Source organism: Thalia democratica, chromosome 2 (assembly GCF_965202585.1).
Source record: "Thalia democratica chromosome 2, ktThaDemo2.hap1.1, whole genome shotgun sequence".
NCBI lineage: Eukaryota > Metazoa > Chordata > Thaliacea > Salpida > Salpidae > Thalia > Thalia democratica.
The window spans coordinates 46,987,291-47,059,379 of NC_139166.1; the positions used below are offsets into that span (position 1 = coordinate 46,987,291).

Consider the following 72,089-nt stretch of genomic DNA (forward strand, 5'->3'; position numbering starts at 1 on the left):
CTTAGTTAAATATTTATTTATCTTTTTACAAAATATCAAACGATGGTTTAAAAATCTTAAAGTTCATTGCATACTTTAGTTCAAATCGATTTCGTACAACAGTCCTTCTTCAGTTAACTTTAAACTAACTTAGTTTAAAAAGTAAGGCCCATAACTGTTTCCCAAAAGTATTAAAGTTATCAAAGACATTTTTTATGTTACATATTTATACTGACAAAAAAATAAACAACTGTTTTTGAATTTGCAAACAAATGTTTCGGTGCAACTTGCATCAGTTATCAAAGCAAAATAAACGTAGTTTATTGAGTTAAATCTTACTTTTTTCTTAAATAACTGTTCAAAATATAGGTTTAATCGTTTGCTAACAATAGATCCTAGTAAAGTAACTTCACTGGAATATAAATAAAATAAAATATAAAATTTTAACTTTTTCTTAAATATGTACACAGATTTCGACGTATCAGACAAGTTGATTTAATATACAGATATTTAAGAATTTCTAATGTTTTGTATTTTTGTTTTGTTTGCTATTACTTAAGGTGTTTTTTTTACTTTTTTGAATAATATTTTGTTTATAAAGACAAATTGTTGTTTTTATTTTCATTTGTTTAGCAAAACTTCGTTTTATTTTTTTTAAACAAAATAAAATATTATTTTGTTATTTTTTTTATTTTTTTAGTACATATTGCTAGTAGAGTATTACTCTGTCGGTCTTTTAAGACACATACAAAATTAAAATACTTTGCTATGTGTTTTTTTTGGTAGCTGTCGAATTTTCACGAGAATACAAAGTTGAGCGAGGGGACAAAATTGCACGAAGGGTAACTTTTACGCGAGGCACTTTTGCACGGAGACACTTTTGCACCGGTTAAATTTTTATATATTGTGTTTTTAATTTAATTTATTTTTTTTTTTTTACTATCACTGTTACCTATAACCCTTTACCTCGGTCGGTAAGTTAATTATTGTTTTTTAGTTTATTTTTAATTAAAAAAAAAAATTATTTTACTATCACTGTTATCCCTAACCCTTACCCTCGGTCAGTAGCTTTTGTTTTTAATTTTTTTAATTTTTACTTTTTTTTTTTATTGTTATCACTGTTACCCCTAACCCTTACCCTTGGTCGGTAACTTTTTTTTTATAATATTCTTTATTAATTGTTTTTTTATTTTTATTTTCACTATCTCTATTTTTATTTTTCTGTTTTTTCTATACATTTTTTAATCTCGTGCAAAAATGTAACTTGTGCAAATTTGGCTTCGTGTAATTTTGTGCACTCGTGCAATTTTGTTCCCGTGCAATTTAGTACCCTGGCGCAGTTTAGTAACCTTGTGAAATTTTGTCTTCGTACAATTTAGACCCGTTCCCGTTTTTCGTCTGTTGTTGAAGCTTGTTCTATAATTCTGGTATCTACTTTTTAATGTTGTGCTAGTAGAAGCTACGTAAACTTTTGTTGTGTTGTCTTTTTAACTAGGACTTACTAAAAGAGGATGCTTGCTAAGCAGTTGTTACCTAGTGGACATTGTTCACTTCTGTAGTTGCAGGTTTTTTCTTCTTTTTTCATGTTTAAATTGCTTGATACTTTGCTGTTGTGAGTTAGAACTTTTGTTTTTAATTTTTACATGTAAATAATTTTTTGTTGTACTTATGCTAAAGAAATTATGAAATTTGTGGGTTGTGTCGAAGTATTGGTTGACTAGTTTATAGAATTACATATCCTTTTTGTAGCCACTGTTAAGGAAACGGCGGATTTAATTTGTTGCTTGATTTTAGATATACTAGTTTAAGTTTGTGGTTGGCAGACTTAAGAACTGTTTGGTAATCTTGTTTTATCGAGTCAAAATATCTTTCGTTTCTAGATAACCTGTTTAGTATTTCATGAATTGTTAAACATAATTGTTTTAATAGTTGTCGCGAGTTGTGGTTTGATGAGTTGCTTAGATAAAGTAATGTTTAATATTATTTGTCTAAATTATATATCTTTTGTTAATGAGGTTCAACTCTATGTAAATAAAATCAGCTTTGCTCCTGCTGTAATTTTTAAACCTAGTTTATTAAAGGTTTTCCTTGGTGCTTTTGGTCTGATTTCCGCGCTTCTTGGTGAGCTATTTTTTCAATCGCTGTAATTACCAAATTCCCCGTTTTAAAACAGTTTTGATGTTTTAATTTAAAGTAGCAGAAAGAGTCTTACCATGTCACATACTTCTACTCCGTTGTAATACATTATACTAACGTTGAGTAGTTCTGTGGCATTGGTTTTAGTTTTTTTTCTTCTTATAAAAGGTTTTCAATTTGTATGAGTAAAAATTTAAGTTTTGATGGTAATCACTAGTCGGTGTTTGTTATTCTTGAACCTTCATTTCGTTAATTTAAGTGTTTTTTGTGAAGCTTGGGTAAAAACAAGTGATGTCGAAATTTTTAAACTTAATTTTGTAGTTCAGGATAGTTTATTGAACTAGCTTATAACGTCGTCTTATTTTCCATTGATTTAGTTTTATGCGTATTATATTTCTTTTATTTATTGTGTCTAGTTTAACTTAAGTAAAATTGTTGAAATGGGATTTGATATTCCTTATTATGCGCTCTTTCTTATGGGAATTTCGCATTTTAATTTTTTCTCTCCGAAAACTCGCTAAGGAAAGGCGCCCGATTTTGAAGCATAATAGTTATTAGCTAAATTGAAGTTTTATGATAAAGTTAACTGAAAACAATATTAAAACAACTGAGAATACTTTTTTTTATTTTTTTTTCAAGGGGAAACTGCGCCAATTCCCACGCGCGTCGACCTTGACTAGGTGACGTAGTGGTCTTGATGACGTCAACTAAAAAGTTGAAATATTTAAACGTTGTAAGATCGAAACCTTTTAAAAACATAATACGAAAAACTTACTTATAGATTTTATAATAAATGAATAAATGTATTTGGATACGGTTAGAAATTTTCAACTTAAAATTGAGTTTTCTGAAGTACAACACTTAAAAAGCTTTAGTTTTGGCTAATTTAAGTATAATTCTAAACAGTTTAGACAAACATATTTAGTAAAATTAAGTAAAACATAACGTCGAATGAAAATTTACATAAGGAATTACTAATACAAAGTGCTAGGTCTTCACTGTTTTATTATTTTACCTGGTTTCGGTTGGATAAATCAATATTTTCAAACAAAAATGAAATAATAGATATCAGCTATATAGCTGTCAATTAGTACTTTAAATCAAGTGTAGTGTACGATATTTTAGTTGTCAATACAAGTAAACTTATATTTAAAGAACAAAACTCCATAAACAAACTTAAATAAAAAAGTTTATTATTTTTACTACTTTACAAATTTTTTATGGTTATCACTTTACAAACAAAAAGTTTTATACCTGTTTTTCTCTCTTTGTCAATAAACTTAATAAAACAAAAAAAAAACAAAAAAATGTTTTGTTTTATTAAATTTATTTACAAAGTGAGTAAAACAGGTATGACAACCTATGTTTGTAAATATATAAACATAAAACATTTATAATAAAAGCAATAAAACTTTATATCTAACTTTATGTATATTGGCTTCTTCATTGTGTAGCTCTCTGTGAATTTAATTGTTACATTCTTGATAAAAAAGTATACATATGTATATATATTTATATATATATATATAAAACAAGGTTATTATTCAAACTTGAACACCTTCTACTGAGCCCACTGGTAGATCGATTTTTGTACTGAATTTTTGTAATGCACAATATTACGTCATACTGTTTTTTTTTTTTTTGTATAACTTTTGCATCTATGTTTAGTACAGTGCTTTTTATTATAAATCAAACTGGCTGATGATTAAGGCGTCTAGTCTTATGAAACATATGTACCAGTATTTTTTTTTAATCACAATTTTCAAGAAGTTATGTATGTATATACATATATTATATACATATATTATATATATATTATATATATATATATATACTTTTTTATCGAGAATGTAACAATTAACTTTACAGAGACCTACACAATGAAGAAGCTAATATACATAAAGTTAAAAATAAAGTTTTACTGATTTTATTGTTGTTTTCGTGTTGTGTTAATACATACGAATATAAATATGTACTTATTTATATATTAAACAACAGTAAAAACAAAACTTTTTCAAATCAGCTAAATTCTAGATTTTATTGCCGTTGCTTCAGTATTTCTTTAAGCAACACCAGACCACATGCTTTTCTATACTAACTATACACAAATAAAACACAAAATTGAAGTTTATTTACTTTACTTTAAAATTTGTTTTAATCTAGTTAGGTGAGATTTGTCACCTTTGGATGACAAAACAGTGTATAACCTCACGAAAGACAAATTGAGGAAATTGATCATACCAAACAACTAGTAATAGTTTACTTAAACTTCTAAACTTTTTGTAAAATAATATATTTTAGTTATTACTAACATAATAACTACAAGTTACACATTTTTGATTAAGATTCAAATTAAGTTATCTGTTTTGAAGAACTAGATTTTTAGTAAATACATTAGCCTTCTTTGTTGACTTTAATGAAATTATTTAGTATAAAGTTAAATTAATAAGAAAACTAACTTTATAACTTGTTCTAGTATTTGATTAACGTTTGTTTTGCAACTAATAATTTTTTGAAACATAAAAACCTTAAAAAAAAACTTTTTTATATACGACTTTACTTATACTCTGTTTTGCGCTTGTTTAATAGATTAATTATTAGCCTAATTTGTACTAGCATATATACTATTTTTGCAGAAGTTTACGTTGTTTCATTTATATAATTTTTATATTCAGAATCTAGCAATGAAAGTTTAGTTCATAATGCTTTCAATATAAGTTTTACGTTTCAGTTTTTTAAAGCTATTTAACGTTAAGTAATCAAAGTTTTATCTTTCCGATGTATAAACTATTTTTGCTAGTATGTATATATATTTCTAATTTTATTTTAAAAACAAACTAAATACTTTTACTAACATTAAAATGAATACTTTAACACTACAATATATCATTTAAATTGTTTTAGCTACAAAAAGTTTGTATCTAGCAATTAATTTAGTTAGTTGAAGTTAGATGTAGCTATATTAGTATTTAAAAAAATGGATAGAATGCAAAAAGATCATGCCTCTGTTCAAAATGGAAACGAGCAAAGAAAACTAAAAGGCGGAAATAATAGTTTTAAATCAAACAGTAACAAACATTTTTACGACTTTGAAGTTATTTTAAAAGAATTAGGTTGCTTAGGAAAATATCAACAGTTTCTGTTTCTAGTTGTTTTTTGGATTTCAATACCATCAGGTTATTTTTGAAAGCTTAAAATAATAAAAAAAAAATAAAACTTTTTGCAAATCAGCTAAATTTTAGGTTTTATTGCCGTTGCTCCAGTATTTCTTCAAGCAACACCAGACCACAGGTTTTTTTATACTAAATATACACAACATATTTAGTTACTTTAGTTTTGAAATTTGTTTTAATCAAATAGGTGTGATTTGTCACCTTTGGACGACAGAACAGTGTATAATCTCACGGAAGATAAATTGAGGAAGTTGTGTTTACCTCTAAACTCATTAACTAGTGTTAGTTTAGTTTCTTAAGAAATTTAATAAAGTTGTATTTTAAGTTCTGTTCATAAATGTTTGTAGTATTATTTTTGGCTAATTAGACTAAAATTACTCTTAAAGATAAAACTTACTAATATATAAAAAAAGCTTTAAGAAAAAAAGTAAAATCGTATTGAAATATTATTAGAAAGTATGCTAAATTTTTAAACAATCTTTTTTAAATAAAAGACTTTCATTACTTTATATTGTATGTATGTACTAGTAAATGGTCTGCCTGATATATTAAATTTGATAAAACTGCAACATTTTTTCTCTAACTTACATAGTAAAACATAAGTTACTGTTTGTGGAAGAATATAATACATTCAATTGGTAATGTCTCGTTGTTTTAAGTTTGTATAATTGTTTGTGTTTACTATAAAATAGTCTCAATTTACAAAGAAAAGAGCTTTTTTTAAAAATTTACTTGTTAGTTTTTTATTAGCAGTCAATAAAGTATAAACAACTCTAAAAAGTCTATATAAATTATTTATCAAGTATATCTGTCTACGTATTACAAATGTGTTAAATTCAAGTGTTCAACCGTTTTTTCTACTTAAATAACGAAACAAAACAAGATTTTTAAACTAAATTAACAAAAAAAGTTACATAAACTTAATTTATTAAAACTAACGAAGTTTATCTTTTTTAATTTAATAACACAGTTCGAGGTGATTTTATAAACATAAAGTACTTTTAGAAATAAAATATTTGTATAAAAGTTTTGTATGATTCAAATAACGTTATAAGTATAAGCCCAATCATAAAAAACAGTCAATATACAGAATGTAAAAAACGCCTGTTTTTGTACGCAAATACTTTGCTGACTTACGACGCTTGCTGTCGATGAAAAATGAGCAGAGCCAAATTTTCAAAAGTTTGCTTTTACTCCGTACAGCTGTTCATATTTAATGAGCAGCGAAATGTCGTCAGTCAACAAAGTAGTTTCAATACAAAAACAGTTGTTTTGGTTTTCTAATTGACTCTGCTTCTTAAGATCTCTAGAATTAAACACCCTGTTACGTTATACCTTGTTTAAAAATCATATTTTAACTAACTTATTTAAAGAAGAGCAGTTTTTTTTTTTAATGATTCAATCTCAATTTCTAGAATTATGACAAATGTAGTCGATACAACTACAGTTTATCATCTTGTGACTCAACACTTAGTTGCACTCAACCATCAAATGTTTCTATTCCGTGTGATCAGGGGATGTGGTTTGATACGTCTGTATACCAAAGCACTGTTGTTACTGACGTTAGTTTATAAAGGTTGTATGATGTAGTTAAGTAAGTTTTAACGTTTTTTATAATTTAAAACCTGATTGTGTTGAAATATTATCAATTTTTTCTTAATATCAAGAATTAGATAAATAAAATATAAAAGTAAGTTTAAATTTAGATGGTTGCTAATTATAATTACTTTTTTGATAAATTTTGATTTAACTTAACAACTACTAAAAAAATATGTTTAGTCGTACACAATTTAGTTATCAAATTAAAACTATAAATTAAAGAACTAGCAAAAATAACTAGTATATATGAGTATGGAGTATTGGTGAGAAAACAAAATACTTTAACTTAGACTTTTTTTAAGGTTTTTACAAATTTATAACAAAATTTCAGATAAAATTACCATATAATATATTTATTTATTAGTATTTATATATTCTATTTGTTTAATGTTTTTTAACGTATGTATAAACAGATGAAAAAATATATATCTTCTACAGTTTGAACTTGTATGCAGTCGAACAACTATATCCTCACTTTTAACTTCGTCGTTTTTCCTTGGAAAACTAATTGGTTCACTTTTTGGAGGAAATCTCATCGACAGGTTTTAGAATATAAAAAATATTATAATAAGTTTTATAAATTTTACACAACATCCAAAACAACATTAGCATTGTTTAATATACATGTATCTACATATAAGAACACTACCTTATGCAACTAAAACTCACTGTATTATAATTAACTGTATTATATTATTAAGATAAATATTGATGACTGAAAATTAAAACTAAAAATTTACAATACTAGTTTAGCTTAAGTCAATAATTATAAAAAACTTATAAATGAATAAAAAATTTTAGAATAACTATTAGTCTAGATTTTATTTCAACTTAGTGTAAAAATAAATACTTAAGTTTTTTTGATGTTTACAAAAGCCTACCTTAAAAATAAACTTGAGTCATTTACTTAAAAATTTAGTATTAATTACAACAACTTCATATGATACAACATAGAATGCAACTTTTTCTGGTCTTAAGTTTAATTCTGGCGAAAGGATGAGCGTTAGGAGTTGGCTTCGTCGGTAGAGGAGTATTTTCACTCCGCCAAACAGCCACCGCCTGCCTTAGGCTGATGAGCCCTCAGTCAATAAGGTCTTGTTTCACCACAGTTTACTTTCTTAGTAATTACTTTAAGAATAGTTGTGATGGCAAAAACTAATCTGAAAATGAGCCATCTGACAAACAAAAACGTAAAAGAGAGGTTCTATTAAACTGGGAAGTTGGAAGTTCTGTTCTATAACTTCTGATATTTACACTACAAGCACTAGTGACGCAAGAAAAAATGTTGTCTAAAACACAAACTTCTACGTCTTAAAGTTAATAATGCAGCTTTTAAGAAAACAAATCTTTCTGGAAAAGGCTCAATAACAGTAATCGTTAACCTTTTTTTATGTGAACATGTTTAGGACTTCCTGTCAAAAATACACTGTTGAAATCTTAGGTAATGGGATCTGATGGTAATGAACGTAATACCATTGTTGTTCTACACACTAAGAAATGAACAACAACTCTCGCTAGCGTATATACAAATGCACTATATTTTGGGTAGCTGTCAAATTTGCACAAGCGTTCAAAATTGCACGAGAAAACAAAATTGCACGAGGGCACAAAATTGCACGAAGATACTTTTTCCCGAAGACACTTTTGTACGAGCGGACAAAATTGCACAAAGACACTTTAGCACGAGCAGACAATTTTGCACGGAGATATTTTTGCACGGGTTGAATTGTTTATTTTTCTCGTTTTTATTATTTTAATTTTTTTTTAAATAATTAATTATTTTTTTTTACTTTACTATCACTGTTACCCCTAACCCTTACGCTCGGTCAGTAGTTTTTTTTTCTTTTTAATTTACTTATTTTTATTTATTCATTTTTCTTGTTGTTTTTAGTAATAATTTTTATTAGTTATTTTTTAATTTTTTTTTGCTATCACTGTTATCCCTAACCCTTACTCTCGGTCAGCAACTTTTTTTTTGTTATTTTATTAATTTATCTTTTAGTTGTTTTTTCTGTTTTATTTATTTTTTTTATTTTTTTTTACTCTCGTTCAAAAATTACCCTCCGTGCAAAGTTTTAACTCGTACAAAATTGTCTTCGTGCAATTTTTTCCCCTCGTGAAATTTCGTTTTCGTGCAATTTCGACCCGTTCCCCTATATTTTGGCAAGCAAGTAAACTATAGTTTTTATGGTAAATTAATTCTTATAGTGAAAAATTTCCAAAACAACTTTTTTTATTCAGGGGATTTGAATACAAAGATCGAATCTGATCCTGATTCAAATGCTCCCTGTTTGGGACGTTTTGTTTTAGAAAAAACTAATTAAAATGGTCAATGCCTTTTAATTTTTTGCCTTCAGCATATTATCTGTAAGTTTTGAATATATTTTTAAAACCAAACTGTAGGAAAAAGGAGACGTCTCCGTTTTCAAAACTAGCACCAGCTAGACTTTTTTCTAGTACAAACGTCATTAAAACAGTACAAACGTCATTTGAATAATATTCTTTTAATTAGGTCTTATAACAGTACAGATTGTAACAACGATAACTTGTTGATCAGCTGTAAAATGTAAGGTGCATACTTAAAAACATTCGAGGACAAAAAGAAATTGACTTGAAAAATGCGATAAGATACTGTAGCAATGCATGATAAGGAAATTAAAGATTTATTAAGAAATTCTAAGCTCTGATGCAATATGTCGCATCTGCATGAATCTGAATATCTGAATCACTGGAATCTTTTTAAAAGGAAAATTAAAACAGAAGAAGTATTTATTTCATATTGCAACCGATATTCTCATTGTCTGTTTTACCTTTGATAAAATACTTACGCCAAGGAATACCAGAGTTTTTACATTTCAAAATCTTTTTTTTTGGCTTGGTGTCATTTTCGCACGAAAGGACACTTTTGCACTACGACACTTTTTAATGGCGTCACTTTTGTTTTTGTCATATTTTTTGCACTGCGTCACTTTGCACGTATTTACCCTAATCATTAACCTAACAACAAGTCTAAGTTTGAAATTATCCTGACATTAATCCAGACCTTAAACCTAGCCCTAACCCTGACTAAAACCCTAAATCTATTCCTAGCTAAACTATGACCCTGACCAAGTGCAAAATTGACGCTAGTGCAGAAGTGATGCCATGCAAAAATAAATTTTTGTGCAAAAATGAATCCTTGTGCAAAATCGACGCCGTAAAAAAGTGAATTCTCGTGCAAAAAATACACTCATGCAAAAGTGACGCTTATGCAAAAGTGACCCGTTCCCCGTTTTTATGGTTAAAATTTGGGTTTAGAAACATAATCATGCTGACGAAAATATATTTAGCAGCAGTTGCAGACCTTGCTTCACCCAACTTTTGATGTTATACAAAAATTAAACAGTGTGCAAATTTATTTTTAGGTTATACATTAGTTATATACTTTTTTCAGTATATAGCCTGTTTTATTTAACTTAGTATATAAACTTTTTTGACTATTATCAAGAACTGTTTTTAAAGTTTTAAGAGATTGAAATTTAAATATTGAAAAACAAAACCATCTTCACTGTAGCTTACTAAAATAAAGGTTCGGAAGAAGCCCAATTATGCTTGCTACTCAGATTGCTTTAATTGGAATATGTATTGGGACTTCCTACTCACCTAACGTGGTTATTTATGCTATATTGCGACTTGTTACTGCTATTTTTCAGACTACAGGATACATCGCAGGATTTGTTTTTGGTATGTCTTTTAAAGTAACTATGTAAACAAATTTATATTACACTATTACTATGTTCTAAGAAATATAAATAAAGTTTTCCTAAGTATATGTTTTCTTCACTGTTTTTACTATCCCTTGATATTTATTAGTTACGTATATTTTTTATTTTTTTTCAACTTATTATAATAAATGATTTACTTTTTATATTTTTAAAGTTAAAATATTTAAATATATAATCTAAATATACTTTTTAACAATGCATACATACAATTACTAACACAATTACTCTTTTATAAAAATAAAAAAATAACTTCATATTAAGTATAAATTCTTTATAAGATTAAGTTACTTTTAAGCCCTAATGAGTACAATTTACATGTTCTTACTATAATTTTACAGATTCTAAATACTTTATACATAAAAATTACTAGTTTTTTTCAGCTAATTTTTAAGCTAGAAAACTAATAAGATAAGCTAATATTTGCAGGTTTAAATAAACTTTAAAGAATTAGATATTTTAAGTTTTTTGCAATAAAAAATACCTTGATTTCCTTAAAATAATTTTAAACTTAAAAAATGTTCTTATTTTGGTTACAACACAAACTTTTCGTTGATATAATTAAATAAAGTAAAGTTAATGTATTTAAAAAACTAGTAGATTAATAATACCAGCTAAGAATAATTTAATTTCAAGAATAAAACAAATATTTTAATAAAAAGTAGCTTGAAACAACATTTATTGAGTGCTTCATTTTTTAGTAAGATAAAATCCATCAAACTAACATTTAAACAGAGGTTTCTAAGCTAAAAACAAATTAAAGTTTTTTTAGATCATAAAGCTAATGTTTTTAAAAACAGTTTTCAAAAACAGAATAATTGTTACAAAATCCAAATTAAGAACTTTTTACATAAACAAAAAACAGATTTTTTTGTACTTTTTTCTAATCATTAAAAAATAATTAAACAAATTTCGCAAGTTTTTCGGTTATTAAAATTTTTTAGTGCTACTTTAGGACAGTGCTTCTGAAATGGGGTTCCGCGACGCCTATCAGGGGTTCCGCGAAGCCTTTCGAAATTTAAAAAAGAAATTTGAAAGAAAAAAAAGCATAAATCAAAAAACTTCAAAAAAAATGGAACACATAAAATGGAAAACATATATACTAATTTTTTTTTATTTATTTTTCGTTAGGCATCTTACCCGTTAAAACATTAATCTGTGAATTCGATTAGGTTCATGTTCATTCCGTTATTGTTTGTAGCTCTCATTTTGTTTTTATTATGCAAAGAAAGATTTTTATGACGTTGCGATTAATCATGTTTGTTTTCGTTTATTTATTATAGAATCATAAAATACCTATTGCCTCTGGCGCATTTTGAGTTTGACTCGACTTAATACTATTACAATTGGTATGATTTCTAACAATGGTATAGTTTTGCTAAAAAAAATAGTTTTTCACTGAAATTCTTTTGTTTTTTGCAGGAAAAATTATATTAAATATTTTATGTAAAATTAAATTAGGGGTTCCGCGGAAAAGTTGAACTTTGGAAAAGGGTTCCGCCAATAGAAAAAGGTTCAGAAGCACTGCTTTAGGACATCTTGTTTAAATTATACGTACTAAAAATAAAATCTATTCACTAAAAATACTTATTTTGAACTATTTTCATTTAGTTATGGAAATAGCTGGTGAAAAATGGAGGTCTACCTTGGGTTTAATTTTTAACATGGGCTTTGTAGTTGGATATTTATGTCTAAGTGGATTTGCATACAAATGGAGAAATTGGAAGTATTTGCAGTTTGCTTTTTCTTTTGTTCCACTTCCATTTCTACTGTTTTGTTTTTTTCTTTCTGAGTCTCCAAGGTAAGTCAACAAGTCTAACAAAATTAACAAAGTTAAGAGCATATTTTATCAAAGTATATAAAACTACTGTCTAAAAATATTATCTGTTAGGTCATAAAGAATTTAAAGGACTATAAATAAAGTATTTAAATTCTAAAGCAAAATATATAAAATCATAAATACTGTAGAAAAAAAAACACAACTTAACTTAACTAAAAAAGTATAAAAATTTATACTTATTAGCAAAAGTAAGAACACAAAAGCTATCAAAGTCTGTAAAAAAATGGCTTTAAAAAACGGAATAGAACTTTCAAATTCTGTATTTGAAAGAGCTGCAAAAAATGGAAAAATATTAAACGTATGCAATTATAACAATAGTATCAAACAAAATATGCTTAAAACAGTCAAGAAGTTACAAATAACTTTATTAATTGGCTTTTACAGTTTCTGACTATTTACTATTTAGTTGCCAACGGATATCTATTCTGATATCCGATATGAACTTTGATTTTTCAGCAAAGTCGTTTTAAATTAAGATCAATGAATCTAGTTACTCTAAAATTTATATTTTTAAACTAAATTGTGAAGATTAAACTCTTGACAGTTTAAGTATAAGAAACCAAAACATTTAAAATAACTTGAAAAAAATGTAGTTGATTATGACGACTGTGATTTGTTAAATAGTCAAAATTATAACGTTTTAAAGAAAAGAATACTACATAAAAATAGTTCACTTTTAATCACTTAAAAACTAAAAGTATTGCACGTCACATAAAATATATTAACTTAACTGAAAAGAATTAAACTAGTTATTTACTTGTTTAAAATCAATAACTTAAGATTTTAGGCTTTTAAGTAATCTAGAAAATCATTTTTTAAACTGTTAGGTAAATTATATTTTAAAATTATAACCATTAATAAAACTCTACGAACGACCAAAATTTTGTTACATTATTACGAAAATATTATTTAATCACTTATAAAAAAAAACGCTTTAAGAAAAAATCTGATGGAACGATAAAGAATTATTCTCAGTATGAATTATTTAAAAGACCAAAAATGAGGATAATAACAATAAGTTTGATGTGCATCTGGTTTGTAGTAACTTTGGTTTATTATGGACTTTCACTGAATGTTGGAGCTCTTGCAGGTGTAGTTTTGAAGTAATTAAACTTAGCTTTAAAAAAAATGACTGAAAGCTTATCAAAGTGTTTTCCAGGCTGTGTTTTTTTTACTATAGTTTGAAATATTGTTTTATTAACTTTTAAATTTTTCATTAAACTATTTTAATAATTTAATGTTAGATTTATAATATATTCTCTGTAGTCAAAGTTAAATAGTCTTAAAAGCTTTTTAAAGCATAGATAAATAAAAAAAATTATCTGATAATTTAAAACCAAAAGCTAATTGATTTCAATACTAAGTTTAATTATTACACATAAAATGGAATACTTATTGTATTGGTATTAATACAATTGATCTAACAAGTATTTAACTTTGTATTAAATTTATTTTTCATCCGTGTTTTTTTCTTCTACGGGGTACATATTTCAAAATATAATATTTTTACAAAACTTTTTAAAATATAAGCTATTTAAAAAGTTTTGCCTTACTTATCTCATTTTTAAATTGTATTTAGTATATTATGTAAATAAGTGTAACTTGTAATTAATCATATCGATTTAGTTCAATTCGAGGTAAAAACCTAACAAAAAATTATTCATATATGATGCAGTCAAAAATCCAATAACTTAAATTACTTTCGATATAAAAAACTAGCAATAGATATAAAAATATTAAATTAATTATCCCTTATATATTAAATTTGTAAGGCTTTTTTACTCTAATAAAACTTAACTATAACTTTAATTAATTAAAAAAATACAGAAACTTTTTAGTTTTGTACACATTCCATTTAATAAGGTTTTTTTATTATTTAGATATTCAAAACTGTCATCCTTGAGCAAGTATCATTATTCTATATCGCATAATATGTTTTTATTTTTGATTTTTTTTTATTTTGATATACAACTAAAATGTTTTTTTTTTTTTTTTTTTAGGATCAACATATCTAAATAATACAATTGGAGGAGTACTAGAAATTGTAACTTATATTGTTCTACTTTTAACTAGTGACAAAAGTAAGTAGAAAAAAATCTCTTGGACTTAGCTTGCTCGTTGGTGGAATTGCCTGCTTGGTTTCAACAGTTTTCAATAATTTTGCTGATAGCTACCAAAGTACTTTATTATATCTTAATTTTTAAACGATAGCTTATATAATGCATCAGCTAAAACTTATAAAAATAAGGTTTAATTTAAACTTTAAGTTTAAAGTTAAATACTATAAAACTATATATATATATATATAAACAGATGAACACTTATTTAAGTACGCAAGTACTTTATTGAATTTTGGAGATTCACTGCTTATAAATTAAGCACAACTCTACGGAATTAAAATTTCAAATGTTTTGGCTATAATAAACTTTGAGCTGTGAAACGCCGAAAGTTTTATAGTATGCGGAAAAAATATTATTATTTGAGCTTTGCTAAAATTATGAAATATCATAAACTACTTTAAAGTTTCAAAAACTAAACAGTATCTAAAAGCAATAGTTTTCATCGGTTAGTAGAAAGAGTAAAATAAAATAGTTCCTTATTTGATGACATACTTTATTTTTAGGTTTCACAGCCATTTCAACAGCTTTCGCACTACTAGGAAAAATGTCAATATCTGCTTCTTTTGCAATAGTTTACAATTACAGCGCAGAAATTTACCCAACTTGTGTAAGGTTCTTTAATTTGTGTTTTATCTATTTAAAATAAATCTATACGTTTTGGTATTTCTATTATCGTTTTTTTTTTTTACAAAAAAACTGTTTCATTACTAATAATTTTTTTGGAATTAAATACTAACTAGGAGCACGGGTATGGGTGTAGTATCAATGGCTTCATGGGTCGGAGGTATCATTACCCATTCACGTTACAACTTCAATACAGCATTCCCTGGCTCACTAGCGTTTGTTTTGAAAACAATAATTATTCTGAAATAAAAATAATGCTGTAATACTTTTTCAATGACTACATTTTATGTCCTTAAAATTATAAATTAAATCAACTTAACTAAAGTTGATTTTAGAAAAACGTTGTATTTGATAAATACAGCCTTTTAAATTAAATTTTGATAAAAATTCAGGTCACATTCGGTACTTTTTCGATTGTAGCCGGCTTTTTTGCATTTTTTCTACCAGAAACAAGAGGTAAAAAATTTCCTACTACTCTTGATGAAGCAGAAAAATTTTATAACGGAGAAAAATTGTAAGTTCTTTTTTCTATAAATAACTATGTTTCAAAAAATTTTCTAGTAATTTATATTTAAAAAAAGTCCAGACCAGAACATTATTTGATATTTTTTATTAGATTAGCCTAAAGTTGTTTGTAATCTTTTGATAAAGTAAAAAAAGTTACTTTAAATTACTTAAAATAAGCAATTGAGAGTTTAAATGTGAGTTAGATTTTTATTTACTGTTATACTTTAGACTTAACTACTTTTAAATTTTAGCACTGTAATATTTGAAGACAAGGAATCTGCATGTTTAACAGATAATACGGTAAATCAATTGTGAGCTTTTAAATTAACAGTGACTAACAAAATGATTCAAAGAACAAGAAAATAGAACACAAAGTGCTTTCAACATAAAAACAAAGTTAATACGTCGTAAATTTATAGTTTTACTAGCTTTAAACTTGTTAAAAAATCATTTTAATAGATAATGATTTTGTTCTGTATCAAAGTGTTTCAATAATTTTAGACTCGTTTGAATTACTAAAAAAAATGATTAAAAAACTATCTAGAAAGATTATCTATCTAGATTCTATCATATTCTAGAAAACGGTAATATTTTGTTAAGTACTTGTTTAAAACTATTAGATAGTTTATTAAATGATATGAATGGATAAAAGTTTTTTTTTATATTATCAAAAACTTTCTTATAAAGTAAGGCCTTAAAGACATGCTGTTTAGAATTTGATTCTAGATTTATTTCTATATTTTTGTTTTACTTTTAATTTTTTAGTTACAAAAAATATATAAGTATACATAATAAAGTAATAAAACACAACGTTTTATAAATACAATTGTTTCACTATTCTGTTAAACAGAATAGATCCTCAGTTTGTCTGTTGTGATAATATTTTAAAACATAAGTCAAAGTGTGCATGTACAAATGAAAATAGTTTATCGATTTTTGTTCAATTTACGCTAAACAATATGCAGTTTAAAAGTTTCATTTTCAGTTTCAAAAGTTATAAACTAGAACTTTTATAAAGTTAACAAAACTTTGCTATAATTTATAGCGTCAATTTAATAAAAACATATAAAAACTGAAAAAAAAATAACTTTAAGATTTGAAATATACCTGATAAGTTTTATAATTAAGTGTGTTATAGGTTAACTTGTTTTTTTTAAATTAAATTTCTCTTAACTAAACTTTTTTTTAATATTTAATATGAGACTGTTGCACATCAAAAAAGTGTTATAAAAATTAAAACTAAAGCTACTATGAATTAGTAGGTAAAACTAACAGTAACTATCATTTTAAATATCTTATGAATATTTGTTTAATATTTAAATAAACTCAAAGTTTCTTCTTCATATGGATTTTGCTCGGAGATCAAAAAAGTTATTTAATAATTATAATTTGTTAAAAACGCGTTAGAAATAATGGTATTGTAATAACTAAAATAGAACCGTAATAAGTGCAAATTTAAAATAGATTAAAAAATTTTAGAGAAAAAAACGATTTAAAAAAAAGCTATTAACACTTATATTTCCGCTATTTTTTAAAAGTTTTACTTTAAAATTTTGTGGGAGCCGCCCATTTCCAACCTGCGATCAAATCCCACCCGATCAAACCTCACCCGGTCAAATCGGAAAACCGCTTACCGACCAAGAGTAAGGGTTAGGAGTAACAATGATAGTAAAATATAAATAAATATTAAATAAAATAAAACAAGAATATTAAAATATAAAGGAATAAATAAAGAAAAAATGAGTGGGAATTGTGCACGAATGGGGTTTGATCGGGTAGGAAAAGATCGCGGGTGGGAATTGTCAGTATACCAAGTTTTATACCTTGTTTTCTAAGTTTTGTTTAACTTGCTTAGCACAAATCGGTGTTTCTAGCTAAACTTTTTTATTTTAGCAGCTTTTAAGTTTTTTTATAGTAAAAAGAAACCAATCTCATATTCAATCCTTTGCAACAATAAACATGTACAATTTTACCTGGTATTTAACTCTTAATTTACAAAAAAAAACTTAACTTATCTCTTTAAACCCTTTGATTGTACATCATGTTGAGAAGTTTTACAAAATTAAAATTTTTAACGTTAAAATTACAAAGTGTGGAAAATTCCTGAAACTAAAAAACTTAGTATTAAAATAGATATTGAGCAAAACTTTGCTCTGTAGTAATTTCTTCCAACAGGAACTGATTACTCCGAAAAAGCTTGTTTTTGACTTAACATTCAGAAACAAAAACATTTGAAGAAAAAAAAAACAGAAATGAAAAATACACAAGAAGTAATCAAATGATACAAAAGTCTGGAAAAGCATAAAAACAAACTTATCAAATTTAATATAGAAGACTTATCTGTCAATAAGAGAAAACCTACTAAGAAATGTAATAAATTTTGCAAACAAAACTACAGAAGTAAAAACACAAGACAAAAATAAATAATTTTAACGAATCAAAATCGGTACTATTAAACAAAGAAAACGTATGGATTGAAAGAAAAAATAACAAAGACAAAAACCAACATTTTTTTTCCAAATGGGTAGAAAACATGGTGCAGAAATCTACGAACTAATAGGGTTATACATTCCACAGAAATAAAAAAAAATCTTCTAAATTTAAAATTAGGACTATACAGAGACGATTGACTCACAGCTATAAAAAACAAATTTAAAAATGTAGAAGTATAAAAAAGATAAAGAAATGCATAAACTTGCTAAAAGATAGCATAAATTTCTTCTTATTCAATACTTATGTTACAAAGTAATGATCAATTTAAAAAAATAAAAAATAATAATGTGTTATTAAGTAAAGTTATCAAACTTGTTTCTGAAATTAAACACAAAACCGTTGTAGAAGTTTTTGTCTTGCAGACAACCAATGTAAAAAAGTGAACTAACATATTTAAAGTGAAAAAAATGTAACGAAAACTAAACATTATTTGAAGTTTTTCTAAACTGTTTGTGTAAAAATAAATAAATCTAAGAAAAGATTAAAATTGTCTTTTATGTGTATAAAATGGACATCAAATTTTGAAGGCTTAAATGTTAGGACTATATTATTGAATTAAACTTAAGCTAAATTTTATTTATCAACAACCTAGATTATAAAAAATATAAAATAATATTTTAATTACTTATATTTAACTTATAATTCATATTGTATTCTTTTAACAACCCAATTTGCGTATAATTTAAACTGAAAAAAAATGCTTATTGTTTCTTTATATCTCTAAATTTTCACGTCCATAAGTTATTTTTTTTTACCTATAACAAACAAGTCCAAAGTAATTTTTAACTCCCGTTAAATTTAAGTTCGTAAAATCATCTGCTGTTTTTTATCTTTATAATATTTTTATGATGCGAAGCTCTTTCTGTCATTTTAAGCAAACACTTTTTTACTCCAAACTTTTTATAAGGTTTATCAAAAAGGAAAATGATAGAAACACTTTAATGTTGTATTAATTGTTCTTTACTGTTTCTTAATTTATTTCTTTTTTTAGAATTTGTTGTGATTCTGACGAAATTTTTTTAGCTTTAAAGCAGAGTTAATAACATTTTGCTATTGTTTTCAAGAAATAATTGGTGTTAATATATAGACAAATTTTTTTTTTTTACAAAACTTACTTTATTTTATTAAGTTAGATTTAAAGTAAAAAAATAATTTTAATTTTGAATAAAAACATGATTATATACATGATTAAAAACAACAACATAAAGAAATACAGTTCAATGTTTATGACATAACGATTGTTTAATTCGAGCAAAAGAGTAAAAACAATATGGTTGCACGACTTTACAAATTCTGACAATTATAATTCTAATATTTTATAGTTTTTATCTCATTTAATAAACAAAAAAAGATATTTTTTTTACTTTGAAATTAAATAATTAGATCTACATGAACTATTATTATTTATTTTTTTAAATAATGGTTAAATTAAATTTTAAAACTAAGACAACTAGAATTAGTACTATGGCAATTTTTATTAATTATAATTTTCTTCTTTTAATAAGTATTTTTTTCAATATTTTGTTTTATCATAATGTTACTTATAAGACTACATGAGCATTTTTGAAGTTGTTTTTTTTAGATGCTGCCATTATTTTTTTTAAGAATTTAAATTGTCATGTAAACAAAAAACATTAGGGTTTTATTTCCCAAATCAAATAATATCAAAATGCGTCATCGCTTTCAAGCACTGTCATAGGTGGTCATAACATTGCATCCTACAGACAAAGAGAATTTTACACCATTTCGGTTCATACAAAACTGTATTCTGCGAAGTTGAGTATTAAATACTGGACTGAGAGACTATGGACAATAGACTGACACTAACATGAAACATTTAACCTTTAAGAAGTTTTTTATAGTTTTAAAACATAAGTAATACCTTTATTGTTTCCTTTTTACAACTATTAAGTTAAATTAATTTTCGAAATTTTCTAAACAACAATCAGGTTACTGCATTAAGGTTATGAGAACAGGTAGAATGCATTAAAACTTTGTTTTTAATTATTTTTCATAAGTTAAATAAAATACTAATATCCTAACCAAAAACGAGAAATGTAACAAAGTGTACCATTTTATCTAATGTGGAAATGATTGCAATAAAAATTAATTTTATTTTTGAAAGCATCTTTTGAAGTTTTTGTAATTAACTTATTGTAAAAACGAAATATTTCGTTTCTTAAAAACGGGTAAAATGTTCTGGGATCTAAATGAACAGACATTAACATATTGAAGGCGCTAATAATACGATTAAGTTCCAAACAGACAAGCTTTAAAAAAAAATTCAGTTAGTTTAAGTTATGTGTTTTGCTAAATAATGTTCAATTAATTTTGGGAACAATCTACTGACACTTAACATATTTTTTGTCTGAATTTTTATCTTAGTTTTTATTACAAGTTGAACAAAGTATTATATTAAGCTAGATAACAACAAATGAGCGTTCAGAGTCTATGCTTGAGCTGAAGCACTAGGGCCAAGTCCAAAAATGAAAACAACAAAATATTTTCAAAAACATCTAACACTAACTAATATTATCATTACTACCACTCAATATGCTGTCACATGTAAACCAAAAATATATATTTTGTAAGCAAGTTTACTTTTAGCCAACGTATAAAATAACTTTTTACTTAAACTGTAAAAAAAAAACTCTTACAACATATCATCATTCAAGTATTCATTCTTAAACATTATGAATTGTAAGAAATAGTTAATTTTAAGAGAAATTTATTTAGTATGGTATTGAAAGAGATATTTCGATATATTTAAAGAGAATATTGATATTTCGATGATCAATTGAAAAAAAATACATCAGCTTTAATATTTAGTGGTTATTGTTTGTTACAGAAACGATAACAAAAGTATGTCAATAATTAAGTAACTAGTTTAAAGTTACTAATAAAAATCTAATTTTTAAATTCGTTTTTGCATAAGTAAACTATTTAAATAATTAACAGTTAACAGTTTCATATTAATTTGTATATATATTCACAAAAAGTTTTTTAAAAACAAAACTTTAAACATAATCTTTGAATTATATTACCAGAATATTTAAGCAAATAAAGAACAAAAAAATTAAGAACAAAATAACATAACAGTACAGTGGTTAATTTTTAATGTAGAAATTTTTATACTTTTATAAAAAACAATAAATAAAGAGTTATTAATATAATATAATCTATGAAATATTTTGTTTTATATGCACGGTTGCCACAGATCAAGCTGAGAAAAATTTCCTGACTTTTCCTGACATTTTACAAAAAATTTCGTGACTTTTCTAATCAAACTCTTAATTTAAACTTATTCTAAAATACATAATGTAACGCTTGAAAAAATATAAAGCTTTCAATATAATTTTAATACAGGTTAAAACAACAGTTTTTTTTTTTGCTTAATTCAATCATCAAACTTCAACTACGTCACTTGAACCATCTGTTTATGATTGATGTATTTGCAATAAAGAGCTCTATCAGCAAAACACTGGTATTATTACCTTATAAACACAGCTTGTCTGAAAAAAAACAGTTTTTTTTAACATAAAATGTATCTAAATAAACAAAACGACATATAAGGAGCTTTTACAATTAAGAATAAAGAACTTAATTAAAGACTGTTTTTTTATCTACTAAAACTTATATTCTCCGTTTCTTTATTAGCACTTTAACCTCTTCATCTAATGAAGATATGGTTTCCTTCATCTGGTCTGCATCCCGCTTCATTTTCTTGGCAGTTGAAACCATTTGCCTCATTTTATTAAAATCGTTCTCATCTGCTGCCCCTACACTTGTCGAAGAGAATCTTTTATCTAAATCAAGCTACAATTTTTGGGCTTCATTTCTTTTCTTTTGGTACTCATTTATTTTTACCTCCTATTTTGCTGCCTCAATTATTTACTTAAACGAAAAACACTTTGATTCTAAAATTATGCTAGATAAACTGTTGTGTATATACCACAGTTTCACTAAGGAAGTGTCCTTGCTATAGATCATCAATACTAAAAAGCTTACAAAAACTGCTTTTTCAAGTAGGGTAGTTCTTCAATATGTTAGCAGAAAAATTTAGCAGTTTTATAAAGGATTTTTTATTAATTTATACCGATGAAGGCATTGAAAATTAAATAACTTTGTAAATTTCTAGGAAAATTTTTAATTTTAGTCTGACTTTAAGGGATTTTTAATCAATTTGTTACCATTTGAAGGCTATTGAAAATAAGGAATTTTGTAAATTTAAACTGACAAAATCTGACTTTTTTTAAATTTCATCAAAATTCCTGACTTTTCCTGATTTTTTTTCAAAAACCCCCATTTTTTCCTGACTTTTGTCTTTTTTTTTTAGTTTTTCCTGACTTTTCCTGACTTTGTGGCAACCCTGCATATGCTAACTTAGTTTTCTTTAAAAATAACAGATTATAAAATAGAACTGATTTTCAAACATAAAAAAACGTTTTATATTAAAATGTTAGTGTCGGTTCTAAAAAGCTATTAAATTAGTTTAAAAATAAATATTAGCAATATATTGTAAAGGTTAAAAATAAAGATACAACAATGATAAAAATATACTTCCTATAATATTAAAAGAAGAAAATGTACTTTTGATAAATTTATATAAATAGAGAAATCAAAAACAACTATAAACTTATGTTTTTAAATTTTTAATGATAATAGCTGATCTTTAATTGACACAATTTTAAATAATTTTGTGATAAAAATGTTTATATGCTAGTGTTTTTTAATAATGGCGCAAACTAAAAGGTAAAAATGACTATTTGCTTTCAATAAACTTCTTCCCATTAAGTTTTACATAGGTTTAAAATTGATTAGTAATGTATAAGAACCATGAGTTCCGAGCTAATTTTTATCACAAACTTCGAAATTCAACCCGTTCTCGCTCAGGCGCTCAATCAGCTTGGTGTTGTAAAAAGCCGACGCCGTAGTGAAGACTCCCCCGTTGCCAGGCATCAGCTCCCTGTCGTCAAGCAGCGTCAGCGCGCACTGCACCATGATCGCCGGCGTTGCCACGTAACCCGGTTCCGCGCCGCTTACCTTGACCACCAGCTGGCGATCGTGAGGCTGATCGCGAGACTGGGGTGTGGCGGAGTAGCCCTTGCAGAAGAGGACGGTCTCGAATGAAGTCTGGTCCATCTGCTGCTGGCTCGGACCCTCGTGGCTGATCATTCCTCTTGAGAAAAATCCCGGGTAGTTGAGAAGGAGCGAGCGACCCCAACCGCGACCAGCGAGGAAGGTGAACATGAAACCGAAAAACCTGTGTAATTTACGGAAAAACTGAAATAACTAATCAGCAAAATGAATTAAAAGTTCTACAAATTGCTTTCAGGTAAGGTGAGGTTTCAAAGGTTATTATGTAAACAACTTTTTTAAGCAACCAATTTATTGTGAGTAAATGGTAAAAAGCTTTGCAAGTTTCAGTTTAAAACAAGGCAAATCCTTAAGACAATATTATATTTTCTATCTGATCAACGTTAAGTTAGAAACAATATTAAACATAAAACAAGAACTACACTAATAATGTTTTACATTTAACTTAGTTTAGTGAAAAGCGTTAGCTTTTTATATAATTAAATCCTAGTTCAAGTTTCAAACTAGTAAATAAAAATTTGCTTACATTTTTAACCTCTTTACATAAAATTATATATATTAATTGATATACTCTAAATTACTCACCCGCTCATCAAAACGCCCCACAGGCCACTGATCAGGAAGTACATGGAAAACTGGATCGGGTTGATGCCTGCCTTCTCCGACATGAAACGCTGACTCCTTCTCACCACCGAGGCGTCGGAGCCGGGGAAAGGAGCGGCGTACTTTTGCAGCTCCTCCCTGAAGTGCATCGCCGACCTGGGCTTCAGCTTCCTTCCCACGTACTCGATCGGCTGGTGGTTGAACTTCCTTCGGAGCTTGCGCAAATTTTTCACGTCAGCCAAACCGTAGACGGCACTTTCATACGTGGCGAAATGGACTTTTGTTCCCAAAGGACCGGTTTTGACGCTGAAGTAAGCTTCAACGGACGCTAAGATGGCGTCGCTCATCTGTGAGCGAGCGAACTCAACGCCGAGATCAGTTGGAACCGAATCGAAGCCGCACGCTCCAACGATGTAAATCCCCTTCTCAGTAGCCTGATCGTTGTATTTGTACACCATCTGTTGAAAAAAATGTTTTGAAAATAAATGTAGAGAGTAAAACTGTCAAACTGTTGTTTTATCAACAATCGTACGAGCAAGTGTTGTAAAAAAAATAAAACAAAATGTATTAAGAAGTTCAGAATAAAAAAAATTTAACACACTTAATTGAAAGAATCAACAAAAAATATCGGCGAAAGTCTGCAGACAGAAGTCCGGACTTTCGTTTGCCGTGAGACAAGCTCAAATTTAACAAAATGGTTGATCATGCCAATTCGATCACCAGACCACAAGTCTTGGTAGACGAATAAGGACGAAACCGGTCTCAGTCTACCGAGACTTGTGGTCTGATGATCGAATTGGCATGATCAACCCTTTTACTTAATTGAAAGGCGTGATTTGTTAAGCTAAGTTTAAGTTAACCTGAATCGAAAAATAGTGAGATCTAATTAAATGAAGCTAGATGTGATATTGAAACTCAAATTTGGCTACTAAAGGCTGTCTTGACTTAGATTTCATTACCTATTTTACTAATAACGAATTAATGGATTCTTAAACATTTATAGTTTTTAAATTATTTAAGTTATTTTTTATTTATACCTTTTTTAAATAATATATTCAAAAATACTTATTTGTATTCAAAAATCAATAGACTTTTTAAATTGAAAGATTCATTTAAAAGCTTAAACGTTATTACTTTTTATTCTCAAATAATAAATTATCAGAAAGTATTTAGTTCAAAGCATAACTGTCCCTTCAGTTACAAGTTTTGACTACTATAAAAAAGTACAACTTTGAAGCTGTGTATACGAAACATAGTTTTTAAAAGAGTGTACATTGTCTTCATAATACTTTCAATTTTCAACATGAAATCACAACGTAAATATCAAGATTATATTTACACATATGTAGCACATCTAATTGTGCTCTCATTATCTATTTAAAAACTTTTTAATAATCATTGCTAAATTAAGTTTGATTCTGCATATAAATTAAGTAAAAACTTAAAAGGACATAAAACTTACACGATGTAACTATAATACTAATATACTATAGTTCAAGTTCTGTAACAGTATGTCTGGATAATTTTTCTGAATTTAAAAGTTTTTTTTTAATATTTTAATAGCCAAGTATTTTATAAAAATATACAGTTTGTGTAACCTTATCTTTTTATCATTACTATTTATTTGTTATTCTCTAAATAAAATACTTCAAATGTTGGCATATTTTGTTTGTATAAATTTATCCTTTAAAAAACTTAAATCTTTTCATCAAAATAATTTAGCATTTTATAAAAGAACCTAATCATTTTAAGCCTTAAGAACTTATGTTTTTCAAATTAAGAATCCCTCAACGAAACCGTTCCTACCAATGGTAATCTCTGGCAATTAAAAAGTTTTTTTTATCATATCACAGGAATTATCCCTTGAAATATAGATTAAAAACAACACTTATAAAAATACTTTACTAATTATATTTTTTTTCACATAATTAAAACTAAACCTCTTCGAGAAACTGAGGTTCGCCGCTGACGTCAACGTGCGAGCACCCATGTTCCACGCATGACCTCACAACAGCCTCGCCGTAGTGGCGGTACGGACCCACGCAGTTCATCACCACTTCGCACGATGAACACATCTCCTTCAGACTGCTGGCGTCCGACACGTCCGTTATTATGACGTCGCAATCGAGCTTGCACTCCGAAATCACCTTAAAAAATTGAGTGTGAAATTTAGTGTAATGTCAGAATTATATTCTTATACACACTATAGAATGAAGCAGCTATGGAAAAACAAATTAATTAATATAATCATAAACTTAACTATATTTAGCAGTAGGATAAAAAAGAAATACTAATGCATACTAAGTATTTTTTTAATTCCCAAAATCAAACACTTATACAACTATTAAAAACTAAAACAACATAAAAATTTAAATAAATTAAAACTACTTTCAAAATTAACTATCTAAATATTTGAAAAATTCATGATTTCTCTCTTTAATAAAAAAATACAAATTTGAAAAATTATATTACTTTATTAATTAAATATATTTAAAATATTTGAAGTAACAGACTTTGTTCAACTTCGATTCATTTCTACCGGCAATAGCCCATTTTAAATTTCTATTTTTTGCAACGCAAACTCTTTGAATTTCAATTGCAACTCTCTTACCAGTGAAACCAGTTGCCCCGAATACAACAACACTGTACTTTCTATTACTTGTCATTACGACTTTATATTATATCGTATTATAAGCTGAAAAGTCTTTTTAGTCTAACGTTTATTTTAACAAACAATAAAATCATGCTTTATAATAATGTCAAAATAATTAACTATTATTTAAACTACATACAAAAAATTTGTATTTTTAAAATTGTAGAAACCCTAGACAATTTTGAAAAAAAATAGTATGACAACTATTAAATAAAAAATTCTATGCTTGTAAAAAGAACTTCTAATTATCACTGATAACGACAAATGTAAAGCCACCTAATAGTTAATTTTTGTTATTTGTTTTATATGAGCGAATTAAAAGCAATCTTTAGCAAACAAATATAGCTCAAGTTAATTATTGTTTAATCAAAATTTTAACCATTATAGATATACAAAAATGTCTATTTATTAAAATCAAAGAAGTTATTAAACAATTTGTTTGTGTTCAAAGGTCGAAAAAATTCAAAAAAGAAAGACTTTAGAAAAAAATTGTTCAAAAGTAGTGTTTTCAAACAGGCTTCTAAATTTTGAAGTCTTCACCAGAGCTACTGAACTTAGCTTCTTTTTCATATATTTCTTGAATTATCTTATAGGCTGCAAGATCGTAGTAAGGTATATCTGTCACTGGATCTCGGTATCTAATTGAAATATTATTTTTTAATATTTAAAAAAATTACTGCTATCTTACGTAGATAATTGTAAATAAATATAGTCAAGCAGCTTTTAGTTCAATAAAATAATATGCATATTTTTTCAAAGATAAAAACAAGTCTATCAATATATTTTAAAAACAAACTTTTAATGTTTTTTATCAATTTTTTTAATTCTAAAAACAAGAGACAACTAAAGAAATAAAAAGCGTTTTAAGTAAATAGTTAAAAAAAAGTCTTATTGCGCGACAAAATTGTGAATTGATATATTTTCAATTAAAAAATAATTACAATAGTAACTTACAAAATAAAGTGTTAATTTTTATAGAAAAAAAAAGTACAAAATTCTTTGTTATATAAAAAAGTAACAAAAACTTTGCTATTTGACTCATACTTGAAATTTCATTTGAAAGTTAAAAACAGTATTTCTAACTCCCTTTTTATTTCAAACAAAACCTCAGAATTCAAGATAATATTTGTATTTGCAGAAGTGTTAAGCTTATTCTAAAATATACTTACTGTAAAAACTGAAAGTTTATTGTGTTTTTGCTTTTTAATACTTCATTACCCTTTAAGAAATAATTACCTAAAAGTAGGTCTATTTGTATTAAAACTTTTATTTCTATTCATAATGCATTTTTACTATAAAATATTTTTTTAAATAGTTGTTTTATAAATTAGAGTTATAAAATCGAGCAAAACTAGTCATATTTACCTAACATGAACGATTGTTGAAATTTATGCATGGAAGAACAAGCACTTAATTAAAGTAAATGAATTTTACGGTTGCACTTAAGTTACTTCAAATTAGTAATTACATTACGTTTAGTTTAAGACCTTTAGTTTTTTAGGCTATCTTAATTATAAAATTTTCATTTTATGCAATATATATTTTACATGTGTCAGTAAAATTAAAAACATTATTTACATCTCATAAGCTCAGTTAAAACTAATGATTTTTAAATTACTAAAAATAAAATAAAATGTTTTGACATGAACTAAAACAGTAATAAAACTTTTTTTTCTTAAAAGCTTTGTGTAGGAGCGTGAAATAATTTAGATAGAAAAATATACATATTTAATAAATTATTTTTGAAATATAATTTTTGCAGTTAAATATTGAATTTAGACAAATTTATAATATTATAACTTGTAAATTTTATAGGTTTTTAGTAACTGAAAAAGTATACAATACCTTACTTAATATATTTTAACGAACAATAATATTTAGCAAAACAAACTGGTTTTTGACTATCTTTTAATTATGTTTTCACGATTAAAACACTTCAATGAACTTTTAATAACCAACAAATATGTTATATTTTCAATCGATTGAACTATTGCTGTTCAACAAAAATATTCAACTATTGAATTTTAATTGTAATGTTTCGTGCCTTTAAAGAAAAAAAAAAAAAGATTTTAAAATTAATAAATTTAAAGGTTAAATAAAGTTTTTTAACTGTCAAATCTGGCGAACTAATTTTGCAACTTATTTTGTAAAAAGTTTAGTTTTAAACAGACAAGGTTCTTTCTTAAATTGTATAAAAATGGTTACAGTTTTTCTCTAATTTTTTATACGACTAAAAATTTAAAAGGACTTCAAACCTAATAAACGACAAGCCTTAGAGATGAAAAATTTATCTTGTTGGCAAGGATTTTTTCAGCTAGCTAAGCCTAAAACTTTTTTAATAATTTAATACTATAAGTGTTATTTCTTTACAAATAAAACACTTACCGAGCGCGTTTTCCAGTAACAGGGCAAATTTGTTTGGGCTTTGCTTTAGGAGGAGACTGTTTGCAAAGAGAGTAATATTTATCAAAACATTCATCTTTACTGAAGATCAAAAATCCAACTCCTTCTCTTGTGTCCTCACTATCTGCGTCATCTTTCGTTCTAAAAAAGTTTTTAAATTATTGTTAAGAAATAAATATTTTTTTAAATTACAGAAGAAAAAAGTTAAAAAAATAACAAAACTTAATTCACAGGCATGTCATAGAACTTATCAAAATATTTTATCGATGCTCTTTGAAAAAAAACATATAAATTAAGGTTATTACTACTTATCGCAAAATACAAGCAAAGTAACTATAAAAAAACGATTCAATCTGAATTTTTAGATCAAACAAAACTTCCGCATATCATTTAAATCTTAGGTTCATATTTAGTTATGTTTCATAAAAAAATTACTTGGTGCATAAAGTAAAAGTTCTGCAACACCGAAAAAAATACTAATTAAAACGTTTCAGTAGTTCATCAAAGTTATAATATTATTACAAACAGTAATTTTTAACTTAACAAGTAATTTAAAACAAGCAAACTTGTCGTTTTCTTCTTTCTTTTCTTTATCACCCATGGTAGTGTCGAGGTACATGATAGTTCCACCAGACTTGTCCATTTGAGCTCGCTTGGTTCCCCGGATGTTCTTCTTGCGCGTTTCTTCCAACTCCAAGTACTTCTCTGTTTTAAATAAAATCCAAACAACGATTATTTAATAACTTTTAGAAAAATGGATGCAACACAGCAACTAAAAATGTTTTATAGGCAGTAAAAAGTTCATCAAAAGTATATTTACAATACAAGTACAGTAGTCTGCTGCAAAGCTATGCATGTTGAACCCAGGTCAAAAATACGTAGTTACAGTTAGCTTTAAATGTTGGCTTTTTAATAATGTTTAATAGGCTTAATTTTCATGTGATGTATGAACAAATATAGTTGAAAATTATTAAAATTAATGGTTTCACAAACATCTAGATTTTTTTACTAACTAGTAATAATAAAGTATATTTGAATGTATAGATATTACAAACTTTGTTCTACTTTGCTAATAAAATATAGATCACCATATATTAAGTTTACAACAAAACAACATATTATTAATTTGTAAAAAATATTTATAAAAAGAAGTGATCAAAAAAAAAATCTAATACTGACAATAAGTATATAATAACACAGAAATTCAAGTTTGAAAATTTCCCCAGTTGACATAAAATTAATACTAATATGTACTAAAACAAAAACAAATAAAAAACACAGATAGTCCTCCTACCATCGTTTTTACGATTTACAGCTCACTTTAAATACCTTGATGCCTTTTTATAAGTCATATACTTATTCCTATTCACTATAAAAAAGAACCATCTAACTGTTAGACATGTTTTAATCAAAAAGAAAAACTATTGAAAACTGTGCTCAGTATTTTTTTTCTATTATCAAATATAAAGAAGATACATCTTCTAATTTAAAAACTTTTAAAGAATGCTATCACAAAATATATACTGTTTATGTTTATAAGTAGACAACTTTTTATACATCAAAACATTACTAAGTAACTCAAAAAAGATGCTATCTAGTAGCATCTAAAATTAAAAGTTAAACACAAAATATTTTTTGAATACATACGATGTTATAAGGCGTTCGCATGGCACGCTGGTGTAACTATTTGGTATACTATCAAAATCCACCTGGGTTTAAAATCCACCCGTTTTTTTTTCATATTTTCTTTACTTCTTAATTTTTTATTTCAATTTTTTTATTATCTATTTTTCACTGTCACTGTTACCCCTAACCCTTACCCTCGATCGGTAAGCGGATATCGAATTTGACTGGGTAGATTTTGAACGCGGGTGGATTTTGAACGTGTCCCAACTATTTATATCAAAACAAGTAAAACAATAAACACTTTAATATTAAATTGTATTTATTGATTTCGTAAAAATGAAAATAGCAAACAATATGATACTAAAATGCACTAAATAGTTTTTTTTTAATCATATTTTTAAGTTTCTGAATAAATAAAAAGCTTATCAACAACTGGTTCAAAAATCTAAAACTATAATAATATTTACAAGTTTTGGTAATGCAAGTATTTTTTATTTTAAATAGCTTTTCAAATTTTTGTAAATTTATAATTGAAGTTAAGTGGACCAATAGTACAAAAAAAAGGACTTTTAACAATATGTTGAAAACATATAGTTATTTAATAAAATGTGTAAATTAACTAACCTAATGACTTGACATTTTTCTTTTCTGTTTTTTCAGCCTCTGCAAGCAATTCTTCTTGGGTCATCCTTCGAACCTAATAACACAATGACAATGAAAACTAAATATCTACTTATTTAACTTATTTTTAGTAAATAGTAACTAAAACCTCTTTTAAATTTTGCTATTCTAATATATCTAAGTATAAAATAATTATTACTCCTGAAATAAATGGGATTCTTTTAGTAATTAGTTGTTAAAATTAAAAAAAATAAATCTAACGTTCAACTAAATATTAGAACTGCTTTGTCAAATTTTTGTTCTAATTTTTTCAATCTTTACCATTTCATTTATTTTTATTACTAATTTTAAAAAAAGTGCATTTTTTGTTATAGTAGTCGTACTAAACTTTACTGAATGTAGTTTGATTTCACTTGTAATATATAAGTTAATAAGGAACATTTTTCCCAAGTATGACTGAAAATAAATTTTTTCAATCAAAAAGTGAATAAATTACCTAGCATAACTTAAGTTTAACTATAAGTAATTTTTTTATATAATAACGTGTTTACCCCTGTTTGAACTTTTTTAGGCTGCTTACTACGATTTTTTTCTACTTCTTCCCTTGCTTTCTGTTTCATCTCAAACAAAAGTGAGTTTGTTGCTGTTGCGGTTCGGCTAGACTTCCTTGCTATTAATCACAAATGTATAAAATCATAGCATAATCAAACTAGTTTTTTTTATATTTAAAATAGATTTATTAGGTTTTATAATTTCAAAATTTCTAGACATCAAAATACTATAAAGAAACTTGATAGCTTAAATTAGTTGTTTTTAATATATAGGTTTTTAATTTACAGCCTATTTAGAAAACTGTTTTAAAATATAATGTATAAGAACTCTTAATGTAATAAAACATTGCTGTTTTGTTATTAAACTAAGTACACATAAAAATTTAAAACACATTAATTTTAAAAATGAGTACAGTCATATCTCGCGAATCTACGCATATTGTGTCCACGGCAAAAGTGCGCAACTAAACCAAGAACGTAACCAAACGAGAGGTAGCAAATATACCTACTATATCAACTGTCTTTTTACAGTGCATTTGATTAAATACAGTCTAGGGAAATTGCTATCTTTGTATTTTTGAGAATTATAGAATGCGTAACTAAACGAGTGCGTAGATTCGCAAGAGGTGACTGTACTTGTATTTAAATTGCTTTTGATTTATTTTAAAAATATACACTATTATAAATAAAATTGCATATATACTGAAATTTTAAATCAAGTCTTTAGAAATACCTCTATTTCCAAAACTTGTTGAAATCAAATAAAAATAAAGATAAAAAATTTACGAAAATAGACATGAATGTAATATTTTTTTGAATTGAAAAAATTAGCTTTATAATTAAAAAAAACATCTTACGTTGAATGTCATCATTGACCACTGCTTCAGACTTCTTTTTCTTTTCTTGCTTTTCCTTTGAAGAACTACCATCAACTTTATTTTTGGTGTCAACTTTTTTTCTTTTAGCTGTCGGTTCCTTGTACGCATTTCTGGTCAACTTTCTTTTCTGCCTCTTGCCAGTTTCTTCTTCGCTTTCCGGACCGTCCTCCTCTTCCGGGTCATCGAAGTCCGAATCAACTTCATCGTTTGAATCTTCCCCAGCAGATTTGAAATCGTTATCTTCTTCTTCCTAGTTTGTTTCATAAAGTCACAGGTTTTTGTAAAATTGACATTATGTAATGTTTGATTAAGTCTTTCATGGAGATTTTTTGTAAATAAAAAAAATATAGATGTGTTTTTCTAAATTACAAGTAATAATAACAATTATAAACTTTCGTTTTTTCATTTTAAAACATTAATTACTGAAATTAATATAAGAAAATTTGTTTGAAAATACTGAGTTTTGTAAAAAAAAATAAAACATTACAGATTTATAAAAGTTTATAAACTACTTTTTTGTGGAGCTAAGTTAATTTCAGTTTTAATCACTGTAAACAAATCTTTATTTGAAAAGAGAAAAAAAACATATTTAACTATAAAATTTACTTTTCATGACTTTTAAATATAAGATGTGTTGTAGAAATTTTTAGTTTAAATTTACTTTTAAATAAATTTAGAAACATTTACAAACGTAATTTCATGGACAATCAGTAAAAAGTCAAAAAATAGTTTATAAAAACCTCTTCAAAACCACCATAAGTTGTTTTATAAAACTCATCATCTTCATCGTCAAGTACTTTTGCCAGTCTATTACCAGCAGTGCTTCTGCGCTCTCTATTTGCTGCCATATTACTAAAAAGGTTTGATCTAGTGTGTTACAATTGAAGAAAATAAAACAACCATGAAATTGAAATAAATATGATTCTAGCATATTTTTAAAATTTTAAACAACTTTGTTAAACTCAAGTAAATATTTTTTATCAAAAGAGATTTAACTGATTTAAAAAAAATTCAGTGTAGATTTTGTAAATAAAATACTAAGTATTTTTACAAACTTTTATAAAACAAACTTAATAGCTTAAAAATGTCTAAATATTTAAGTTTTAAATAAAAGTTTAATATTATATAAAAGTGCTTTATTTTGTTACTATTAGTGCAATAAAATAACTTAAATTTTCAAAAATAATTTTGAAAGTTATGTATAAACAAAATAAAATTTGATATTTTTAGACATGTTTAAAAAAAAATTAAAAAAGTTTGAATACTTCCTGCAAAATAAACTAACAAAAAAATACTTTAAACTTTTTTATATATTGTCTAATAATTTTTGGACAATAATATTTTTTCAACTTATTATAATTTTGACTAATGGTAGCTTTGAGCATCTAACTATATTTAAATATGAGATTTTTATAACATTATCTTTTTTTTTTACGAAAAGCAAAACTTAAATAACCAAACATAACTATACAAAATATAAAAAACTACTGATTGGTACACATTAAAAAAACTTAAGCATAAGCTTTAGGTGATATCTTTAAAAAGTGTCTTAGCTTTAAATACTAACTATTATTAGAAAAAAAAAATTAAGAAAAACTGCATTAAAATCAACAAAAATGTTATTTACTAATCTAATTTTAGGTTTTTTTAAGTTTTAATTATATTTTAAAGCTTTTTTTTCTTACTTAAAGTTTTAATGAGTTTTTTAGAACATTAATACTTTTTACTTGGGGAAGCCAATTATTCCTAAAAAATTTCTACTGTTATTAGTATTGGTGAATTTTTGTTTTTCACCATTTAAATTGAAACTAAGATTTTGAGGAAACAATAAGTTGTTTCCAATTACTGCAGTTTTTTGTTTGTTTTGCTGAAAATATGTAGAATTTGAAGATGATGAAGTTTTGTCTGTTTTTCATTTCAAGTCTAGAAAATGTCTGCTGTTTGGCTGTGGAAACTGATTAGATACATCATATTGTGAACTAGTTGACATAAAATTATAAGCTTCATTTGTACGCAGAGAAGCTTCTACTCCATTTGTTGTACAACTTTTAGGAAAGCTTTTATTGGTAGATTTATTTTCTACAACAATAAAACCTTGGTTATTAACATAGTGAAAACCATTATCATTGTATGGTGTTTCGTAGTTTATTTTATCATTATTTTTCCTGTTGTAAACACTATTCATACAACTTTTATCTGATCCTTCTTCATCAAAACTAACATTATGATCTATGCCAGTTATGTTCACATCAGGATTTAAGTTTAGATCTAAATCTAATTCTTTAGAAAATTTTTCATTACTTTTAAGTGTGTCAGATAATTTAGAACACCTACTGTCAATAAGCTTATTATTATGATTTTTCTGGGTATTTATTTCATTCATTTTAGTTTCTAATAAAACAATTCTTTCTGCTAGTTTTTCAATATAATCTTGTACAGTTGTATCTACTTTCTTATTTGAAGAAGTTTCTAATTTGTCTAAACATTTTTCTTTGTTCTTAAATTTGTTAAACATATTTCTATTTTCTAATATTTCATCAGAACTCCAAGATATTTTATTTTTTATCCTAAACAGTTTATATATATTTTCTACAATAAGAAAGCTGGTATCTAGCTTTGAAGAGAAGTTTTCAATTTCAACCTTATCTGGATAAGGAAAATCAAGAAAATATGTCCAAAGCTTTTCTATAATTTTTGGACTGTTTACAATTACTGGCATCTTCAACAAACTTTTGTTTTTAATCCATTGATCAAAACTTCTAGCAGAATTAACTACATTATATTTTTTAGCAAGAATCGCATTTAAAACAATACTTTCACTTGATTCAATTACATTTTTGTGACTTAAAACATTAGTAGTATAGCACAATTTTGACTCTTGATTTTTAGCACTTGAAGAGACTAGATTTTTATTCTTTGGCAGCTTTTGGTTTTTATCTTTTTTATGGAGGGTTTTTGCTGCTGACATGTCATTTTTATTTTTTAAAACGTTTTGCACAGCAGTGCTAGAAGAAAAATCAACTAAATCTTTTTCAAAAGCAAACTTATTACCTACAAAAAAGTTTTTTAAGTCAACACCATTTTTTTCAACATTTACTAGGTTAAGAGCTTTATAGTTTATTCTTGCATTACTACCAAGCTCAATTGAAATTTTCTGGGAACTATTATCATATTCTTTTGTACAATTTACAATTTTTACTCTTTTAGTAAAGCTATTGTCTAATGTTGAGGCATCTTTCTTTCTTTTAGCCATAAAACTTAAAATTTGTTTTGCTTTAACTATATTAATACCTAAGATACAGTTTTTAAAAGTTTTTAAATACTTTTTCTTGATACAAAATATTTAAAGATATTAAAAGAACATTAAACAAGATTTGATAAAATGAAAACTGCCCATAACATAGTTAATAATTATAATTTCATGAATTTTAATTTTCAATAATCTATATTTCTTATATTGTAATGTCTAAAAATTCTGATCTTATTGTCATACAAATTCACAAGCACTTATTTTTTACAAGAAAAAAAGTTATTCTTTTTTTATCAAAAAAAAAAAGAAAATGTTAGGAACAATATGCACAGTACTTGCTTTATTCAACTGCTGTACAATACTTTTCTGTGTTGAACAATTAAAACAGATCCGAGGAACTATAAAAACATAGTACTAAGAAAAAAAAAGATAAACATGTGTATTGAATAAATATTAGTTTTAATTCAAAAAAATAATAATAACTAAAATTAATTAAAATATATATTAGTCATTCACAGTTTAAAATGGAGTATATATAATAAAATATTAAGATTTAATTATTAAAATAAACCAAAAATAAACAATAAATCTAAATAAACAAGAGTTGTTTTTCTAATACAACTTAAAATAACTTCTTATAATGATCAATGCCACCCAATTTAGGAATAGTATAAGACAGTTTTAATAAAAAAATTAATTTAATTAAATAAGCTAATAGAATTTTGGTTTTTTAAAAAACAATTAAATAGTTTCGAGTATATAACGATTTTACAATTAATTTGAATTTAAAATGATGAGACAACTAAGTGTATTAATTTAAACCTACATTAAATACAAAAATACAAAGATAGGTAAAAAATACAAAGATATTATTAGAAAAAACTGTCAATTAAATAAAGCAAGTACTGTGCAAATTATTATTGTACATTTCAACAAACACTATAGGATTTTTATTAGCAAACTATTAGCAAGTAAATGTTTAATACAAAAAAATCTGGAGGCATTATTTGTGTAGATTTAGATAAAATATTTATATAGCAGTAGCTCTCTGTTTAGAAGTAGCTGATCAAGAATTAGCTGATCTTGTTGCAGCAATTTTGGCTACTTATGACTGTTTTAAAAAAACCTAAATTTATTTTTCAATAACTAGGTTCAAATAAAATGTTTTATGTTCAAGCAAATTCTCAGATATAAATATTTAATCAGAATAGCCAATTTTTGATTCAAAAATTGTATTCTGAGTAACTCAAAACTATCCTGAGTCATTTTGAGTTTTTTTAAACCCTTTAAAAACAATGTTTGATAACCTTAGAAATAGTTATCAAATAAACTTAAAGTTCTTTTCAAAACTAGTAAAACTCAGGTTTTTGAAAAAAAAAGTGGTTATAAAATATCAAAATATTGAAACTGGGACAACTAAATCTTAATCAAGATTTTAAAATCTGGATTGAGATTTTGAAAAAATCTTGATTAAAATTATCCTTTTTTTCTTATTTAAAAAAAATGGCTAAAGTCATCCAAACTTTTTTAAATAATTTAAATTAGCTCGAGTTATTCTGAGTCATTCTAAGATTTTCAAAAAAAGTTAATTGTCCAGAGTTATCCTGATTATACTTATTATCTTGAGTGTGTGGTACCCTGTTTAATGTTAAAAATTATAAACAAGTTTTTTGTTGAGTTGCTTTACTTAAAATAACTAAAAAGATTTACTATAGATAGTTTGAAAATGTCATTATTGTGTCATTAGTGTATAGAAGAATATATTAGTACATATTTGTCATGAGCTCTGATTAAAGGTAGAATTTGACAGATAACTTTTATAAGAAGTTTTTACTTTTAGTACATTTATATTATCTGAGTTACCCTTAGGTTAGCAACATGACCTAGACAATATACAGCTTATTCAGGGTTGTCACTCTTTGAGTCAAAAACTGTGAGTGACCTTAAACTGTTTTGAGTCATCCTTAGTCTTTTCAAATCATAGTTAGAATTATTTTATTTTAACTTTTTTAAATAAATAAGGTATAGTTCTTCAACAAATTTGGTTATTAGATAATAAGTATTGCAATGAAATCAACTGAATCTCATTCAAAATAAAAAATAAACTTTCCTGATATTTTTTTCTAATCTAAAATTCTTCTGAAATTTTTGTTAAAAAAAAAGCTATCCTGAGTGACCTTGAGTCTGAAAACAATAAATAATATCATGAGTTAACCTGAGCTGTCCTAAGATTTCTAAAAACTTTTAAATATTATGCGTTATCTTGAGTGTGTAGCAACCCTGTTTATTCCTTATAACTAGTTATCTAACAGATCCATAAAATTAGTATCTGACTGAAAAAAATCCAAAAGAAAATTCTTATTTGAAATAAAGAATTTGCGGATCCAATCTAGTTATAAATTCTAGCCTGATCTGGATATTATTTTAAAATTAGGATTCGGTCAGATCAGGATCTAAAAAGGCATTATCTAACTGGATCAGGACTCTGATACTGGATCTGGTAGATTACTACTAATAAAAATGAATCTGTAATAATTTTATTTTCAATAACAGACTACCTACAGGATTGGGAACTGTGTAAATTGAATTTATAAACTAATGATTTATTTTGCTAAACTTTTTTATTAGGTGATTTGTTAAACTCGCACAAGCTCCAATCTTTAAGTCAAAAAAGCCCGCCTAAGAAGGAGAAAAACTAACCAGAATTACATAAAGCTAGCCTATTTTGGCATTAATTTATGATAAATTAAACAACTAACTTTATATAAAATTAAAAAAAAAGAATCTATATCTAAAAGCACCAAAATTATAATAAAAGGACTTAATAAAAACAGATTTTAAAGAAAAAAGATTATAAGACCTAAAAACTAGCTTGGAATTAGTAAAATTCAAACTAGCCATACAAGACCTCTAGAATTTTCAAAAAATTACAAATTTTTTTGACTTGGGTTGAGTTTTCCAAAAATTGAACAAATCTGAGTTACCCTTAATGGCCTGAGTCTGAGGCAAACCTGCTAACAAAAATATTAATGATTTAATTTTAATAAGTACTTCTATTATATGGCAAACAAATATTTTGATCTGAACTAGTAGTTTTTCAAAATTAGCTAGTTTGGTGAATACAACTACACAGCCAAATAGTAGTTCTCAAAGTCTATAAAGTATACAGTAGTGTGCACCTAGTATACAGTAGGGTGGTTAAAATTTTTTTAAAGTAGTATGACTATTCTAAAAACAAGAAATTATTATCTTATTCCATTTTCATCTTCTGTTTTTAGACAATTGATAATAAGTTTTAAAATACTTGTTAATTAAAGTAAGTTAAAATCAAACTTTTTTATAAATATGTAAACTGTGTTCTATGGCAAATTACATTTTTAATAAAGCCGTTGTAAACTAACATTGCAAGATCATAACCCAGTGTTAACAAATATACAAAAGAATAAAAATTAGTGAATAAATATAACAATAGTACTAATTATCAATGAAATAAATTAATTAAATTTAAGTAACTATAGTGAAAGCAAAATTATCAAAATTTTCATTCTAAAAAGTGTGCAGTAGTTTATTTTAATACAACTCTATACTCTGTATACAACTTTTTTTCAAGTTTTATTGCTCCATTTTTTAGACTAAAAAATTAATGACTGAGATCATAGCTCAATGATATGCCTAAAAATATCCCCATTAGGTACAATAAAATAAATATAGGAGCAACTTCATAGACTTGGACGAATAGAACTGCTTCACATACTGCAGTTTTTTATGTTACACTTGAGAGTTTGTTTATTTATTTTATTTAATTTTCTTGTTTTTTTCTTTAAATTTTTTTATCAAACTGAACGCAGTCCATTGAATATGGGACTTGGGAAAACTTGGATTCATGACGTATTGCCTCATTTTGTGCTGCCTGACAGATTTAGTTTTAATTTTTTAATACCTTTTTTTTTAACCTTCACCCAAAATTTGGCCTAACCCTAACAGTTGTACAAAAAATCATTAAGCATTTCCGTAAAAACTGCATGTATTTAAAGAATTCCTACAAGTTTTTCCTACAATAGTCCTACCACAGTGTCCAATACTTTTATGGTAACCTATATTTCTTCAATTATATTTATTACTCAAATAAACTTGAGTTACAGTTGTTTAAATTTGTTCTTTAATAAAAAGGGAAGTCCCTAATAAATTCTCAATTTTCGTTTAGGCATTTTCTAATGAAAATAAAAACCTTTAACAATAATAAACCATTCGGATTCGTTATATAAAAAATATTTTTAAAAAAAATTAATTATAAAATTGTTAGTAAGTACCAGCATAACAAGCGATCTAGTAGAACTTATTTTAATCAATTAAAATTGTACTTAAGTAACTTTACAAAACATTTTTTGGAGTATTTTATGCACAGTTAAACTATTTTCGATCAAAAACAAATGTATAAATGAATTGTGCTATTTATTTAATTTCTTGATAACTACCAATCTAAAAAACACCGATATTTTAAAGTCCTGAGTCCTGACTTTTCTCGTAAACAAAAGCTTAAATTATTTCAAACGTATTGCTCAACTAGGATCTACTAATTTCTTTAAAATAGATAATTTCAAACTAATAAATTTTAGCAGCTAAAATCACGTGTAGTTAGTTTGAATTACACTAGAAACATCTATTCATAAAAAAATACATTTTTATAAATTACAAATTTTGTTTCAAAAACAGCTAAACTAGCAAAAACCAAATATATAATAATATTTTAAATAGTGCTTTTCATATTTGTTATCGGAGAAAAGTGAAATGCTATTTAGTAATTCATATTTTTATTGTGTATTGAATAACTACTCATTCTTCTGTTATTATTTTTTACTTTTTTTTCAGAGACCAAAGCTTAATAAGCATAATTTAAATAAAAAATTTTTTTTCCATCTTGTAACTAATTCTATTTTTTAAAGATTTAGGATTTTTTTTTTAATTTAGTCTATATTTATCTTTAACTCATTTTACTAAAAAAGGTGAATTCTAAACAAAATAATACTAGATTTAGCCTGTTTTAAACTTTACATTTTTTAGATAACTTCATCAAGACCAGATGCTTATTGCTTACTTTACTACTCAAAAATTATTTAAGTGTGTATTTACACTTGATGTGTTTACGTACATTAATCTACTATTTTGTTCTCGTTTGCTTTCAGTAATCCATCCATACACTATGTTTTATTTTACGTTATTGTTGAATACGTCAATATAGCTTAATCTAATATAAAAAAAAAAACATTTTTGTTACAGCATTACTTTTGGATAACTTTATCTCTAAATAAATGTATATAGTTAATTACCGAAAAGATCTGAATAAAAAACAACACAGTTATTTTATTTATACTACTATAGGGTGAAAATAGTACGTTAGTTATTTTTAAAATATTACAAAACAAAGCTTTTGTTATAAACTTTAAGTGTCTTCGTATTTATAGTATATATATTGTAAAAAAGGTAATTTAATGAAAGGATAGTTTAAGTTGTACTCATTTAGTTTTTAATTTCTAGTTTAATTTAAGAAAAGGCACAAATAAGTAAACATTTTTTAATTTTAAATGTTTTAATTTGTTTAAATTACTAATTTTAATAACATAAAATGAAAGAATAGATATTTGCTCTTAAAGTATTGCAATTTGCGAGAATACTTAATGTGCTATCTCAACTGAACACTGAATACTTAATAAACATTTGTCTGTTTTAATTATAATCACATTCTCGTGTATTTTTTGTAAATAATTGTAAATCCAAATGGCAGACCTGCACTTTAGTATGTAGAAGTTTAACACAACTACCCTAAAGTTACTTTTATCAAAAACTCTTAAGGTGAATGTATTTTGAAAATTTAACCTGATAGTTTAAAATTTAAATAACTTATTTTTAAAACTTCTTAAAAACACACTAAACTGTGTTTGCGGTGCATGACTCGATAATCGACAGTTTTTCTCTTACACTAGGTCCTTAGACCAGACCAGGGGCGTGTCAAGACATCTAGACAAATGGGATTCACAATTTTTTTTTAATTCTTAATTTGCCGCTTAAGTACGCATTTCTTAGGTATGCAATGCCAGTTAAGTACGCATTGTGCGTACTATGCAATATTTCGCAAACTACTTACATATTTTTTTATCAAATTTTAAACTTGTTACATTTAATCTATCTATAATAAAAAATATTTTTTTTAAGCAATTTAATCTATAAAAAATAAAATGTATAAATGTTGTGGCTTACAGATATAAAAAAAAAACAACTTAAAAAAAATTGAAATTTCACTAAAAAAAATGTGTAAACTTATACAATTAAATTAAAATATATTTAGATTATAATTAAATGTTTGCCTGATGGTGCAGGGATTCTAACGATGTTTTGAAATTTCTATGAGTTGAAAATTTCAAAAAATCAACTCTGTGGCCAACAGATATACAAAATAAAATAACTTAAATAAAAATATTAAAATACCATTAAATGATAAAGAATAAACTGTTAGGTGGTGTAGTGGTCTAAAGATGATTTTGAAAACTGTCTGAATTAAGCTTTTCAAGGTTTAAAAGTTTCACACAACATTATTAGGTTATGCTTAACTTAAGTTGAGCACCAATATCAAGCTGAAATTATAGTACATTCAATATCTTATATAAGCACAATTAAAAGCTAAAAAAACTGATACTTTGTATTTAACAAGCCAAATAAATACACAGTAAGAACTAAATTTATATATTATAAAGTAAAAAATTTTACCAATTTTTTTTTACAATATTATAATCAATATAAACTATTTTATTGAAATAATCACTTTATATTGTAAAATAAAAGCGATTAAATATTAAAGTTTTGTTATTTATGACAAATAAGTTTAATTTTATTTTAAATTTATAAAAGAAAAAATTTTAGCTTGAAATTATGGTTAAATAAGACATCAAATCTATTATAACTTCAGCTTGATATTGGTGCTCACTTAAAGTTAAGCATAACCCACTATTATATACAATCAACTAAGTAAAACAAAACTTTAGTGGTAATATTGGACATATTTTAAGTAAAATTGTACTTACTAGTTGAAAAACAATACTTAATCAAAAGTTGTTTACAGTAACAATTTATAATGGGAACTAAGAGCATCTAAGTAAAAAGTTTCCTAGAAAAAAAGTGTTACTATAAAACTTTTACCTATTATCACGTCACGATAAAAAAATTATTTGAAATCTATTTCAGATGGGCAAAAACGAGTATTTTTTGTTATGGAAACTTATAATCTTTGAGTGTTATAAACTCAACATTCGTTATTCAAAGTTTACCAAATAATCAGAATAAAGTCAATAAACAACGTTTTTGCTGATATTATAAGAATCTTTTTTTTCAAAGCTTCAGGAAATTTTCGAGCAAAACTAAAAAAAAAAATAAAATTAACGTGTTTTTTAGGAATAACAAAGCGAAAAGTTAAAGATCTAAAAAAAAAAAATCTTCATAATTTTTGTTTTACCTTGCTTTTCATACTTTTAGGTTAAACATATAATTAAAGAGAAAAGATGTAATAGATGCAAAGTAGCTAAAAGTTATCAAAGTTTATACGAAATAGTTAATGTAATACTTTTTAATTGTATCTAGAAACAGAGTTTTAAAAGAAAAAATAAGAGTTTTCTAGAAAAAGAGAAAAGATGTAATAGATGCAAAGTAGCTAAAAGTTATCCAAGTTTATACAAAATAGTTAATGTAATACTTTTTAATTGTATCTAGAAATAGAGTTTTGTGTTTAACGTAACTCATAATTGAAGTTACTTGCATTTGAAGTTCAAGTTAAAAATTGTTTTTGATTTAAGCTTTTGTAATTAAGCATTAGTGTTTTAATTTCTAATATTTTAAAGCTATTAGAAAAACGCCACAGTCTTAAAAATTTTAGATTAATAAATAAACAATATTTTATCCTTATCTAATGCGTTCCGGGATTTTAAGAGTAAGAGCTTTATAAAAGAAACTTTTTTTTTAGTTTTTTTGCAATTAGTTTTTTTAAATTATACGTTTGATAATTTAAGTTTACAAAGCAAAAGCTTCACAACTACTAAATAAAAAAAAACAAGTTATAGCAACTCTGCATGATAGAGTTAAGTTTGTACGAGAAAAAAAGTACTTGTATTAAATTTCTAGAAGTAAAGTCTTTTAAAATCCGCTCATAAGCTTTTTTTTCAGTAAGATACCAAAATATTAAGTTATTACATCAATTTAAGCCCTCGAGAAGACGTCCAAAATAACACACAAAACTAAGATTTTGCAAACTTTGAATCTCTAAACAAATTACACTAAATTGCATAAGGTTAGAAAATTATTTAAATCAGCCCCAAATTTGAAAAAAAATGTAAACTATAGATTTAGTGAAACTTGAACTTTTATAAAAATAGAACTAATAATGCTTTTAGGATATATATATATTTCTTGAGTTATTCATAAAGAGTTCTTTTGTGTAAAGTACTAGTCCTGGACAAGAAGTTAGAAGGTATGGTGGTTTGCAACTAACCAAAGGGTTCTTTGTGCACTAGGTCCTTAGATCACATATTTTGAGTATTTTTTTTGTTTCTAAATAAACTACAATATTATATAGTTGATAATTAATTATAAGTGTATAATTATTTGAGGCCATTAAGGGTTAAAGCATTAAGAAAAATATACTCAAGTAGTAATAACTATCATTAAACTTTTGGTAATTACCTAGGATGATGTTGCACCAATATCAAGCTGAAATTATATTATATTTGATGTCTTTTTTAACCATAATTCTAGGCTATAAACCAATGTTTAAAGCCTAATATGTTTAAACTAAAAAATACTTTGTTTTAAATAAGCTATATAAATACATAGTAGGGATTAAATATATTTATTATAAACTAAAATATTTAACAGATTTTATTTTACAATATCACAATCTATATAAATATTGAAGTATTTAATTTATATTGTAAAACAAACAATTATATATTTAAGTTATATTAGTTTCTGATAAATAAGTTTGATTTTATTTATGTATTTACAAAATATAACTTTTTAGCCTAAAATTATAGTTAAAAAAGACATCAAATATAATATAATTTCAGCTTGATATTGGTGCAACATCATCCTAGGTAATTACCAATTTTTTTTTGTGTTACAGGGTTGCCACACACTCAGGGAACTCAGGGAATTTTCAAACTGTAGAAAATCTCAGGGAAACTCAGGGAATTTTGGCATTTTTCTTTTAACTCAGGGAAGTTTTGATTTTTTCTCTAAATTTCAGGGAAGTTTTTGAAAATCTCAGGGAAATTTTTTTCTAGATCTAGAATGAGGTTTAGTTAATCCAGTTTCAATATTTTGTTCAAAAGTAGTAATTTTTATTATTTAAGTGGTTATTTAGAATTTTTTTAGCCTTGCGGCTAGTTCTTCAATATTCTTAGTATTAACATTGTAGTTTTTTTAAGTTTTAAATTTATATTTACTTAAGTAAAATCAAACAGTTTAGAGAAATGAAAGTTGTTGTTAATTATTCATTGAAAAGTTCTAATAAACTTTATTTTTAGTTACTTATGTAGTTTAAAAAACACTATGTTGTACTATTAGTTCTTATTTTATAAATAATAAAGTTATTTGTTATTTGTTTACAACTACTTGTTTTCAGTAAAAAAAATTAAAATGAATACAGATTAGTGTTGTATTACTTTTGTTAAAAAAATTGAGGTTAAATTTTTGTTTATAAATAATAATTTCAAAAGTAGTAGCAGTAATGGTAATTAATTTTTTAGTGTGAATGTTTTAATATACTTAACAACTTTTTTGCAGATTTAATTTAAAAGCTTTTTTAAGTATTATGAATAAAGTACAGTTTAAAACCTTGTTTAAAAAAAGTTGGCTTAACCATAAAGACTTCAAAGATTGGTTACTTGAGGATGTAGACAAAGAGAATTTTTTTTTTAAGATTTGAAAAATACTCAGGAAAACTCAGGGAAATTTAAGGTTACTCAGGGAAATTTTTGGTCACTCAAGGAAGATTTTTTGGCTCAAAGAGTGGCAACCCTGGTGTTATAATTTTTTAAATCTATAAACCATATTTATGGTGGTAGCATTCCAGTATATTTTCAATATTTTTATGCTATTTAACACAGTTTTTACCTTATATTTAATTTAATTATATACAAGAAATGATTAACAAGAAGTTAGCAGTATGAAAGTATAAGTATGTAAGCGTAAAACATAATTTTTTAAAGCAATTTTCTTGCTAACTTTCAAGTACTTTATATTTATTTTTAAGATCTAAAAATTTACTTATGGCTTCTTCAGAGTCTAAACTTGCGGTAGGATGTATTTTTGACGATTTAAAGATTTTTAGTAATTATAAAAACACTTAAAAAAAAAAAACAACTCATACAACTGATTTGCGTAGGCTAATCAAATGAATTTTGGTTTTTGCAATTTTCTTGCTAACTTTCAAGTACTTTATATTTATTTTTAAGATCTAAAAATTTACTTATGGCTTCTTCAGAGTCTAAACTTGCGGTAGGATGTATTTTTGACGATTTAAAGATTTTTAGTAATTATAAAAACACTTAAAAAAAAAACAACTCATACAACTGATTTGCGTAGGCTAATCGAATGAATTTTGGTTTTTGCAATTTTCTTGCTAACTTTCAAGTACTTTATATTTATTTTTAAGATCTAAAAATTTACTTATGGCTTCTTCAGAGTCTAAACTTGCGGTAGGATGTATTTTTGACGATTTAAAGATTTTTAGTAATTATAAAAACACTTAAAAAAAAAACAACTCATACAACTGATTTGCGTAGGCTAATCGAATGAATTTTGGTTTTTGCAATTTTCTTGCTAACTTTCAAGTACTTTATATTTATTTTTAAGATCTAAAAATTTACTTATGGCTTCTTCAGAGTCTAAACTTGCGGTAGGATGTATTTTTGACGATTTAAAGATTTTTAGTAATTATAAAAACACTTAAAAAAAAAAACAACTCATACAACTGATTTGCGTAGGCTAATCGAATGAATTTTGGTTTTTGCAATTTTCTTGCTAACTTTCAAGTACTTTATATTTATTTTTAAGATCTAAAAATTTACTTATGGCTTCTTTAGAGTCTAAACTTGCGGTAGGATGTATTTTTGACGATTTAAAGATTTTTAGTAATTATAAAAACACTTAAAAAAAAACAACTCATACAACTGATTTGCGTAGGCTAATCGAATGAATTTTGGTTTTTGCAATTTTCTTGCTAACTTTCAAGTACTTTATATTTATTTTTAAGATCTAAAAATTTACTTATGGCTTCTTCAGAGTCTAAACTTGCGGTAGGATGTATTTTTGACGATTTAAAGACTTTTAGTAATTATAAAAACACTTAAAAAAAAAACAACTCATACAACTGATTTGCGTAGGCTAATCGAATGAATTTTGGTTTTTGCAATTTTCTTGCTAACTTTCAAGTACTTTATATTTATTTTTAAGATCTAAAAATTTACTTATGGCTTCTTCAGAGTCTAAACTTGCGGTAGGATGTATTTTTGACGATTTAAAGATTTTTAGTAATTATAAAAACACTTAAAAAAAAAAAACAACTCATACAACTGAGGGTAATCGATTGAATTTTTATTTGGTGAAATCAAATTTAAATGAACGCTTATATAGAGTTAATCACTTGAGAAAACATATTCAAGTTTGCTTTGGGTTGGAATTAATATAGTTTTGTAATAAAAAATATAATGTTAAATTAAAGATTAATTTGTTGAAGTTTTTTAAAAAGAATGAAAGAAAACAGCTAAGACATAAAGCTTAAAAGAAGATCGAACTTTGTGTACAGAAAGCAGAAATATCGAAATAAAAGTAAAGTTTAGATAAAAATATACGACAATATAATTACTTTTAAACTTAAGTAATTATTTGTAATATATAAAGTTCAATATTATTGTTTTATTTATTGATTTTGTTTTTTGTTTCACTTGAATTAGATATTTATTAAACTAATAATAAGAAAAATTATCAAAAAATAATTTGCCAAAAGTGGTATCATAGTTGCTGTATTGACAATTTGCCTAAAGATATAGAAAATGTGAATTGGAATTGCGCATCATGTTCTTACTTGGGGTATATTGATAATTCACACGAGGAAAGTATGTAGCCACTGCATTTACTTTTCTGTTTCTATTTTCTGTTCATTTATTTTAAGCTAGGTTTTAATATAATTCACTTTTTTTTCAATGTAAACAGGTTCATTTTTAAGTCTAATTATTTTTAGATAATTTTTCTTATTATTAGTTTAATAAATATCTAATTCAAGTGAAACAAAAAACAAAATCAATAAATAAAACAATAATATTGAACTTTATATATTACAAATAATTACTTAAGTTTAAAAGTAATTATATTGTCGTATATTTTTATCTAAACTTTACTTTTTATTTAATGTTGCATCAGTAAAACACGTGACCATGAGAGCTTTCTCTGAAACGCTAGAATGAACTATGATTTTAGCTCAAAACTTTTCATCAGATCTGAACAGTAAACGAGTGCAACGTGAAATCCTGTTACGATTCCGTAAATTTTATAACAATCGTATGTTTTATTATAAATTTTAAGCACTAGTGATTATTAAAATGATACTAGTGTATATACAGCAAAGTTTTACACAAAGTTTATTACTTGATAAGAACTTACTTAAAATGTAATGATTGAGTATTTTTTTACCATTAAAAGGATTTTGGTCGTCGAGAGCTACGTTTTTGTACATATTTCCAGATGACTAAGAAAGTTTGAAACCTGTATAAAAATAAAAAATAATAAATATAAAGTACTTCAAAGTTTGCAAGAAAATTGCAAAAACCAAAATTCATTCGATTAGCCTACGCAAATCAGTTGTATGAGTTGTTTTTTTTTTTAATTGTTTTTATAATTACTAAAAATCTTTAAATCGTCAAAAATACATCCTACCGCAAGTTTAGACTCTGAAGAAGCCATAAGTAAATTTTTAGATCTTAAAAATAAATATAAAGTACTTGAAAGTTAGCAAGAAAATTGCAAAAACCAAAATTCATTCGATTAGCCTACGCAAATCAGTTGTATGAGTTGTTTTTTTTTTTTAAGTGTTTTTATAATTACTAAAAATCTTTAAATCGTCAAAAATACATCCTACCGCAAGTTTAGACTCTGAAGAAGCCATAAGTAAATTTTTAGATCTTAAAAATAAATATAAAGTACTTGAAAGTTAGCAAGAAAATTGCTTTAAAAAATTATGTTTTACGCTTACATACTTATACTTTCATACTGCTAACTTCTTGTTAATCAAGAAATGGGCTAAAAAACTTTTTTCAAAAATCTGTAAGAAATTTAGAAAACCTCTAAAAGTTTTTATAAAAAAATTTAAACAACCCTTTTAACATGTTAAAATTCAGTAAGTTCTGTTTTCTTTATAGAGCAACAGAATCCAAAGCCTCAAAAAAGCTTGTTTAACAGTTTTTTGAGTTGTCACCCATTAACAGTGGGCTGGGACTTGTGGTAACTACAAGATATAACAAATTATATACATAACTGGCTAGAACTAGATCACTTGTTTTCAAAACTGTTTTGCTTTTTTTTTTTTTTTTCTGTTCTGAAGTATTTTAAAAGTTGCTGGAGTTAAAGTGTAACAATTCTTACTTTTTCTTATGACATAATTTTTTTTTGAAAATTTCATACCTCTACTTATAAATCAGGACCTGATGATAAGATATGGTTTATCTTGTTTAAAAATTAAAATATTTGAAATTTTGTTTGTTTATAGATAACTTATTTATTTCTGAAAATTCAGTGATACTTTTAGGACAAATTTAGGGTCTTACTATAACTCAATAAACTATATTATAACTAATATTATAAGAATATTGAGGATCTTATTTTTAAACAATAAGCCTTAGTAAACCTTCATCTGATTTTTCCTAGACTAGAGCTTATACTGAAGGGAGACTGAAAACAAGTATACAAAAAATTCTGTTTCTAGGCAAAAACTTTTTTTTGAGGTTTTGAAAGAATGTGTTTTAAGTTGTTTAAAGTGAATTCTATAAAAAAAAACTTTAAATTCGTAAAATTTTTGGTTTTAGAACAACTTATATTGTTTTTTATACTACTTATACTATTTTTAACAAAAATAGTAATAAATAATCATAGTAAGTATTTACCAGGGCCGCCACACACTCAGGATACTCAGAGTATATTTAAAAAAACTGTGGTTGATAGTTTGGTTTTTTTGGAAAAATCTCGGGAAACTTTTTAAATTTAAAATATATTAGTTCATTCCAGTTTTTTCATAACATAATTTTTTGATAAAAACTATGAAGAGATTTGAGTAATTTTAAAAGTAAATAAGGCTAAAACTGTTTTAAACATAACTTCTTAAATACTTAAAGCAGATAATAATACAAAAATAGTCTGAAATTTACATTATATTTGACATTTTGATATCCTTGTAATATGATGACCATCTTAACCTTAAAAAACCTTCTAGTTTATTTACATTTAAAAGAATTATAAATTAAATAGTTACATCACAATTAAGATAGTTATAAAATATTGAAATTAAAATTAGTATCCAGTTTAAGCCTTGGTGCGTGGTGATAACATCTCTTGTTTGTTATTATTTGGATTTTGTTTGAAAGCAAATGTTTGTAAATATTTCCATTTGGTTTTGTTCTTAGTTGTTTTCTATAATTCAGGCTTGCCAAAAAAAAAACTGAAATCCTGGAAAAATCTCAAAAAAACATGAAATTTTATAATTCAGGTATAAAAACCTGGAAATTTAAACAAAAATCACTACAAAACCTGGAATTTAAAAAAAAATTTACATGTCTATTTGATACAAGAAATTATTTGTATAAAAAATCATCAATACAAAAAAAAATTTTTTAAAGAACCATACTTAAAGTTGCTTTACAGTATCTTTACAATGTTGTTATACTATTTAAGACAGTTTTTTAACTCAAATTTAATGCTATTTTTAAAATGGACCTAAAAACTTGTTGTTTAAAAAACCTGGAATAAATTTAGAAAACCTGGAAGAAAAAAACTAAAAAAACCTTTAGTAACCCTGTAAGTATGAAAAACATTAATGCAGTCCTGCTCTTAGTGGTTTAAAATAAAGAACATAAAACAATTGTGCTCAATTAATCATTGAAAATAGTGTGCACAGTTTTTCAAATTATGGTAAAAATTAAGTAATTTAGTTAAAGGCCATAGGGGGGGGGGGGGGGTAAGCCATAATTTTTACAAGTTGATCTTATTTTATAGTTTTTTTCTAACCTACAAGATGCTTTTTATTGTTTTAAAAAATTTGAATTATTTTTTGAGATATGAATAGTAAAAGTCCGGCGGCATAACAGGTTCCCTATGGGAAGGGAAAACTAAAACAGCAAAAAAAGACTATTTTGTTTAAAATATATCTCCTCCTACATTTTTCAAGCAATCTTCTTCAAACTTTCACAGTCTAATATTTAAACTATAAAAAAAAGTTACTTGGGACTAAAAATTTTTTTGTAAAAATGAAAAAAAAAAATGAAAAAAAAAATTTTGATAAAATTTTTATTTTTTAAATTATTAAAATTTATAAATAACGTTTTTTCTTATAATATAAGGAACATTTCCTGAAAATTGGTTGAAAAATGAAAGAAGGGATAGATTTTTAGTGAATTTTAAAATTTCCAAGAAAATTGAACCTGAAAAGTTTGCCGGCCATACCTTTGTATCGGAAACTTTTTACAAAAAATAAAATATCTCAAAAGTTAAATGATATTTTTGAATTCTATAAAAACTGGCTTGTAGTTTGTACTTTAAGCTTTCTTGTAGTTTACCCCCTCCTATGGCCTTAATTTTCTTTAAATAAACAATACTTTTTTATGTTTACATGTCTTAATAGTTATGTAAAATGTTAAAGATTGTGAAGAATTATAAAAAATAAATCGATATTGAAATCACTTAAGTTATTATATGCACACTAAAAAGCACAAAGCATGAAAATATTTTCACAAAAAAACTTCTGACAAAACATTAAAAAAACTTCCCTAGCCTTAAATTTTTGTTCAATAGATAAAATTATTAGGATTCATACAAAATGCAGTAGTCACTCTACTCTTTGTCATATTCCTGCATTTTATCAAGTGTATACTGAAAAAATCTCAGTTTCTGAGAAAAAATAATCTTTTATATCTAAAAAACTACTTTTAATTTTGTCAAGCTGTTATTTTTTTTGAAATTAAAATTTACAAATTAAGACCAACTTGAAAAAAGACTGCCTTAACTTAACAGATCTATGTTGTCTTAGTAACTTCTGAAATAAAAAGACGTTATTTAGTAATTATTAAGTGTGTTTTTTTTTTGTTAACCCTATAAAGACCTTTATAATATCATGAAAAATTATTGCAAAAATTTTTGATTTTTACCCGATATACATACTAAAATACTAACTTGTGTTTTCAGTTTGTTGTAAAATATGATAAAAACAGTTTGCTTCCAGTCTAAGCTGCCAAAGTTTATTAAGAATTATAGATGTTTTCAAAAAAGTTACCTAAGTACAAAGGAAGTAGCCACTTTACTTAACAAAGCCAGAAGAAATTTAGTTTCAATAGATTGTGAATTTATAAAGTGTGTTGGAAATGATCAGACTCTTGCAAGATGTTCCATTGTAGACTACAAAATGAATGTTATAGATGACTTTTATGTAAAGCCAACTTCTAGAATTATTTGCTGCAAGTAAGTAGAAACTATATTTTAAATTTACTTTATTGTTTTAATTAGTTAAAGGTCATATAATTAAAGGGTGTCCACCTTGGTTTTTACAAGTTGATCTTATTTTGTAGAGTTTCATCTAAGTTATCAGACATTTTTAATCCCTCGAAAAAATTCAAAGTAGCTTTTGAGATATAACCGATCAAAGTTGGTGTGCTCAATAGATTCCTAATGGAAGGCACAAACCAAAAACATGAAAAAAGACTATTTCATCAAAAATATTTGCTCTCTTTTATTTTAAGTACTTTTTTTTTCAAATTTTAACATAAAGTTTATTACTAGATTCTAAATAGATTGAATGCAGAATTTTTTATAAATTTGAAAAATTAAAATACTATTAAAAAATACCATTTTATTTTAATCAAAAAATTTTATTTTTTAATATTTAAAAAATCATAACATTTAAAGTCTTATAAGTAATAAAAGTAACACTTCCTGAAAGTTTGAAGTCTCTTGCTCAAAAATGAAGAAGAATATAGATTTGAGTGATTTTTAAATTTTCAGAAAAAATTGACTTAAATAATTTGTAGTCTATACGTTTGTATTGGAAACTTTTTACAATAACTATAATATCTCTAAAGTTAAAAAAACTGGCTTTTTGTTTATACTTCAAGCTTTTATAATAAAGCCATTGTTAATTTTTATAAAAAAATGTTGTATCCCCTATGTCCTTAATAGTTATTATTTACATTATCATATGATTAAATAATGAACATTGTTCTTTTGAGATTTAAATTTATTTTTACACAATTAGTAAAAAGTTCTGTTTTTCTTTTCAAAAATTAGAATTCTTTTTTTATATATTTCAACGTAATGAAAAAAGCTTCGGGCCATTTTTTCTCATTACCTTTATTTGGTAGTGATAGTAATGTTTTCACAATTAAATAGACAATACTAGATTCTGCTTCTAATCAAAACTTTTATTAATTAGCAAAGCTAGTATGACACCACACAACCTTCTACAATAGTTTCCAAGACAATCCATAACTGGCTTTGTTAGATCTAAACAGGCATACAGTATCATGAAAACCAATATTACATTCTAGTCAAGCAGGATTCAGTACTGCTCTACTAAAGCATCCTTTTGTTTGTTTTAAATGATGAGAAAAACATCTCAGTCTTACTGCAGATAGCTGAATATTGCTACTAGTTGAGTGATTAGACAATTAAAATTTTCTCATGTTGAATCTGAAAAGGTTTTAGAAGATAAGCTATAAATAACATCTAGTTGTTTCACTTTTTTTAGAGTATTCTCCCAAAGGTATGCTTCAGTATAGCAGTACCAAATGTCTTTTGATAAGACTAAATCAGCAGTTTCCCATGCCTGTCCAGTTCTAATAAAGCTAAACTAGTTGTGGATTTTCTTTGAAACAAGTGTTGATGGTTGTGTGGTGCAGCTTAGTGCTTATTGTTAAAATATATAAGTGTATTAGGTCATTTTTTTGCAAATAAACTTATTTTCAACATGTTTTAGTTACCAGTACAGTGGAATAAAGCGAGAACAAGTTGAATCTAACTCTGCCTTAACATATGGTGAAGCCCAAAGGAGAGTAGAAAATCATTTAAAAGACAACTTAATAGTTGGATCTTCTCTTTGGAATGATTATAGAGTATTGAAAATAGATCGAAATAGGTATACTAAACATACTATAGATGTTTCACAAATACAACCTATAAGATATCTAATGGGACAAAAAGGACATTTTAGACGTGGTCCTTTTGGTCTAAAACATATGGCAAAGGAACTTTTGGGTAGTGAAATACAAAATTTGTGTCATTGTTCTGTAGAAGATGCTTCAGCTGCTATGAAGCTATTCCAATTAGTAGAAGAAACTTTCGTGAAAGAAAACTATGAGTCCATGTGCAAGTTTTTTGAAAAACGTAAAAAAAGTAGAGAAGAATTAATAATCACTGCTTTATAGGATAATTTAATTTTTTGTAGGACATTTTATAGAACAGTTAGATAATAAATTTAATTAATATTTGTGCTTTTATATAATTTTTCAGATCTACAAATACGACTCTCATAAAGTTTAAAAGTTTTGATTTGATTTTTTATAATATCTTTTTAAAATTTAACTGTAGTATATTTCAGTATTTTTACATATTGCTTATATCTAATATTATAAAAGTTATATCTAATAATATTAATTAAGTAATAGTTTGTTTTAAAACAGTTAATTCTTTCTAAAATCATTAATATTGTTAAATTCTGTTCAAAAAATATTGTAGAATAACTTTTTTTGTTTTTTAACTTTTTATGAATATTTTACTTTTCCGCAGTCAAAATAAAGCAATTTTTTAAAGCTTTTATTCTTAAGATTATAACTTTTTTTTGATATGTGCTAAAGTACTTTTTAATATTTTAAAATATTGAAAAATTTTAATTTAAAATGGTTTAAATCTTAATGCTTTAGATTTGTAATATTAGATCTCACCACTTAATTGATATTTGAGTATTTATCTTATTTAGATATTATAACATTATAAGATGTTCTATTACTTTTTATCTTTTTACTTTATTAGTAAAAAACTTTAATAGGTTATTATAAAACCAAGTGCTAATTTAATTAATATTATTTGATCTTTGTTGAAAAAGTTAAAGCTTTTATATAATGAATATTTTTTCTTAGTTTTTAGAGAAAATAAACTATTGAACAGTTCGAGTTATTTTCCTTTTAATTGTATATATTTATATCTTTAAAACACTATAAATACAGTTTAGTTAGACAAGATTACTTAACTTATTATCATTTTTTTCATTGTCAATATGACAGTTTTGTAAGTACAAAATGCTTGTCAATGTAACTTAAAGTTTCTTTAATGAAGCTCTTTTCAATTTTGATACTTAACATTTTCATAATCATTTTTACTTGCTTAAGAACAGATACAACCTTCTGGATTATAATGTAGCAGGCAATACTCTGGTAGTATCATCTGCCATATATCATATCTGCCATATATCATATCCGGTCTATGAGCGGACATCCTCATGTTGTCAAATATTTATAATATTTCAAGTAACCATTTCAGTATTTTGTGATAGTTTTTAAACTCTATAACTTGTCAAACATCTTCAAAGTTAAAGAGAAATTAAATTTTGTTTTAGTACCAATTCAATACTTTTTGTAAACAAAAAACAACACAACCTACTGCGTTACGTAGGAAAACTTACTTCAGCTCTTTTACTAGTTTTCGTTAGTTTTTGATATGTGATCAAATATAGTAAATGAATTTAAGCTGAGCCTTAATGTCTCCGTAAATGTTTATTTTGATTTCAAGTTATTTATTATAAAAGAGGGTCTCTGTAATGATATTAACATCTCATTTTCGTATTTAAAAAGCGAATGTTGTGGAGTGTTTTGCGCAGATATTTGTGACGTGCTTCTAGTATTAAAAAAACAAACATATTTTTATAAAAAAACAAACATTTTTATTATTTCAAGGAGTTAATTTCATTCCGACGCGTATATATCGGCGTTTGTCTTTCAAATACGCGTTAAAGTTAGTTGCAAAGTTATTACGGTACGATCAAGTAACGTTTTACTTCAATTATTGAGAGTCAAGAAAACGTCTACATAGCGGAGTTGATGTTAGTATTTATGTAACTTTACGATTGTTGATACTTTTTATAGATTTTATTTGTGTCGTGATTTAATAGTTTCTTTCTTCAGAACTAAGAATTATTATTGAAAATAAATTAAATTGCATTTATTCAAAGTGTGTTTTATTCATAACTTAGGAAATAGTTTTGTAACTTATAATTGTAGCTACTTGTAACTAAAGCTGTCAGTTAGTAAGTTACTGGAGACCACGTAGTTAATACAAAAACATAAAAATCATTAAAATAACCCATTTGGTTAAATCTCTTTAATTTTTAGCTGAGTGAAATACTATTTTCTAAACAAATCACAAATAAGATTTTGTAATTTGTCTCCTTGAATGCAAGGTTTGAAGCTTGATTATAACTGTTAAACAAATTGTAAGTATGTAATTGAAATATAAAGACTATTTTTTTAAACATATCTAAAAACACATTATTCTCCGTCAAATAATTTACTCTGTTAATTCAATTTATGTTATGCATACTAGCTTAAAGCATGGTCTGGTCGTTTTAGCTAGAAAATCTGCAATTTTGAACAAAAATCAAATATCAATAGTAACAACGATTAAAAGCACATCAAAAAAATTAACTATTTTTGAAATATTTTTAAACCTAAAATATAGCCGCTTTTTAATAATAACGATCGATTCAAAGTAAAGGTAACAGATGAAAATAGCCTTAAAAATCCAATTAATAAATAGTAATACTCGTAAAGTTTGACTAAAAAAACTTTGTTGTATTTTTTTTCTGTTTCGTTACAGGTATAAATTTAAATAACATAAATAACTTGTTTATTTTTATTTATCAAAATGGAAACATAATTTGTTCATTTTTTTTCTCAATAAATGACAATTACGCAAGGTCAAATAGTATTTGAAAAGTAAATACATTTAAATAAGCGAGATATACTTTTATATTTTTTAATACTGATACATTATATCTAGAAGTGTTTGGGTAGTATTTTACAATGTTTATATGAAGTCAGTTTATGTAGAAAATTTTAAAATCTATCTTAAACGTTTCCTGAGTAACAAAATAGCAATACTAAGAAAACAGATATATATTGACCAAAATTAGGAACCACTAAAGTCATTATCAGAAAAGTAATCCATCAGAATATAAAAAACTATTTGAGATAAATGTAAAGTTTTTGTTAGTGATATATAACGCATTAAGTAGTTAAATTTTACAAATCAAGACCCAGTAAAAATCAAAACAAGTTTTCTAAATAGGCGACGTTTTGCTTCCCAATAAGTATGATAACCTTTAAGATCTCGTTAAAATCAACGTAAACTAGTAAAAAGCACTAAAAACTTAGGTTAAATTGTTTTATAAATAAACTCTACATTAATTTTAAATTTTATAATATTTCTCTACTTAAAGTAAGTTCAAATTATACAACTAAGTTTTTATTCATATGTTTGTATTTATAAATATATCGAGAGAGCAAGTAGACCTATCACATAAATGCATATTGTACTTGAATTTTGCAAGTGAATCGTTCGCAGTCTATTGAATTATTTGCGTACGAAACAGTTGTTTTAGCTCTTCATTTTAAAATAATATAATTAATGATATATTTTAAGCTCGGTAAAGACTTCTTTAAGTTTGTTTTAAAATTTTCTTAACTATTTCTGACATTTACTGAGTACTTTTACTAAATAATATTTTGTTTTAGTTGCTTAAATTTTAAACTATGAAAAAATAACGGATGTACTTCTAAACTACGGATCTTATTGTAAATTTGAATGGTTTAGTACGCTAACATTTAAGTTTTTTATAATAGTTCCAAAAAAAAAGAAAAAAAGATAGGAATGCTTAATTAAGAAGATACAAATAAGGTAGAGAGCGGCATTTTTTAATAAGTAAAGGATCCTTTTAATTGTAGTGATCTACCGGATACACAAATTAGGATCCAAATCTTTTTTCTTAATTAGTATCTGACTAGATCCACATCTTGGTTCTGATGGATCGCTACTTAAAACTTTATACTTAATTAGTATTAAAAATACACAGGGTTCTTTTTATATATGAAAACTAATTAATTTAGTAAATTTAAAAGACTAATTAACTTTGTTACGGAAACATTTTTTATTGATGTTTGTAAACTAATTACTATTATTTTATATAGATTTAAAATTTAAATATCTAAAAAAACTACTTATAAATATAAAAAAGAGTAAGAACAAACTTAATTAAATAGTTTTAAAAGCAATATATAAGTAAAGATCCGAAAAAAATTATATATAATGTACAAAAAACATTCTGAATAAAAAAAATTGGTATAAATTAGCTAAATATCAAAGTTAAATAATTTGTTATAGTTTAGTAACAGTGATAAACGGAAATTCGAAAATCTTTTAGCGATTTTTATTTAATTAAATATAATAAATGAAAAATTTGTTGTACTTTGTAAATTAAAGTAAAGAAAAAAGCTTTTAGTCAGAGATAAGCAATGTTTTCATTCAGCAGGCTTAATTTACAAAAAAATTGAAATATATAAATACTAACAAAATCATATTTCAAGAATCATATTAAACTTATTACTGACCTGGTGTAAGTTTCAAACTTAAAATAATTAATTTTTACTTTTTATAAATGGATCTCAGAATAGTTTGTGTAAAAATTAAAAAAATACGTGCTCGCGGTTCAATTTTTAAAAAAAGCTTTAAATTTTCAAAATTTACCGTCAGCGGGTCATGCGTTGCCCATCGTAGTATATCTCTAGTTAATTTTAGTTAAGTATAAAAATCTCTTAATTTTTGTGTAATTTTTATCAATAAAAAATATTTTTAACAGTTTTGAAAAGTATCGATTGCCTAATTATCTTTTAATTGTTATTTTTTTCTTTTTCAAAGTTCTTAATGAACGATTAAAAGCTACTTTTCAAGGAGACTTTAAGCAACACTTAATTCTATATAGTAAACATAATTTAATTTGAGTTATTTTAGTTTTATACATTTTTGCAATCTAATTGAAACGTTTCCTTTAATGTCCACATAAAGTTTATTTTAAAAATAATGTTTGAATTTCTAAACTATGTAGTCTTCATTGAAAGTTTAGTCTGTTTTCAAACAGTTAAAACTAATTTATTTTTTAATTAGAAAATTAATAACCTTAAAAATTTTAAACTTCTTATTTTCTCTTTTTTTTTGTTTCAGCTATAAAATCTGTAGATGAAAAACGAATTATAGCTTTAAGAAATGTTATAAAGTGAAAAAAGTAAATTCTTATGTAAAACATAAAGTAAACTAAATTGCTACATATTAGTCTTTTCTGATAGCAAAATGCATGCTTATAAAGAGCAAGTGAAAAATAGTAAAGACTTTTGTAGCTTCTTTAGCAACTAAAAACTATTTTTAAATGTTTTTAAACCTACCTAATTACAATTTGTAAAACTTAATAATTGGTAGTAGTTTTTCCTTGGTGGTTATTTTTTGTCTTTTAATGGTTTATCTAAAAGAACAGAACAATTTTTATGCAAAAAAGAGTTTTAGTCTTTCAGAATTATTGGATCCGGATCCGGTCAAATCTCAGCTAGGATCGGCTGGATGCAGATGTTTTTTTAATTAGGATCCGGCCTGATCCAACCTGATCCGGATCATGGATCCGGTAGATCACTATTTATTTAAACATTTAAACTAACACAAAAAAATTGTACAAAATTATTGATAGAGCTTACTTAGTATTTTGGATTATACATTTTAAAGCTGATTGTTGCTAAAATAACTATATGGTGCACATTATTTGTATGTATAATACTTGATAGTAAATAAATTAAAAAAAAAAAAACATGAATATACTTTGATTTAGTTTTTTATTTATGCAAAGTACAATTTATTGTAAAAAATACTTTAGAAAGAATTTGAACTAAATGTATTTCTACTTTAACTGCACTTTATTGTTATGTTACATATAGATGTACGCTCTAGCTCAGGGTTTCCCAAACTTATTTTCTAAATTACCCCCTTTCCAGAACTTTGAAAAATAATCGCCCCCCACGATTTTACAAAGTAGTTTTTCTCTTGAGTAGAAACTTTTGAGCCGAAAAAGTTGTGTTCGAAATGTAATTTAGTCTTGTACTTCTTATGCACGCACTTTTGAGCTGTGTTCAAAGTAGTTTAAAGGGCTTGAGAAAATAAACTACATTTGTTTTCTTATAAGCCCAGTTAAGTGTATTAAAATACTTAATTATTAAAAAGCCTTGTGTAATCTGTAAATTATCCTGTTTAGATATGAACTGGTTTGAAACTAATGAAACTTTTAGAGTAGTGGTGGACAACTTTTGTAGTCAGCAATTCATACTTACTAAAAAATCTTTTCTAGTTTCAGCTCGTTTAAAAATGTAATTGCGGGCTGCATAATTTAAAAGATAACATATAAGAAAATTAAAAAACTCGAGCAAAATTGTAATAAAATGATTTAGTATTACTGTGATCTAGGAAATACTATTGTGAACTGAAAACAAAAATGAAAGTGTGTTTCAATATATTTAGTATCAAAAAACTAAACTTTGTTTCTTTTGCACAACTAGTTTCCAAGTTACTTAGCATGTCGATATTTGACTGGATCTTAACCGTACGTTACCCATCTGAAATCTTAATTTAAACCTGACATTATAATAATCTCTCATATAACAAATTTCGGACATTTAGAAGTTAATACTAAGTAACTTGTTTAAGCCGCACAAAGTACTAAAATTATTTTATAAATAGGCATATTCTAAAATTACTATACCAGGGATTAAGAAACTATAAAAAAAAAGAACAGTTTTTTTTACACATAATAAAATAAATAATAAAACATAATTTCTGATCTAGTTTGAGGAAGTTCGACTGACTGGTTGATTATCTCACATGAAAAGTGGTTTCATCAACAGCTTCAGTTAATGAAGTAAAGTTATTAATTTCAATGCTAAAATATATTATAAGCAAGTTAGTTGTAAAGTTAAAAACTTAATTTTAAACATTTTAAACTACATGTTTTGTAATAGTATACCATTAAATAGTATTTGACTTAGAATAACCTTTAGGAAACTAAACCTTAACGTTAACTTTTTTTTATTATTTAAATTTAAAAAAAATCAAAAGTTTTACAGTTAGTTTTGTGAACAGAAAGTAATCGATTAAAAAATTCTTTTAATTAGCTTAAAATATTGTTTTGTGACTGTAAATTTTGTTTCCTTTTAATGGCTTATTTAATACTGTTTTAAATTTATTTTTTCTCTAGTCATTAGTCTATAATAATTTACCAGAAGAAAAAACTGAAAAAAAAAGCTAGTGTTGAACTATTAAAATAAACAACACATTCTAATTGCTAATATATTAAAAATTAAGATAAAACAAAAAACATTTGTATTAATAGTTTAAAATTCTTTAATGTATAGGTTTTTTAACAATAATAAATCAAGTTAGAAAATAAAATTGAGTTTAAGAATCTTTTAAATGAAAAATTTGAAGTAGTTTCTAATAGAGACCTCAAATCTATACTCTTTAAAACCAAAAAAAAAACTTAAAATAAAAACTTTAATGGTTATCAAAATTTATTTATTTATACAGATTAAACAAGTAATAACAAAAATATTTCAAATAAATTTCTTTCAAACAAGCACTTTAATCACTGTGCTATAAAAACTTTTAATGTAATGTAAAACGACAAATATAAACTACAAAATTAACCAGGTCAAATAAAACTAATATCAGATTTAAAACATAAATGATTTAATAAATACAGTAGACTTTCGCTTGAGTTGGCACTTTGAACGAAATCAAAAAGTGCAAACTCAAAAATATTTTTTTTTTTTTTACAAAATGATAAATTTAAATATGTTATATGCAATAACGTTATGTATAAACATGAAATCAACTAAAACATAAAACAAACATTCATTTAAAATAGATCTATATAAGATATTGAATATTATGTAATTTTTGTTTTATTAATACTTAGTTAGTAATAGACTTTATTTAAGTTAATTTTTAGAAAATATAAGTTTGCACTTTTTATTTGGGTAAAAAGTGCAAACTCAAGAGGAAGTCTACCGTAATTAATATTTATTAGGCATTATGCAAACGTGATGTAGAATAAATAACTTAATAAAATTTTATTATAGAAAGACTACTTAAAAACAATACAAACCAGGTTAAATAAAAAGTATTTTAAAAGATTAAATAAAACAAAAAAAAAATTCATAAAATAATGTCTGCTACTGAAGTCTAATATAATGTGAGGATGAGGTTCATGACTGCTTGCAAATTTTTCTAATCTGATTCTTAATCAGTAAAAAAAACCTCCTTTACAAATATCTAGATTAGATCTTTTGCTTAAGATGTTGATAACTGATCAGAAAGCTTTCTCAACAAAATAGCTAGAAGGAAAAACTATAAACAACAATCTATATTCCTCTCAAATGATTGGATACTTTTGGCTTATTTTTGTTGAGTCCGTTCTTTGGAAAAATTCGCTTTTAGTTCAAGGTCAGTAACTTTTCAAAATACAATTGGAAATATCATGAGGTGATATAACTATCACCTCATTATATTTCCAATTGTTTTTTGAAAAGTCACTAAGTTAGAATAAGAAATAAAACTATACAGGGTTGCCAATTCACCTAGAAACTTAATAATATATAAAATAGATTTTTATGAACGATTTATGATTCCAAATAACATATATGTCAGGTTATAAAATGGTGAGAGGGATTCCGATCGTCTATGATCTATGTAATTGTTAAATAAGAAAATATATGAATGAAAATATGTAATTTACTTGAAAGTAGCAGTCATAAGCACTTGATTTTTGTCTCTATATTTAACGTAAATAAAATAATCTTTTTTTGTTTAAGTTTTACCTCAAGGTCAAATATTTAATAGCAAGCTAAAATTAGTAAAATAGCAATTAAAAAAAAAAAGAATTATGACAACCCAAAATTTCAAAATCGCCCCCTTTTCGCCCCCTTACTAGTTATCGCCCACCCTTTCGCCCCCTTACTAATTATCGCCCCCCGACTTACTAAAATCGCCTCCAGGGGGGCGATATCGCCCACTTTGGGAAACCCTGCTCTAGCTAGTAAAATGTTTTAGTTTATAAAATAGAACGATGCATTTTAATGAAAACCTATAAATTTTACTTAGGTTTAAAAGTTAATTTATAAAAGTAACTTTTTCTGTTTACTTCTGTTCTTTTTTCTTTTATCCTTAGTTTAAATGGTCAAGGTATTGATACCAGCGTTTGACAATAAACAAACATAAATAAGTATAAATAAAGTAATTAAGTCCTGTGAAGTGTATTTTTTTAGAGAAAAAATAACTTGTAAGGCATTAAAAGGGCCGAAAGAAAATAAGGAATTACTAAAAAAAATGGTCTGATTAGACTAAAAGATTGTATAAGAACTAGGTATACCTTTGAAGTCTAAAATATTTAGAACTAGTTTTTTATATGGTCAAATAATAAAGTTTTTGAACAATTTGGAAAAAATGAAACATATCAAAGACACTGACAGAAACCTCCTATTTTTTGAAATTAAAAAAATATCACTAGTATTCCTAGGACGTACATTAAAGAGAATTTTTTTATGGGTCATTTTATATACATAATATTACTATAGCTATATTTTGTGCTAAATTTCACACGTTTTAGGTATGTAATTATTTTTTTTATCATAATAATTAGTAAAAAAAAGTTTTTACCGGAGTAGTTAAATAAGGCTCACGATTGCATCAAATTTGCCAAAAAGTAGAGGTAAATGATCAATATTTTACTACATTATGTAAAGAAGTATAAATTCATTAATTCACAGAGAGCGAACTTTTACATGTTAATGCTTAAGTTTCTTATTATTCTGCAGAAAACGAACAAATATGACCTTACGAAAACACTATATCATAAAACTCACAAATCATAAAGAAGGTAGATATAAGTTAGCACAATATTTTGTTATTGTACAACGGTGGACTTAGGCATCGAAATCTGAACCACTTAAATAGAGGATACTAAAAATGGAAAAGAATATATATGTTTAAAAAAAAATAGAATTGATACTATAAAAATTAAAAGTATAAAATAAAACAATAAAAAAGTATTTACTTTAGTTATAAGCTTTTATTTAGTGAAAGACTTTTAGGTTAACAACTAAAGTTGAGTTTTTTCTATTTTAGACCATATCTTCATTTTTTTAACGATTTACGCTCTTCTACTTCGACCACTAACAAAACACATCTACTACTTTTAATATTTTTGTTAAATGTATAGAACTTTTAGCAATTCTTTAAATTTTTTGTTTATTTTTGACTTTGTATAATATTATTTATGGTCTAGTTCGAGCTATGACTTCTAAGACTTATTTAATTCTAGTCATTATAAGATAAGTCAATTATTAACTTAACTTAGCAGCATACAATTTAAACAAAGTATTGTTATGATTTTAAATTATCGTAGTAAATTCATCAAGTTATAAAGTTTATTAAAAATCTAGACCACACCATTCATTTTTTATAAGCTCACTCTATTAAATCGTTTAAAATACGGTATAAACTCAAGTTTTATAACTATTCGAAAAAAAGTTTTAAATCAAACAAATTAAATACAACTAATTAGGCAATTACTACTCAAAGAAAACATTACCACATAAAATATTTAGTATTCAGCCCTAACAAATAAAATCATATAGTTATAAAATATTTATACTTAGAAACTTCGATAAAAATATTAATTCGATAAACTAATTCAAAGTTTTAATAAGATTAAACTAATGTCAAATCTACAAAACATCTTACTTTTAGTAACTGTTTTTACTTACGTTATTTATAAATCAGTTATTACATTCAAATAGAATAGACAAAACATACTTTAGAATAAATAATCTTTAGTTGTTAATAAATAAAATAAAACTGTTTGTAATATGCTAAATTTTAACTGTAAAGTTTTGATCATAACTCTTTAAGTATTAAATTTGATATATGTAAACAAAAAGATGTTCATATAAAAAATACTTTTTTTTTTTGCTAGAAAACATCTGCGTCTTCTAAAAAATGTGAACCAATCATAAAAAAACAATATTAAACAACTTATAAATATCCGGTCCATTAGCTAGGTGCAAGAACATAAAAGTTGCAACGTTTTAATATTTTTTAAGATCTTTAGGAGTACTCAAGCAGGCAAAGATAAAAAATTTAATTAATTAGTTTTACTTATTTTACATTTATAGAGATATAATATAAACCTTTTCCACAGTTCTAAACTAATTAATAGACCTAGTAGTATTTTTATTCCAAAATAAAAGAACAGAACTAACTAAACATTTAGATTTAGATGCATTAATAGTTTCTTTGTCATACTAAAAGTTAAAAAACTTTGAGATTGCTATAAACAGATTTATTAGTCTAACAAAACTTTATAACCTTAAAAATATTGTTTTTTTTATTCAAATAAACCAAGGACTGTTTTATTAATTTATAATATGACATTAATTAAGTTTGATTCAAGTTTTCAAGGGCAAGCCTCACATTAATTCCTTATTATTAAACCTGCAACAATAAAAAACTACGGTCTTTAATTTCATAACTTAAATCTAAAAGGCAAAAACACTGTCTATAACTTACACAAAAAATAAGTAAATAACTATTTTTTTTTCAAAAAAAAAATTAACTAAACTCTACTTCTACATACAACTCAAAAAGTAATAGTGAATAGATATTACAGAAGTTTAGAGGGCTATGAGAAGCTAAGGAGGCCATGAGCTGTAAAGGGGCCATGAGGTCATAATTTAAAAATTACAAATAATTACAAAATAAAAGATATTCTTGAGTTGGTGGTGAAGAGCATAAGAAAAAGGTCTTAAGCGTTTTTAATGAGTCTTTTGAGTAACCTTGTTGGAGGGAGCCATAGCTTTTTTAATTTCTATTTAGGAAGACTTTTGAAAAAAAGTTTGGAAAACCCTGATATAAACAAAGAATAACTAGATTTTGCTTAAAGTCTCTGGGAGGGTAGAAATTGGGTATTTGACGTAATAACTTTTTTTTAATGATTAATGACACACAAAAACATTTTAGATCAAGTTTTTAATTATTGTCAAATAAAAAAATCTATGTGTTAAGAGCAAACAACAACAAAATAAAATGCAAACATAATTTTATAAACAGATAATTTAAAAACTCTTTTTTTCCATAGAACTATGATTATGTGGTAAAAGTTACCACATGATGTAGTATAGTGAGAGAGAGTAAAGAAATTTTAATAAAAAATTAAATGTTCAAATAAGATAGCTATCAAATATTACTTTTTATAATTACAAAATATTAATTATGATATTTTCCCTACACCTCCCTCCTAAAGGTGTTAAAACGTTTTATTTATTCATTGAGATATTCTGTTTTATTCATTTTATGTATATTTATTTTAATGTATCTTTTTTGTACTTGCTTTTCGTTTTTTTTTTTCGTGTTTCGTGCTCAAGTTTTGATGTCTGAGTCCAGCGTTGCAATATAAACAAAAAAAATTAACATAGAAAAAGTATACTGACTTAACTTAAATAAAGTAAAACTTAAAAAATTTATGTTGACTAATTAGCAAGCAGAAATTTACATGTAGTACAGAATTAACCGTCTTCTTGAAATGAAACTAGCCTATGTGACAAAAGTTAGCCTGAATTTATACAAAAAACAAGTTGACCGAACTTTATGCTTCGCCGTCACTCATTTTAAGCTTTCATTACATATATTGGGTAGGTCAGGGTTGCCAAATTTTTTTGAGAAATTTTTTCCAGGTTTTTCGAATTTCTTCCAGGTTATTAAAAATACACGTTTTTGGGACTATTTTTAGTTTAAAGCTAAGTTCAAGGTAAAAAAATGTGCTAAGTAGTATAACAACATTGAAAAGATACTGTAAAGCTATTTTAAAAGTTTTTTTTTATTAAAAAAATTCTTTGACAATAAAAATTTTTTTTAATCTTTATGGTAGATTTTTCGTGTCAAATTAAAAATTTTATTACAAAACATGTCTAAAAAATTTTGAGTTCAAGGTTTTTTAGTGATTTTTGTTTAAAATTACTCAAATTCCTTTTTTTTTAGCCTAAATTGTCAATGGTTTTTTGGCAACCCTGGTAGGTGTCAGAAATTCACGAGCGTCGTTTTAAGACTTCAGTTTAATCTAAAACGTCCATTAATCTAAAATGAATAAACAGTTTATTTATCGGAAAACAACGTTTTAAATAATCATAAAAATTATTAATTACAACAGTTTATCAATTGTGACTCCGTGCATTTGTGACCGTTCCCACAAATACTATTATTAGTCATTGAAAGCATGAGTACTTTTAGTAAAAGCATGACATTCTTCAACTACTTTAATTTACATATAATATTAAGACATTTAATCCAGCTTATTCTTAAATAAATCCAGTATTAATACCATTAAGTTCTCAATTTAAACAAGTATAAAAATAAAATGCTATGTTAAAACTAAGCTTGATCAAGAAAAAAAGTTTACTTAATAATTGAAAAAGACTATATAAAATCAACAAAAAATTAAAAGGTGTAACACAAGTTAATCAAAAATAACAGAACACTGATGATTGAATCATCTGAGTCTCATTTGAATTCAGACAAGTACTAGCTAGAATTTTTTCAAAAATCTTTCCACTATCCTGAATTTTTTAAAATAAATCCACTGTCCTCACCAGCCATATTTTTCTAAAACTAAAAGAAATTCAAAACGCCAAACTAGCCTACTATTGATATATTTAGGTTAAGTTTTTCAAAACTTCCAACTAGCTGGAGTTATCTTGCGTTGTGTGAGTGTGTAGCTAGGCACATATAGCATTAGATAAACACATAATTCAAAAAAATATGAGGCCTATTTAAGTTAGTAATAAGTTATAAATAAAATTATAATATGAAAATAATTTTAAACTTCTATGTTAGAGAATATCAGGGTTTTCAAAGGTTATTGAGAAATTTCTTCAATATTTTCTGAATTTTTTCCAGGTTTTCAAAAGTATAAGTTTTTGCGTTTATTTTAGTATAAAATTAAGTTTAAGGTAAAAAATTGTTTTATTTAGCACAACAACATTGAAAACATACTTTAATTGTTTTTATATTGAAAAAAATAGTTAATATCAACAAAAATATTTTATCTTTTTGACATATTTTTTGTGTTAAATCTAAATTTTTATACTTTACATTTATTACTTTTTAAATTCTAGGTTTTCCTAGAAATCCAGGTTTTTGGCAACCTTTGAATAAAGACACCTGTAATTTTTATAAAAAAAATTTATTAGACACCAGTCAATTTTGGCTTATATGGTACAAAAATGAAGCAAATACATTAATATTAAATAACATGTTATACATAAATAAAAGTAATATTCAAAAAATGTTATATCTAAGTACGTAAAAATTTAATTAACAATAAAACTATATTGCATTAAAAAGGAACAACATTACCTACTTATGTTTTAAGTAGCAAAATATTACTCACCAATTAATCAGTTTTTAACGTATATTCCTAGACTGTAAAAAGTTAGAAATATTCATAAAGTTTTTTAGTAACAACAAAAACAGAATAAGTTCAAATATTATATTTTACAAAATGTAAGTACTGCTTGTTTGAATAAATAGTTTAGATTAAATTTTATAAATTCACAAAACTTACTTCTTACTATACATGTATGCAAAACAAATTATAGATGCAGATAGTATTAAGTCTTGTAAAGGTTGTTAGAAAGTTTGAAAAAACAAAACTTGCATATTAATAAGAAAGATGAATACAAAAAAGAATATGCATACAAGTTTAGATGTTGTTTTTTAAGTTAACAATAATGTTTTGCAATATTTAAGTCAATAAAACATAAGTTGCACATTTCCAGTGGAATTGTATAAAAAATAACCTTATTATATCATTTGAATTGTTATAGCATATAATAATAGTTTGTACTATAAAATTGTTAATACACTTGTTTAATATAGAAAAAATTATACATGAAATTATCTATTTAATATTAACAGTAGTAACTGCAACTTTAAAGTTTTTTTTTAAATCTAAAGATAGTTTAAGAAAATAGAAACAAGAACATACGTGAAATAACTTTTGCATTTAACAAAGTAATATCACTTCGTCGAATATGTTTCAATCAAAAAGACGGGCAAGGGTCTTTATTAAGACCCACCAGTTTGAGTGAGATTCACATCAGCGCTTGCTGCTGTTGTTGTTGCTTGAACAACATCTTCAACTTTGATGTGGGAGAAAAAATACAGCTTGATGAAAAAAACCAAACTGGCGTGAAGTGCGAGAACTACAAGCACCAGAATCAGGACGCTTTTCTTGTCGAGGTGACGAGTGGCGCCCCAAACCTTGGCGGCCAGGACAGTACCGGAAACGGCGAGCGTCAAAATGACCAGCAGCCAGTTGAAAGTGTCGTTTCTGACGAGCAGCAGCATGCTCATGGGAACGAACGTGAGCAGGGAGTAGCCGTATGTTGATATGAAGTCGGACATGTAGAAGTCGAAGGGGCCGCTCCTCCAGCGCACGAAGCCGTAGATCAGAGATGGTATTAGGAACGAGTAGCTGTAGACCACGATGCCGGCCAGGGATACCTTTGTAATGTTGTATTGTTTTAGTACATGTTATAGTAGGTTTTGGATGATGAAATAACAAAATGAAAACTTAATTCCAAACAAAAAAGAATATGTAATAATTTAGCCATCTTAACTTGATATGTTTCAAAATATTGTATTAACTAAAACTGTTATTTATCTTATACGAGATAGGTTACCAATTCTTACAAGTACTATATACTTAAAAATTACATATCAAAAGGACTTATAATGTGACTAAACCTGCTGGGCTCCCAAAAAGGAATGTTTCAAACACAAATTTACAATAATTTTAAAAATCAAAATTACTGTAAGAATGCTTTTTTTTTTATTGGTAAAATATTTCTGGGAAAAATTACTAGGTTAATGTTCTTAACATATGGTTTAAAATTTTGTATAATTAAAACTGAAAAGGAAATAATATAATGAAATTTACTATGTTATTCATAAAGTGCTTAACAACCAATTAGTAAAAACCTATTATTTATACATTTGCTGTAAAAAAGCAATATCACGAAATAGTAAAGAATGTTAAATAACTAATTGGTAAGTAAATAAAAAAAGTTGTCCATTGTGAATTAGTTTATATTACTCATGTAAAACACTTTAAAAAACACAAGTATTTTATAAAAAAAGGATTAATTCAAACAGGTCCAAAACAAAAAGTATACATTTATAAAGCTAAACTTATTTTATAAAATGTATACAAAAATGGTGTTTTTAGTTGTAAAACATCTTGTTGTATTCGATAGTAAAGTGTGCATACTTAAATACTACAAGTAAAACACGTATGTAGGCAGATATTTTGTTTACAGATAAAATAAGGAACTGTATAGATTAATAAACTACATCAAGTTTACTAGTTAATTTATCTTCGTAAAAACCAAGCACTGATTTTTGGTAATTATGAATTCAGATTTTCAACATTTTTTTTTTCTACAAAGTTTAAGATTTTTTTTATGGATTATATACTATTTATTTTACACTATTTTTATAATAGAAGATTATTTACATATAAAAATAAATTATACAAAGTAAAAACTTACTTTTTCAAATTGAGGCGTGTATTTATAATTTTCACCATCAGTCCAGCGGTTAAAAACATAATTTAAATTTCCAAAAACGCTAAGAACAACAACTAAGGTAGCACAAATCCAAACTGGACCATAAAGATCTGACTTTCCGCCAAAATATCTTTTATTTTTGTTTACATGTGCAACGGGATTAAGTGAATCTTTTATGTTTTGAATTACTGTGTTTGTATCAACATCAAAAAATTGCTGGTAGTATGCAAATGTCCATACAGCATGTTTTGTCGATTCACTTTGTGCTGAATCAAGGTTTGAAGTTTCATTGGATGCACTATCCTCTTGTGGCAGATCGAAATTGTAAGTCTTTGAATCTTTCTCAACGTCTATTGTAGCAGCACCTGTTACCAAATTATAGAACAAATGTAATAAGATTTACTATTTACTTTTGAATAAAAAATCATACCTAGAAAATAACAGTCTGTAAAGCTTGAAATAAAGCTCCTCATGTATCTTAAATATTGTTGTTTTAAAGATAATGTCTTTAAGTTATGAGGTAGCTATAGAGGTAACCACCATACAAAAAAAAACTTTATATTGAAAACACTCTTTATAATGCTTTTATTTTATAAATTGTATAGAATACAAAAAATCTTAAGGAAAAACAAAATTCTTTATACAGCAATTAAAAAATATTATCTTATATAATAAAAAATCTAAGTTATATGTATTTTATTACATAAAAAAAGAAAATTAGCTGGACTGAAATATTTAAACTTTTTGCCTATTTTGTAGTATAAAGTATAACTAATTTATTTATTTAATTATTTATAAACATTAAATTAGTATTAATTTTTCAATTGAGTAGGTATTTATATTTTTTGAGTATATTAACTGGGTTTCAATAGCATTGGTTCAGTCTAGTTTTTAGAAAATATATATATATGTTTTTTTTTTCTGTCTGTAGTTTGTTTGTGTATTACTAAACAATTTCATAGTCTACATTTTATCTGTGTAAATAAAATTATTAGTCTTTAAATATATTTAAACAAAGAAAGTTTAATAAGTTAAAAATTTTAAATCATAAGCTTAAATCACTGATAAAATATAAACTAGTTTGAGGTTGACTTATTTTATGGTGTTTTTATCTTATTTAT

At 25.4% G+C, this 72,089-nt stretch overlaps 4 protein-coding genes and 1 pseudogene across 4 annotated transcripts in view; 2 read left to right on the plus strand and 3 right to left on the minus strand.

Moving 5' to 3' along the window:
* The first annotated feature begins 5,092 nt into the window (after positions 1 to 5,092).
* Positions 5,093 to 15,750, plus strand: LOC145828623 (solute carrier family 22 member 15-like; annotated as a pseudogene).
* A 5,582-nt stretch (positions 15,751 to 21,332) lies between these two features.
* Positions 21,333 to 26,610, minus strand: LOC145849829 (saccharopine dehydrogenase-like oxidoreductase). The gene is made up of 4 exons (XM_082954905.1): positions 26,446 to 26,610; positions 25,873 to 26,079; positions 23,915 to 24,390; positions 21,333 to 23,495 (listed from the first exon to the last, which is right to left on the minus strand). Exons 1-4 carry the CDS (start codon positions 26,596 to 26,598, stop codon positions 23,081 to 23,083), a joined length of 1,251 nt encoding a protein of 416 aa, XP_082811031.1. The 5' UTR covers positions 26,599 to 26,610; the 3' UTR covers positions 21,333 to 23,080.
* Positions 26,611 to 26,814: 204 nt separating this feature from the next.
* LOC145829462 (vacuolar protein sorting-associated protein 72 homolog) lies at positions 26,815 to 33,575 on the minus strand. Its single transcript, XM_082937259.1, has 7 exons — positions 33,405 to 33,575; positions 32,644 to 32,914; positions 31,787 to 31,905; positions 31,239 to 31,311; positions 29,555 to 29,693; positions 28,971 to 29,129; positions 26,815 to 27,223 (listed from the first exon to the last, which is right to left on the minus strand). Exons 1-7 carry the CDS (start codon positions 33,510 to 33,512, stop codon positions 27,106 to 27,108), a joined length of 987 nt encoding a protein of 328 aa, XP_082793385.1. The 5' UTR covers positions 33,513 to 33,575; the 3' UTR covers positions 26,815 to 27,105.
* Positions 33,576 to 52,406: 18,831 nt separating this feature from the next.
* LOC145829637 (interferon-stimulated gene 20 kDa protein-like) lies at positions 52,407 to 54,826 on the plus strand. Its single transcript, XM_082937489.1, has 2 exons — positions 52,407 to 52,675; positions 54,186 to 54,826. The coding sequence occupies exons 1-2, from the start codon at positions 52,416 to 52,418 to the stop codon at positions 54,631 to 54,633; spliced, it is 708 nt and encodes a 235-aa protein (XP_082793615.1). The 5' UTR covers positions 52,407 to 52,415; the 3' UTR covers positions 54,634 to 54,826.
* A 13,979-nt stretch (positions 54,827 to 68,805) lies between these two features.
* The window catches only part of LOC145829199 (protein YIPF2-like), a 5,304-nt gene continuing 2,020 nt past the window's right edge, over positions 68,806 to 72,089 (minus strand). Inside the window, exons 2-3 of the mRNA XM_082936931.1 lie at positions 70,951 to 71,333; positions 68,806 to 69,904 (exon numbers count right to left, since the gene is read on the minus strand). Of these exons, the coding sequence (XP_082793057.1) occupies positions 69,467 to 69,904; positions 70,951 to 71,333 (821 nt within the window). The 3' untranslated portion in view covers positions 68,806 to 69,466. The remainder of the gene's footprint in view (positions 69,905 to 70,950; positions 71,334 to 72,089) is intronic.

Excerpts from the sequence above, each read along its gene's own strand:
- LOC145849829 (XM_082954905.1), bottom strand. The coding sequence starts at position 26,598 with ATGACAAGTAATAGAAAGTACAGTGTTGTTGTATTCGGGGCAACTGGT. Across the intron at positions 26,080-26,445 it reads ATGAATCGAAGTTGAACAAA|GTGATTTCGGAGTGCAAGCT; the intron begins GTCTGTTACTTC and ends CAATTTTTTAAG. Across the intron at positions 24,391-25,872 it reads AACCTCAGTTTCTCGAAGAG|ATGGTGTACAAATACAACGA; the intron begins GTTTAGTTTTAA and ends TTTTTTCAACAG.
- LOC145829637 (XM_082937489.1), top strand. The coding sequence starts at position 52,416 with ATGATAAAAACAGTTTGCTTCCAGTCTAAGCTGCCAAAGTTTATTAAG. Across the intron at positions 52,676-54,185 it reads TCTAGAATTATTTGCTGCAA|TTACCAGTACAGTGGAATAA; the intron begins GTAAGTAGAAAC and ends AACATGTTTTAG.
- LOC145829462 (XM_082937259.1), bottom strand. The coding sequence starts at position 33,512 with ATGGCAGCAAATAGAGAGCGCAGAAGCACTGCTGGTAATAGACTGGCA. Across the intron at positions 31,906-32,643 it reads GGTCAATGATGACATTCAAC|CAAGGAAGTCTAGCCGAACC; the intron begins GTAAGATGTTTT and ends TGTGATTAATAG. Across the intron at positions 27,224-28,970 it reads GTTACTGGAAAACGCGCTCG|ATACCGAGATCCAGTGACAG; the intron begins GTAAGTGTTTTA and ends TATTTCAATTAG.